A 72,089-nucleotide genomic window follows, 5' to 3' on the forward strand; every position below is an offset into this window, starting at 1 on the left:
TTTGTACCAACATTCATTAAAATCCCCAAAGGGTTTAGGAGGAGTTGCGTAGACAAAGTATTTTGAATAGAAAAATAAATAAATCTAAGGGCCACAACTTCTTTTACAAACATTGGACAGCATTCCCCTTGCAATGTGCACAGCTCCACTTTGTGATCTTTCTTTGTGCCAAGTTTCATCAAAATCCCCCAAAGGGTTTAGGCGGAGTTGCGAAGACAAAGTTAAAGGATTGAGATTTTTATTATCTTAAGATTAACACTACACTGAATTTCTAGAGATGGAGAATTTTATTATCTTAAGATTAACTCCACATTGAATTTCTACAGATAAAGAATTTTATTGTTTAAAGATGAACACAACATTAAATTTCTAGAGATCGCTGATTTCATTATATGAACGTAAACAAGAGCGTAATGAACAAAGAATCTTTTCTCTTATATTCTTTTGATATTGGCATTGCTTTCATTATAGACATGGAATACATATTTGTTGCAAACTAGTTTGATCCGGGTTTTTTCCACTGTCCTCGTAATCATTACATGTACCAAACATGGAGCGTCGTCAAAGTGAAGGGTTGCATTAGTTGTTCCGGTAAAAGTAATGAATGGGTCATGGGTATGATATTTCAATAATTAAATCTAGTTTATAATTTTATACAAATGCATAAAAATATAAATATGAACAATTAAATTTCTTTCTTTGTTGTTTTATCAGTCGATGAAGGTAGCTACATGTAGCATTGCAGAAAAAAATTTCATAACCCGCGAGTTGTGAATTTTTCCTGCTTTTTTTTTCAAGGTTCTCTCATCACCCGATAAAACAATAAAGAACGCATTTTATTGTTAAAGTAACATAAATTGAATTTCTAGAGATCGGGAATTTCATTATCTGTAGAAGAGTGCAATGAACAGAGATCTGGGATTTCAGAGTGCAATTAACATAACACTGAATTTCTAGAGATCGCGGATTGTGTTATTGACGTATATTGCATAACATCTTTGAGCGCTTCCACGATATTGCCTGTTTTCATAACTCTACGTTCGTGTGTTAGGGTTCAACGTATTTGGGTCTTCATTGCAGCTCCGCATTGAACACCAGAAGACAATTAATCGGGTAAACAAAGCGTGCCATCTTATGATTCCAGGAGAAGTTTTTGCACGGCATTGTTATAATCGTGAAAACAGCTGATATCCTCCCATTTCATCAAGTTTAAAGAAAAAATGCAGATGCCTTCACTAATGATGACTGCATTTAGAAACCTTTCGATTGGTACTCGAGTGTTTCTTTAAATATATTTTTTCTTGACCTAGTAGATTCTATTGCTTACCTATTAATAAAGAGAAAATGCTTTCATATTATTAAACAAGAGGCCCATGGGCCACATCGCTCACCTGAGTCATCTTGGCCCATATTTAAAGATTTTCCGTATATATATATAAATCTTTAGTCCAATGTAAATCTATGTATTCCTATATATCAGCATATAACACTTTTATCCCTATAGTGGCCCCAACCTACCCAAGGGGGGGGGTCGTGATTTTTACAAACTTGGCTCAGCACTATGTCAGGAAGCTTTCATGTAAATATAAACTTTTCTGGCCCAGCGGTTCTTAAGAAAAATATTCTTAAAGATTTTCCCTACCTATTCGCATGTAAAACTTTGATCCCCTATTGTGGCTCCAACCTACCCCAGGGGGCCATGATTTTAAAATACTTGAATCTTCGCTACATCAGTAACCTCTCATGTAAATTTCAACTCTTCTAGCCCAGTGGTTCTTGAGAAGATTTTTAAATGACCCCACCCTACTTTTGTGATTATCTCCCCTTTGAAGGGTGTATGACCCTTAATTTGAACAAACGTGAAAGCCCTTCACCCAAGGATGCTTTTTGTCAAATTTGGTTGAATTGGCTTAGTGGTTCTAGAGAAGTCGAAAATGTGAAAAGTTTACCGACAGACGGACGGCGGACAACGGGTGATCAGAAAGCTCGCGTGATCTTTCAGCTCAGATGAGCTAAAAAGAACCACGGCTTGTGTATTATTGAAAAATAGCACTCGTGGTCCATCTTCCCCTAACTCATTCACTCTGCCCGTTCTGATGAACTAAGTTCCATTGATTACTTTTTGTCTCATCTTAAAACAGAATCACCCTTGGGGAGTTGGGAAAGCGTTTTAAAAGGTTTTAGCCTACCATTTCTCTTTGTGTTGATGAGACACTGTGTCATCAGGCCATTCAGTTAATCTTCAAGTAATGGAATGGAGTATCATATAACACAAAGAAATATTGGAGTTGCATATTTCATGAGAGTGATGTCGGCCAATGGAACACGATGTTCTTCAACTGCATGTTTTGGGATGTAAATATATATGTAGATTAGTAATGATGACGTTCAACACTTAACCGAGCGATCATTTCTACATGTGCATTGTCCGTTAACTAGAATCACCTCCGTCTAAATCGTTGTTAAGAGTCATCAATCATGAATATCATCGGATAAATTCAGGGCCGTAAGTAGGGTTCTAAATCAGGGGAGGCAGGGGATTGGGGGCCGCCGATTGACTTTACGACTGAAAATGACACTTTTTAAATCCCAATTTATCATGTTTGTGTTTCATTTGTACTATGTAAAGAATCGTAATATGGTGTCAAAGACAAAGGTGCTTGTCTTCATTTTAAACATATATCCTATAATATAACATTTATATAATTTTATTTTCTTTTTTGCCAAAAAATCAGACGAGGCAGTTGCCTCGTCTGCCTCATCGGCAGTTACGGCCCTGAAATTGTCATCTACGCAGATCTTTTACTTTATGAGAGATAACATGCCATCAATGAAAATGTTCGGATAGATAATGACACTTCCGATAGAATTTATGCAGGAATAAGGGGACCATAATAATTAAACAGATATCTGCTGAAGTTTATGAATAGGTTATATCGAAGGAGCCCGGCGTTTCTTTATCGGCAAATTCATGACTCTTTCCGATATATATATCCATATGTAGTTTTTGTTATTATTCTCTGTTAATATTGGCCACATTATGTTATTCTTTACGTTTGTCCGGAAGAAGGGACAGGTCGTCCCGAAAATTTGACAATATGGTTGTTCGTGTCGTTGGTCATTTTAGTGCTTTGTATAATTTTTTGTATTGGACCTTGTATCGATCCGACACTTTTAGGTATCGGGTGTTGTTGGAACTTAGTGCTTTTATATATATCTCTATCTATCTATCTATCTATCTATCTATCTATATATATATATATATATATATATAGAGAGAGAGAGAGAGAGAGAGAGAGTCGCAATTCCATGTATCTGTGTCATTTTATGCTACTTGCCAATAAATATTCTATTATCAATCCCATGTGCTTTATATTTCTACATATATTTGTATATTTACAGACATGTTATCTGAAGAATATTGGTATGTTTGCCAATCGGATTATACAACGTTAACTTATTTTTTAATCCCGCTCACGGAGGACCAGACTGGTAGCTAGAGAAGGACATATTTTACTTCAATGTCTCGTTTTTTGTGTGCAAGGTTTAGTATGTGACACCGATAGAGTTGTAGCTGTGTCATAGACTTTTTAATTTACTGGGGGTGGGGGGGGGGGGGATGGGGATCAATACAAGAATCACAGTATCTGTTTGTACTGTCTGTATATCAGTCACTCGCTGGAAGAGGACGACATGTGTAAAATCTTTATTCATTCTGATACAATAATATTTACAAATGTAGGGAGACATTAGGAATGGTATACAATGTATGTGTTTTATACACAAACAAATAAACAATGTTAACTTCTTCTCAGAATCAGCTGACAAACATATGATAGATGAACATATGTACAATACAAAGAAAAAAGTATATGACATATTTTTAATGAAAATATGAACGTCATAATAATTTTTGTGTTATATATAAAAAGTGATAATTTCAAATGGCTGCTGTACATGTATATAATATTCATAACTATTGTGAATGATAAAATATATTTGTATCTATTATTTTTATAACATCACAATTTGCGATATAATTATCTTGATGATAAAATCTCTCTCTCTCTCTCTCTCCCCAAAGACTTTTTTTCATACTTTCAAACTGTATTCCTTTATCATCTAGTACTTTTGCTCCAAGAAACTTTGTATCGTCCAACAATAGTTTTCAACAGATATTCGCACTTTGAAATAAATTAACGCTGATGTTCAACGCAAACAATTACCCTATAGCACTATTTATTAATGAGGACAAAGCCGTAGTTACGACAACTTGAACACAAGTGACGTTTAACCTCGGATTGGGACTATTAAAGTAATAATTATGTATAAACTGTTCTTTGAAATCATGATGAGAACAAACTTGCGTTGAATATGAAAATGATGATGTATATCTTCAAACTTCCACATCAAAGAGATGATTTCTGATGGCTGATCACTTTCACCTGTTAATAGTTATGAAACATCTATTATGGAAACTTTATTTCTTTCATTGTACGTGCAACTGCTTACATAAGATGTCTTATTGATATTCAATTGTAACTCACATTTATCATTTCATATGTCATCAAGTTCTCTCTCTCTCTCTCTCTCTCTCTCTCTCTCTCTCTGCAAGATATCTTTGCTAGTAATCAAATGTTCTGAGATTTTAGTGAATCGGGTTTACTTACGATGTGAAAGTGGTCATTCGTGACGATGGGGGGTATCTCATTAATTAACAAGATTCCGCAGAGCCTAAGCGAGATAAGTAACCCCATGGCAAACAATCAAAGAGAGTCCAGAGTTAATAGATCGCAAATTGTCATTCCGACCCACTGTCTTTACTACTGGGTTTTATTGGCGTGTATTTCGGAATTCGATCCATGTTGTGTCTGTTGTAGATCGAGTCATTTCCTATTCGGTATCCACGTTTCATGGTGCTCTGTTGCCTCATAATAAAACTGTCTTTCGTACGCGACTGGGAACTTGTAGTTCTGGGTAACATTTTTCGCAAACAGCTGCAACAGGGGAACCACAAATAAAACAGCAGGGCCAGGTCCTTCTATTTATAGAAAACAAAAAGAATTTATCTTATCAAGGACATTTTAACAACAATAAAAAGGCAGAAAATGACGATAACATTTTTAAAGAAGCTACTTCAATCACCGAGTGGGATTTTCAATGACACAATTAAAACAAATCCAATCAACTTGATGAGAGAGTGATTTCTAAAACATAGAACATTTAGTACATGATAGGCAATTTTGGGAGGAGGAGGAGGATGAAACTTTTATACAAACGAGTAAATATTTATACAAGTTATTTCTGCATCACTGGAATAGCGTTGTCATTTTCAGTGCGACAGTCTCAACCACTTCTAAAACACCTTAACACTATCTGATATCAGTTTTAGTGCATTTGGCCAATTACTGTTCAAGGATGTTTGTCATCCCATACATATTTAAGTGTATTTTCCAACTTAGATGCTTTAACTACCACGTAGTGGGACTAAACGTGCCACTCGTAAATGTGAAATGGGCATTTGATCTTGTTTAGAGTAGCGCTGGTCTATCCAGAAAGCGAGAATCGGGAGGCATCGGGGGAGAGATACCACTTATGCGTTGCAGATTTATGCATGAACAATGGATATTCAGGAATCAATAGTCTGCTGTAAAGAAGAAACTTGTCTTCGCATATTTTAATTTTCTAAATACCTTTACGAAAAAAATTTCAATTTTGAAAATACATGAGGGTATGAACTGCAACGCTTCACGCCGGCTTATTTCACGAAGCGCGTACATAAAATATATGAACTGCGATGCATGCTTCATGAAGCGCGTTAAAGCCGTAAACTTTGTAGTGGATACCACTGTCTGTCTAGAGTTTTTGTCAACTCATTTATGAGGAGGAAGTTTCACAACACTTTCTTCTGTATTCCCTGCAGGCTGACAAACAAAGCGGTGTCGAAATGAAATTCATTGAGGGATTTTCTCTCCCTTCGTGACGAATAGTCTTGAAGGAACACTATCTTAACCCGGTCCATTCATTCTAAAAATGTTAATGAATATTCAGCTATACAACACGGAGTTTGTCCTGAAGATATGGAGAATCAGAAACCATTGAATTGACTGTGTCGAATTCCCATTGAGGGCACTTGCATCAACAAAGACAGTATTAATTCTTTCTCAGACTTTCTTTTCTCTTTCTTTACTAAACTTAATTGGTTTCCTTTACGAATACATGCCGTATTGTGTGATATCTTTACTGTTGATTTCATTTTTGGTGTTCAACGTCATAAGATTTGTAATAAAATGGGAAGAATCACGTGTAAAACATGATTATCGGATCACGTGCTCGTCCTTTTCCGTAACCGGTTACGGAAATAGCTGAGTAGTTGCGATTGATACATGTGTGCATGAATAGATCCAGTATGAATAGATTACCTACCCTGAAATTATCATTCGTGAAGCCGTATATGATTGGATTTGCAAAGCTGTTGGACATAGCCAGCCAGTGGACGCAGAGAAACATGATGAGCACCACCATATGCTCATGTTCACTCTCAAACCGTAGAAAGTCTTCGTAAAAGTCCACCAGCAGTGCGAACACGTGGAGAGGAAGCCAGCAGACCCCGAATACTGCCACCACTATCACCAGCATCTTAACAATCTGAAAATAAAACCATCGTTGTCATCATCTTTTTATTTACAAGTTACGTAAATCTACCTCAAATAATTCCAAAATCACCCCCACCCCCCGAAAGAAATCCAAATCTTATCGATGGATGTGGTTGTCGTGTTTGATGTACATAGAGATGTCATATACAAATGTTTTTTTAATTCATCATTTTCTTTAAAGTTACCATATTTATATTCCTGTTTTGTACGGTATACGTTCACATTCAGGCAACTCGAAAAGAAATGGAGACGGAAGCCAAGTGAAATGCATTCACTACAGACTGCAGACACATTCTACTATCTCATTTGACAGATCACGAAATCAACTTATTGGGGAAAATGTTGTGTCAAGACTGGATAAACGACAAATATGAAATTATATTCTTTGTTCTCACTGTCTCTTGATCAATTTCTATTCGATATGGGTTAATTAACAAACGATAAATCTAATCAACTTGGAATAAAATACACTTTATTACTGATCCATGGCCAACTTTGCAACACTCCAAGGCAAAGAGGAAAAGAACCCCTACGATAATTAAATAAAGGGGTGTTTCGCAAAGACGTAAAGAGGATAAGAGTACAATTTCTTTTCCAGCTCGGAGTCTTTCAAGTCAACCTAGTGATTATTGGTGCTTCATGGGTTATGCAACCGAGATGCTGTTAGAAATTGCAGAAAAGCAGACTGCAAAGTAATGTCACTGGCATGTAGGGCTGACATAGAAGTCGTTAATTAGGTTTTTGGAATGAAAAATCGAATGAGATAGATTTCTACTAGAACACAGGCTACGTCACCTGACCGTGTTCGAGATTTTCTCTCATTTGATAATAAATTACTTCTCTCGAGAAAACAGTTACGGAAGCACAAAATTTGCAAATAACGCAGAATGTGTGAAATATTTTTCCTCGGGCTCCTTTGAAAATAAATTAGATAATTAACTCCGTATTCCACGCGTCTTTACTGATCAGTTTCGACATCAATTGCATATGTGAAATCGACAGCACTTACTGTAGAAACTTCAATATTCGATGAATAAACATAATCATATATTATATTCAATGTACAGAAATATGCGTGTAATATTAATAGCAATCACGCAAATAAATCTAGTCAAAGATGACATTTTTATGGCGAAAATAGTGGATGCAATATTTTCATCCCTATTGCTCGTTACATTTGCATGTTTCCCTCTCTATTGCATAATATCACTTGTCGTGAGGTGCTCTCTGCTAATCATCAGCGATGTTTGTATACTGCATTCCTAAGTTAAAGGCTTCGGAATCACAACACTATCACCAGAACGGCTTCAGCACGTGCTCTCATGCTGCGTTACTCGATATATAGCTGAAGTGCTCACCTCTCTTCTGATCATCCTGGGGCATGCTGAAGTGTGGGAGGTTGGGTAATTATGCCTATATCGTTTTTGCGCCTTTACAATTCTTATTATTTGCTGCTAATCATGATCCATCGGAAACGATTTGCAATGAATTCTCTGTAATTCATCATCGACATTTTTTTCTAACACAGCTATGGATGACAGAAAGCGTTACGAATTCATAATGTTCATCAAATTCGACTGAAAGAAAAGGGGCTAATATATATAATATCCCTACGAAGCTGGGATGAGGCATTTTATCACTTATCAAATAAAGAGTAATGATCGTATGATCAACGTTCAGCATTGATTTCGTGACTGGTCATTCCGATTCCAACTTGATACCTGCTTTTGAGTGTTACTTCACAAAATGTGTTGAAGTTTGGTTCTATTTACATACACATGTACCAACATAGACATTGTTTTCACGCGGGGTTAGGAACTATATGTACCAACATAGACATTGTTTTCACCGTGCGGGGTTAGGAACTATGTACCAACATAGACATTGTTTTCTATGTACCAACATAGACATTGTTTTCACGCGGGTTTAGGAACTATATGTACCAACACAGACATTGTTTTCACGCGGGGTTAGGAACTATGTACCAACATAGACATTGTTTTCACGCGGGGTTAGGAACTATATGTACCAACATAGACATTGTTTTCTATGTACCAACATAGACATTGTTTTCACGCGGGGTTAGGAACTATATGTACCAACATAGACATTGTTTTCACGCGGGGTTAGGAACTATATGTACCAACATAGACATTGTTTTCACGCGGGGTTAGGAACTATATGTACCAACATAGACATTGTTTTCACGCGGGGTTAGGAACTATATGTACCAACATAGACATTGTTTTCACGCGGGGTTAGGAACTATATGTACCAACATAGACATTGTTTTCACGCGGGGTTAGGAACTATATGTACCAACATAGACATTGTTTTCACGCGGGGTTAGGAACTATATGTACCAACATAGACATTGTTTTCACGCGGGGTTAGGAACTATATGTACCAACATAGACATTGTTTTCACGCAGGGTTAGGAACTATATGTACCAACATAGACATTGTTTTCACGCGGGGTTAGGAACTATGTACAAACATAGACATTGTTTTCACGCAGGGTTAGGAACTATGTACCAACATAGACATTGTTTTCACGCAGGGTTAGGAACTATATGTACCAACATAGACATTGTTTTCACGCGGGGTTAGGAACTATATGTACCAACATAGACATTGTTTTCACGCGGGGTTAGGAACTATATGTACCAACATAGACATTGTTTTCACGCAGGGTTAGGAACTATATGTACCAACATAGACATTGTTTTCACGCAGGGTTAGGAACTATATGTACCAACATAGACATTGTTTTCACGCAGGGTTAGGAACTATATGTACCAACATAGACATTGTTTTCACGCAGGGTTAGGAACTATATGTACCAACATAGACATTGTTTTCACGCGGGGTTAGGAACTATGTACCAACATAGACATTGTTTTCACGATGGGTTAGGAACTATATGTACCAACATAGACATTGTTTTCACGCGGGGTTAGGAACTATGTACCAACATAGACATTGTTTTCACGCGGGGTTAGGAACTATGTACCAACATAGACATTGTTTTCACGCGGGGTTAGGAACTATATGTACCAACATAGACATTGTTTTCACGCGGGGTTAGGAACTATGTACCAACATAGACATTGTTTTCACGCGGGGTTAGGAACTATGTACCAACATAGACATTGTTTTCACGCGGGGTTAGGAACTATATGTACCAACATAGACATTGTTTTCACGCGGGGTTAGGAACTATGTACCAACATAGACATTGTTTTCACGCGGGGTTAGGAACTATATGTACCAACACAGACATTGTTTTCACGCGGGGTTAGGAACTATGTACCAACATAGACATTGTTTTCACGCGGGGTTAGGAACTATATGTACCAACATAGACATTGTTTTCTATGTACCAACATAGACATTGTTTTCACGCGGGGTTAGGAACTATATGTACCAACATAGACATTGTTTTCACGCGGGGTTAGGAACTATATGTACCAACATAGACATTGTTTTCACGCGGGGTTAGGAACTATATGTACCAACATAGACATTGTTTTCACGCGGGGTTAGGAACTATATGTACCAACATAGACATTGTTTTCACGCGGGGTTAGGAACTATATGTACCAACATAGACATTGTTTTCACGCAGGGTTAGGAACTATATGTACCAACATAGACATTGTTTTCACGCAGGGTTAGGAACTATATGTACCAACATAGACATTGTTTTCACGCAGGGTTAGGAACTATATGTACCAACATAGACATTGTTTTCACGCAGGGTTAGGAACTATATGTACCAACATAGACATTGTTTTCACGCGGGGTTAGGAACTATGTACCAACATAGACATTGTTTTCACGATGGGTTAGGAACTATATGTACCAACATAGACATTGTTTTCACGCGGGGTTAGGAACTATGTACCAACATAGACATTGTTTTCACGCGGGGTTAGGAACTATGTACCAACATAGACATTGTTTTCACGCGGGGTTAGGAACTATGTACCAACATAGACATTGTTTTCACGCGGGGTTAGGAACTATGTACCAACATAGACATTGTTTTCACGCGGGGTTAGGAACTATATGTACCAACATAGACATTGTTTTCACGCGGGGTTAGGAACTATGTACCAACATAGACATTGTTTTCACGCGGGGTTAGGAACTATGTACCAACATAGACATTGTTTTCACGCGGGGTTAGGAACTATATGTACCAACATAGACATTGTTTTCACGCGGGGTTAGGAACTATGTACCAACATAGACATTGTTTTCACGCGGGGTTAGGAACTATATGTACCAACATAGACATTGTTTTCACGCGGGGTTAGGAACTATGTACCAACATAGACATTGTTTTCACGCGGGGTTAGGAACTATATGTACCAACATAGACATTGTTTTCACGCGGGGTTAGGAACTATGTACCAACATAGACATTGTTTTCACGCGGGGTTAGGAACTATATGTACCAACATAGACATTGTTTTCACGCGGGGTTAGGAACTATGTACCAACATAGACATTGTTTTCACGCGGGGTTAGGAACTATATGTACCAACATAGACATTGTTTTCACGCGGGGTTAGGAACTTGATAAGGATGTAGAACACAACTCCAACGATTACAATGCATCCACATGAATGTAATATTTGCTAACGTAACCGTGTTAATTACCGGTATGTACATTAATTAATGCACACATGAAATTAACTTTAATTGTGCATTTTATTAAATATACTTAAAGATGAAAAAGGAATAGCTTACAAATATATAATTTACAAAGCCCTCAGTTTCACATAAACGTACTTATTGTCTATTCTATAGACCCCTTCGTCAAAGTCATGGTGGGGTCGTTTGCTCCTAGCGCCATGTCCCGGTCCCATGGGGCAATAGAGTGGGGCCAGAAGATTTTTTATGAGTTAAAGGGTCCGGTCTAGCCCCAAAAACTAAGGCTCAGTGAGAAATCTTAGAAAACAATCCTTCAATGGGATCGCCCTGGACCCCTATGAGGCCAACTTGCCCCCTTGGAGCAGGGACCCTACGGGTTGCCACTCTTGTTTGGAAGACCTGGTCGATGGGGCTAGAGGGTCTGATTTGTTGGAGGGACCTCTAAACCGAAATTACCTAGGAACCCCATCTTTTCATCATTTACGCCCCTGGGGTCCTTCTTAACACTTTCTAAAGGGCAGGTTCCAACAAGGGGCAAGAATTGATTAGTGACACCTACTTAAATCGTCAAAGTCATGGTAGGGTCGTCTGCCCCAGCGCCAAACGGGCTTGGTGCTCTGGGATCGATGGGGCTAGAGGGCCCAGATTTGTTGGAGGTGTCCTGCACCTAATTTCTTATGAGTACTTGTGACTCATTGCATGTTACTAAGTGACAGGGGTCCAAACGATATTGATCTTGGCTTGTGGATAAAGAGTTGACAAATTGCTCCATTCAAGATCACGTTTTGATCTTGTTTATCACCTACAAAATACTACAAATGTAAGATATCATATTGAGCCGAAAATATGGCAGGATTAGAGATGCATAATCCAATTATATTCTGATAATTAGGGCTAATTAGTTCATTATGAAGCACTTTTGTCGATCTTACAACTGTTCACCCTTGTCGTACGTACGGAATACGCAAAACTCTTGGTCCTGTAATTAACATGATTAAATCAAGGCATGCTGGGCATACAGCGATCGAAATCTTAAAGAACATAAAATACCTCTGTTATACTGATGACTAAGATTTACAGGCTCTGTTTCTCACAAGAGAAAACTATGTAATGCTACAGAATTTAAAGGATGCAAATAACATTTTTAAAAGGCAAAGAAGGGTTTTTTATTGCATACAGCAAAGCCCATAATTTGACATAGTCGTTTTTTCTTCAGTTTTTGTAAAAATTATTGAAAATGGTTTTGATATCAACGTAAACCATTTAATTTGTGACTGGATTCGAGGTTGTAAGTGTGTGTGTCCAGCCTGACGCCCAAAGCTGATGTACTGGGGCCAGAGTTAAGGTGGAACCTTATCGAACAAATCGATCCGATAATCGGAGTATAATAAATCAATTATTGACTTTTTGAGTTTATGTAATGTACTGATTGGGAAAATATGGTTCCAAGACAATTGAAGTATTTTACCGTTTCTGTTACAGTACCATTATAAACAGAGACATATACATCTATGATGTCTCTGTTATAAGTAAAACAGATTTTGATGCCTACCTTTTAATGAAAGGTGAAGAAAATGAACAGCGATCAATCTCACAACTCCCACAAAGAATATGAAATAAACAGTTGGGCAAACACGGACCCCAGAACATACCAGAGGTGGGATCAGGTGCTTCGGAGGAGTAAGCATCCCCTGTCGACCGGACTCACCCACTGTGAGTCCTATGTCTTGATCAGGCAAACGGAGTAATCCGTAGTCAAATCAGTGTACCAAGAACGGCCTTACAATCGGTATGAAACACGCCAGACAGCATTAGACCCAGTGATAGATTGTATTGGCAAACTAGATCATTATAACGACCATAGAATTTGCAAAATGCTGACTTTAAACGAGGCTGTTGAAACCCTTGTATTAACATCAACTTTGTTTGTCAATAGCCTGTCTCGATTTAAAAACTGATCATACGCAGAACAAGCTAATGCGAATCGAATCAATACAATCAATTAATACAATTACTACATTTGTTGAATTTTTTCACTAACATTAAAATTCTGGATATCTTTTGCATACGCAAAAGCAGAGCTAATGTAAATGTACAGTGTTTGTAGATTTTGTGCTAATATTCAATCCAAAGCTTGTATAATCTGTTTTACATTTTAGATAGACCTTTTGAATACTATTTGATTGTTAACAATCTACAACAAATCCATGTCATCATAACCAGTTCATCAGTAGCTGTAATAAAAGATAATCACATTCATTGATGATTTCAACCCGGAAGAAAATTGTTTGTAACAAAAGAAACTCATCATCATCAAGATTTTCGGTCTTGGCTAGCATTGTCGTGTGTAGGTTGTAATTGAAGCTGAAATGAATGACCATTTACAACTGTTACAAAAAACCTTGCATTTGTTGTCCATCCTTTTGATAACGTCTGAATGCAATGCATTTCATATCATGGCTCTATTGCCCTCCTGAGATGCTGTCAGACAAGGAATTATGTAAGTCCTACATTGTCCATAGATCACCTATTAAATTCACTGACACACTGATGCAAAACTCGTGGTATTTAGCGTGCTTGCACAAAATTTACTCCAAAACATTTCACAAAAATGGTTTGATAAGAAGGTAGTTTGAGTAGACTTATTTTGCATCCATGTCTAAATCTAGTGCAGATTGATATATTAACTTCAAAGACAAATTGTAGAATATGGAATAAATTGTGTTCGTTTTAAAATAAACTTAATTATTATACAACCTAGTTAGATTATGACAAAAAATAATGAGTCTCATGCAAGTTAATTCTCTTCATCAGTGATTTATATTCGCACACACTGCAATAAAATGGGTTATCGCAGTTCCGTTGGTCATGAAAAGATCTCTGCTTGCGTCAGAACTTAACAGACGATGGTATCAATGTCGCGAGCGGTAATTACAAGTAATTAGCATGTTACCCAGAAAAAATAAACCCTCTGCAACTTACACGAGAGCGAAAAGTGTTGCATGTTGACTAAACACGTAATATGTCATCTTTGAGTACAGATTCATAAGGTGAATAGAACTTTACTGGACATTAAGATAATTCATATCAGCACGATCTTTTTGATATCGGTTTCATAAAAATACGTGGTGCATTTTGGGTCTTGGGAAAAGGCCATGGAAATGAGGACCTAACACGAGGATTCTACCGAATGGTTAATTTCCGTTTCTTTCCCCACTCAGTGTCTCTCTATCTATCGCAAAATTTGATTAAGTTGTAAAATTTGATATTTAATGCACAAGAAAGTATTCCACACAGAGAATGCGTCGAAGAAAGGGTTAAGGATCGGAAATTATTGCATCGCACGAGCCAACAAATCTTGGAACAGATTGACTTTTCTTAGTTTATGATATTCTCATCTTTACCCATTGAAATAATTTGACAGAAATAGATAAAAAAAATATATATACATTTCCCACAGTTTGGTTAACAGAATCATGAGAGTATTATGTATTTATCGTATTGTAATTTTTGAGTGTAAATACAAAAAAATTCAATATGATATATTACTCGATGATACATCGCGTTTGGAAAAATATATTGCTAGAGAAGAAAATACATTTAATTCCTACTTTGGGTAGCTTCATTGTCAAATTGCGCCTCTTTGATAGACAGATAAATCACAGATAAAATATTACACATATAAACTGCTGTTCCTTAACGTGATTACTAAATAGGTTCTTGTACATGATGTAGCTGTGTATCTTTGAAATAAAACAAAAGATACTTCATCTTAGATGTTCATAAGAAAATTTCATGTAGCTGTGTATCTTTGAAATAAAACAAAAGATACTTCATCTTAGATGTTCATAAGAAAATTTCATGTAGCTGTGTATCTATGAAATGAAACAAAAGATACTTCATCTTAGATGTTCATAAGAAAATTTCATGTAGCTGTGTATCTATGAAATAAAACAAAAGATACTTCATCTTAGATGTTCATAAGAAAATTTCAGTCAAGGGTTGTATCTGGAATTATAATTTGTAGACATTTAGCAGCGCGCTTCATGAATATTTTCCTGACGTGGAGCGTTGCTGTTCATGCCCTCATGTAATTTACTTCTTATATTCACATTTTATTTTCGATTCTTTCGGAATATCCCCAACTGTTAAAATAGTCTTACTATATTAATCAAGATTCATACGCACATCGTTCACATTCACGAGGAATGACCGTCATTGCAGTTGGTAAAATGTCGAAGGTAAAAACATTAGAAATGTAAATATATACCCGTGTCTTTCCTGACTCCACATGCTAGTTCCAGCTACATGTGGTAAATGCGTGCACCATACATAAATGATGAATCGTTCTAATATAGAAAACAGAAACATCTTTCTCTCATACGAAACACTGTATGATTTACGGGTTATTTGGATTTATTATTCCAATTCATGCAATATTAGATCACATCTTAAAATATTTATTAATATTTACATAGATAGAAACAAACATAGCTTTCTCCCGCTTCCTATCTGTATACATACTCAGGAACACGCGCCAAGAAACTCAAATATTCATGAATCAAATGAAGGATGTCCAGGACTGTATAGATTTCCTCAAGAAATCGAAATCAATCCCTGATCTTTAACTCCTTTTCAAATGTGTTGAGAGTCAGCTGTATAAAGCTTTTCATACCCTTCATTAATCGTTTAAAAGATAATTGGATGAATGAACAAGTTAAAAGAAAACGTTTTCCAAATTGCTCAGAGATACATAGCACTACTGTGCCAGGATCCTTACTATCTTCTTAGATGCCATCTTCATTAAGCAAGAGTTCTGATGCGCTATTCTCACGGGAAAACGTATTTATCCTTCATCTAGTTCATTTTTTCTCATTAAAAACAATAGGCTTCTAATGGAATCTACTGAAGAATAAATGTATATTCCATTAACTCTTTCTCTTCCATTTTATGCAAACCATTTACAATTCATTACATTGTACATATTTATATGAAATTGATGTTTTAAATTACACGCGTAATGCAAATATGTGAAACGTCTTGTTTTTAACAATGCATATATATATATATATATATATATATATATATATATATATATAAAATGCCATTTGATCCTGGTACAAGTCTTTGAAACTACATGTATGTTTGTTTTTAGCTAAAAACCAAAGGGCGTGGAGAAACCTGGATGCTAAGAGACATTAAGCCGACACTTTCCCGACCTGTTTGCCATTCTATATCCTGCACACCACGGTCAACATAACAGAAAACAGTAGGTAGCGCATATATTTTAATTTTGAATTCAGTTAATATTATGTTATATCATAAAGATACATTAAACCAGAACCTTTAATGCCACATCAAACGCGAATAATCTTCATAGATTTCCCGAAAACTCTTAATTGCATTCCATGAGAGTTAAGAACATAATTATAAATATATTTCAAACACAATAAAAAGCATAACTTTCCTGTTCGATTAATTTAGTGGTAAACAGCAAGCAAATCAGTACTAGAAATAGGTACATGAAATTTCGGAAAATAACATTAGAGTGTAGTGTTTGGTAAGTGATGAATTAATCGATCTGACTTATTTTCTTTACATTTAGGTATTCTGGTTGAAAGTGCATGTATGATGCTTTAGTTTACAAGAAAAGATATATCGTATATTTTGTATTTCGCAAATACGATTGAGGAAACGTGAGTAAAAAGTTCATAGGACGTGAGTACTGTTTGAAGTACATAGTTGCACTTTACTAATTGATTTTCCATCTGCGCATGACCACACCTGCAATAACAATGGGATGTATAATTAAATATTTTTTGCAGATTTTGACGCACATCTTCTTGGTTTTAGCACTATAGGAGCAATATGAATCGGCCTCCCGGAAATGTTTGTCTCTTGTTTTGAGTTTCGCTCCGACGGTGACGGAATCGAATTTCAACCATTCATTTTTAGGGTTGACGAGCATCCAAGTATCCCCATACAAAAGAGGAGAGAGAGAGAGAGAAAGAGAGAGAGAGAGAAAGAGAGAGATAAGAGAGAGAGAGAAGAGAGAGAGAGAGAGAGAGAGAGAGAGAGAGAGAGAGAGAGAGAGGAAAAGACAGTATTCATTTCCCGAGAAAAGAACGGAACTTTAAGAGCTCTATTTCAGGTCAACGTTATTGATTGTGTTTTGTGTTTAATACAAAAGCATTAATAATTTACTATGAATGCATAAGATAAATACTTTGTATCATTGTGCAAAAAGCATCCTGATTTTTAATCAGGCATAAACCATTAGCTTTTTAGTAACTGTTTGACACTTGAGCTACTCACTAATAGAATCGCATTGTACATACAACTCTGATCAAGTTTGTAAAATAAATTAGTAATCGACCAGCAACTGATTAATTTTCTCCTTTCCTTTTCTATAGTTTTAAAAATTTTATACAAGTATTTGTCAAAACGGATATGCATTAAGCGTTTTAATATCTGCTGGAATTATATAATTATTCTTAGTACATGACAAACACTCAGAAAAAAGAATTTAGCAATTTAGATTTTAAACCCTGTGCTAAAACTCTTAACAAACAAGAAATTCGCGAAGGTCTGAACAATGTATGTGTATAAAACATTTTAAACTATATCCTTACATGGGTGTGACCGGTCGACAGGGGATATCCTGTACAAATGGTGTTCAGATGCTGAAAACATTTTTCTTAACACAAAAATAAAACACATGCTTTCTTCTTCTTGACACCTGACCTCTGTTATATCCAGTGGTCCGTGTTTGCCCAGCTCTGTATCTTATATTGCTTATAGGAGTTATGAGATTGATCACTGTTCGTTATCTTCACCTTTCATAGTGTATGTTGTAACTCCAAGAAACAATACAAACTATCTGAAAAGTACAATTCGTATGAAAACACCCTTATCAGCTGAAATTTAATTTTTGTAAGAATACATGTAGGCCAATACAAATTTTGGGGTACAAATTACTAGATAAAACGTCTTCACAAGATATTTCATTCTATTAGCTAACAATTCCACGGCGCAAACAAAGAGGTACATTGTTGAATATCAACTAACTTTTCGTTATTTCACCTTTCATAACGTTAGCATGATATCACAGTAGAGAAATATTCAAACTGACATCGCAACGCTAATCTAAACAATGAATGGTTGACGTCATAACGCTGATTTATCTACGTTTAGGAAAGTAGTCATGGATGTTGCATGTACATCCTTCAATTCTAGAATTAAGAACTTACACAGATGCCGTCAACACGTGTAAATATGATGTAAACACACGCGTAAGTGTTAACTGTTTGATGTTTGACATGTTGCTGATCTGCAGATTAGAAGATACGTCTTTAACACACATTATTCAACGCTTTCTTCAGTTAGTACAACGGGGGGAATATTAACAAGAAATATTTGTAAAATATATATGCCCCCTTGGTGAAAAATCGAAAAGGGTGATACACATGCATCAATTAATTGATAGCAGTGCCAAAACAATTCAATATATTGGGCAGACAGTATCTTCTTATATCCAGAGTGAATTGACCATGTGACCTCAAAATCAATAAGGGTCATCTTCTTCTAAAGATATACCAGTGTACCAAGTTTGATGTCTGTCAAGCAAAGGGTTCTCTAGACATTGAGTGGTCAGTATATTCCTATGTCCAGTTTGACCCTTGACCATGTGACCTCAAAATCAATAGGGGTAATCTACTCCTTAGGATATACCAGTGTAATAAGTTTGATGTCTGTCAAGCAAAGAGTTCTCAAGATATTGAGCAGAGAGTATATTCCTATGTCCAGAGTAGATTGACCCTTGATCTTTGACCTTTTAACCTGAAAAACAATAGGGGTCGTCTTCTACTCATAACCAACATACATATGAAATATCATTACGATGAAGTGAATGGTTCTCAAGATATTGAGCGGACAACATATGGTCTACCGACCGACCGACAGGTGCAAAACAATATGTCCCTCTTCTTTGAAGGGGGAGGGGGCATAAATATAGGAAACAATATATTACTAATCACCAGTTTGACCCTTGGCCATAATATGGACCCAAATTTTATAGGGGTCATCTACCCCTTATGATGTACCAGCGTACCAAGTATGATGGCGGTCATGCGAAGGATTCTCAAGACATAGAATGGACAGTATATTCCTATGTCCAGTATGACCCTTGACCTTTGCCCATGTGACCTCCAAATCAATAGGGGTCATCTACTCCTTAAGGTGTGGTAAGCTTGATGTCTGTCAATTAAAGGGTTCTATAGATATTGAGCGGACAGTGCCATGTATCCTCCTATGTCCAGTTGGTTTCAAGATACTATTTTATGTCGCAAGAGGATTGCTAAAGGTGGTAATAACTTCTCTTAAGCTTTCTTATATCGTTTTCAAATACATACTAGGTCTCTGATACATCTCCAGAGATATTTTAAAGTAAGGAAATATTTTACTAAGATATATTCTAACCTCTGCATGCGATGTCTCGTTTTAGGAATGTTTATTTCAAGGAGATAAATCAAGCTTTAAACATATACAGTATCTTATGATTTCTTATACACATATATGTATATACAAATGTACATGTATCCTGAGTATTCTTGTAAAATGTCTTTAAGTGTTTTTTTTCTCTCTCTCTTTCTTTCTCATTCTCTCTCTAACTTGCCATTCTTAATATTTCCTGTCCATGTAAATTGATCTTGTTTTGCAACATGAAACATTGTTTTTATCATATAAAAAAGGTATATTTCATCATAAATGTTGTGTAATTAGCTAATAATACTTTAACGACGTATAGCTGATTAATAATGTGAAATATATTTCGCAACGGGTCCCACAAAATATAAAGTCTGGAACATTTCAATTGGTCGATTAATGCTCTACTGAGATATGATTGAAATATCTATTGAAAAATACCTGACACCGTCCTACCTGGACAATTTACGTTACAGTCTATAGACTCATACATTCTATCAATTTCTGGTGCACGTTCTTTGTACAAAAAAAAAAAAAGAAAAGAAAAGAAATAAAACCTATCAAATTTGTGCGAAAGGAATTATGCTTGACGTTCTTTAGTTAATTAGCATAATATTTGTTGCATCACAGTATTGATTGATTATATTGTTTAACGTCCCTCTCGAGAATTTATCATTTATGTGGAGACGTCACCACCGCCGGTGAAGGGCTGTAAAATTTAGGCTTATACGCGGCGCTTACGGCCTCTTTTTACCGTGCCACATCTACTGTGACACGGGGCCTCAGGTTTTGCGGTCTCATCCGAAGGTCCGCCCCATTTTTTCGCATCATACAAAAAGTAAGGGGGTACTGCGGACCTTTTCTAACCCGGATCATCTGGGGACACATCAGAGTAAAATCTGTCCACAATAAAATGTAATTAGTGGAAAATGCCAACACAGTTTATGTCCAAGTAACTGCCGTGTTTGAAAAGATCGTGTTTTAATAGTAAATTCAAGGGGTTTCTCTAGAAGTTCAGCCAGGAATCTCAAAACTCCACTAATTACTCCCTGACGATTCATAAATGAAACCACACAAAGCCCAGATTTATAAATCATTGCTTTCAAAAAGAAGTATTCTTTGTTTCGTCTAAAAATTTCCAAGATCGAATTGGCGAAAAAAGTTGATCAGCAACTTGCAGTTAACTTCAAGAGATTAACCCATGCAATTATTGTCTACGAATTGATGGATGATCTTTCAAATATTGGTTGAAACGCGAGGAGTTTAATTTGAATTATGTTATAGAATCTTTATTGAAGCGAACTATATGTATTATTTTAAACAAAAGTCTACAAAACAACATGCAGTGATTCACCAATCTTTAAAAATTGGGTATTTTCGTTTGTAAAAACCATCCATTACCAATCAAACAGTGTACAGATATTGCATGCTAATGCGGAATATTTCTAGCCATTCTGTTTGTCTCTCAGAGACCAAGACAATAGATTAGTCGTACATGCTTTAATAGAAGTCCCGAGGAAAACAAGTTCTTCTCACGTCAAGAATTTCAGGTTGCTTAGAAAGTTCATTATCAGACACTGTTCAACTTGTCCTGTTGTTAACCCCTCCATGGAATTGTCGTCAAACTCTTTGATGGGATTATATCTGACGCTGTACGCAAGCTTGTCCCCAAATCACAGTCGTCTTTAAAATATAATGTAAGACGAGGAGTTTATTTTTCCGGCATTGTTAATCAACCACATCGAAGCTTATGTGGGGCTGAGTTACAGTGAAACCCCATTATTCTGTAAATTAAACTTCGCAACAGGAATGATGACAATTTAGGTCTGACATATTGAAAGGTCCATATAATTGTGTAAATCAATTTTAGACTGATCGATTAACATCTAATAAAGAGTAGATCGACAGTATTCACTTGAATTTGATCAACGATTTCTATGGGGACTGTCTCTATGATATCTACACCATGGCTATTTTTCAGAAAATATAAGTAGGCCAGATATGCTGTTATGGATTAGGTAAGTGATATATGTACGCAACTCGCAATATATATTTTGTTGGGATAGTTTGAGGGTTGATTGTACCTTGGACATGAGAGTCGACTTTTTTCGTACGAAAAGCAAAACTATCCTTTAACACGATACAAGGTGACTTTCAAACTTCTCAAAATTCTACCACTCTTATTGTGAAGATAATTTCGCTATTTATTACAAACTTCTTAACGGTTTACTGAAAATTAAATGCTATAATTTGACTCAATATTGTCTGTAAACAGTAAAACACAGTTACAGCGAACATGATTACGGTGAATTCACGCTTACAGTGAAGTGATTTGTTTATTCCCTGTATTTGTAAAATATGTTATGAATTCATTGGATATAACAAATTATGTGTACAATGAATCAAACTTTTTCGTCCACGACACTTCGTTATAAGCGTGCTTTACTGTATACGTTTAATGGATATGCAAGTCCGTGTTTAGGCGAATTAAGTCCTTTCAGATGGGAACAATGCTAGATGTATCACCTTGGTCGTGTAATTACTGTTTTAACTATCACTGTAACTACCTCCATTTCAACTTCGCGTAGTTGATTTATATTTTCAAAAATAAAATTCTCGAATGTTTCGAGGTACCAAGATTATGAAAAAGTGAAAATAACGATCAGTGTTCAATCTCATATTTCCTAAATAATACAAAATTAAGAGCAGGGCAAACACGGACCCTGGACACACCAGAGGTGAGATCAAGTGTCTAAGGGGAGTATGCATCCCCTGCCGACCGGTCACACCCGCCGTGAGCCATATATCTCGATCAGGTAAACGGAGTTATCCGTAGTCAAAATCAATGTGCCACGAACGGTCTCACAATTGGTATAAAATACGTCAGACAGCATTTGACCCAATGATTGGTTGTATTGGCAAACTAGATCGTTATAACGACCACAGAATTTGCGAAATGCTGACTTTAAACGAGACTGTTGAAACCCCATTACGATCAACTTGTTTGTCAGTAGCCTGCCTCGATTTAAAAACTGACCATACGCAGAACAAGCTCTTGCGTATCTAACCAGTAGAGAGATATAAACCAAATGCAGGTGATAATGGAATATTGCTACATAAATATGGGAAGTTGACGATGGAGAAGCTGAAATCATCCCGTTTGTCATACAGTTGAGTTGTCAGTTTGTCGTTAATATCTACTCTCGATACAATATCTAAGTATGAACAGAAGTGAACGACTCTGCGGTGTCTTTTATTTCGATCTCGCAGGGATATATCGAATCGACATATGATAAAGAACAATATCGCACCTGACGATTATGTGTAGATAAATTAAATTATAATGGATATGTCTGGGAGGAGATGATGACAATGTACTGGTTGGTTGTATATTGTTTAACGTCTTGCTCGAGAATCTTTCTTTCCTATGGGGACCTCACCATCGCCAGTGAAGGCCTATGTTCGGCGCTTATGGCCTTCGAGCATGAGGGGTCTTTATTGTGCCACACCTGCGGTGACACGGGGTCTCGGTTTTTGCGATCTCATCCGAAGGACCGCCCCATTTAGTTGCCTCTTACGACAAGCAAGGGGTACTGAGGACCTATTCTAACCAGGGTCTTCACGGGATAACTATGTACTGTACGCGAAAAGTGTTATAATTTTCATTTAAGAAATAAGATATCATTTTTGAATGTTGTTGGGATATGACCTGAAGTTGGTCACGTGATCAAATCCTATAACGCCCGAAGGGCGTTATAATAGATTTGATCACGTTCCAACTTCATGTCATATCCCAATAACATTCAAAAACGATATTTTGTTTCTTATATTTTCTATTTTGATTTGTGTTCTTACCGAGCTTCCATGATTATGTAGCAGATGACCAAAATAACGATCGTAGAACACAAAATATAGTTCGTAAGAGTTTTCACGAATAAAAAATTAGGAACAATATCAAAGAGAATGTAAGATATAGATATTTAATTGAAAATGTTTTAAAAAAGACGAAACATGTGTAAAAATAAAGGTAATTTAGAGCGTAAAGTTAACTGAAATGACAAGAAGAGCGGAGTAAACTACATCCGTGGTGTGATTTGGTCGCGATCAGCGATGGGGAAACTGGCGTCGGTCTAGCTTACTAAGTTGAAAACGCAATTGTTGATCACAGATTTCGACAGAAATTCAAAGGATCTGAGAGAATTGATGGTGGATATGATGGGTCAAGTTAACGTTAAGCTCTTAGTCAGGTTTTTTTTGAAAGAAACAACAGTATGTTCATCGTTAGGACTCGCGGTTGTAGCCATGCCGGGGACGATTCGAGACAGTAGGACATATTTAGACCAAGTGCAGGTAGGTTGCGTCTTTTACTTACCTTCAGTGTGTGTAAAATAAACTAAAAACGAACTGACGGAGTTTTTGTTCACTTGAGAGATTTCTGTTGTAGGATTTTAATGAAGACTCGCACCGGTTACCTGACATGAACATGTAAATTTTTCGAGCCTCGAAACCAGCCTCGCTTATAATCATGCCGAGTCATAATCGTGATGGAAGTTGCCAGGAAACAACAGGTTAACTTATCATCATGAAGTAAATACATGTAGGCTTATAACTCTGCCTACATGTTTTCGCTTCCAATATCATAGAACTTTATTTTATAAATTCGCCATGCAGAAGTTGGAGACGGTATTTAAAACTGTATAAAATGAAACAACAGAACGATATATGTTTAATGTTTCTCTTTTATAAATTGATGAAATTCTTGTTTGCTTACAAAATAAACTGTATGAATATCCTGCTGCGTTTATTTCTGTTATGGTGTCATTGCAGTGGCGGATCCAGGGTTTACCTAAGGGTGTGTGTGAAAGTCAAGTATTAGCCAAAATGCTTAGCCATTTTGGGTGCCAATCTGGAATTTTACTCACAATATTTCTATTATTTAAATTTGTGGCGAGAGGGGGGGGGGGGGTCTAAATCCCCCACTGCATTGCATAAGCAAGAAGCCAGGTGAAAATACAGGAACTAACTTTTGAAGCGGTGATTGTATTCATACGCAAGAACAAACTGATCACATGACCAAATTCATGTCACACGAAATTAATTGAACATCAATTTCATTAGTACTGTCATACAAGGAAGTGCATTGGCAAATGTAAATATTTACGCATATCATATCAGACTAAGGATTCAGCATCATATAACATTCATTGTCCCATTCTAAAGCTTGATTTGACTTTAGAATACCGCGTTCGTTTAATTTATATTCATAGATAATATCTGTCAAACATATAATCATATAAAGTCAGATTCAATGTTTAAAATATCATTTCTTGTAAAGTAGTCTAGAATGAGAGCTGAATGGCAAGAAAATGTCTCTCATCCAAATCAGACGGGTCAATCTTACCTCAAAACGACCATTACAGAGGTCAATTATTACCTCAAACTGACCATTAGAGAAGTGGTCAATTGATACTATTAGGGTTTGGCGACCATAATGATTTTATATGGTTTCCGGTGTGTATCAAATGTTAAAGATCGATTAAATTATCCCGACAATATTCTCTCGCTGACTCAAGGGAAACACTTATGACCATTTATACATGCATAAGTATTCAGTTAAATACACCCTTACATGTAATGCGTTTTGTCTGTTTGCGCATATAATGTCACAATGGATATTTTACGCTGTAACATTCTGTTTAACTTCTAGAGAATTAACTACATGTACAGTGTAGATGACAGAGAATTAACTACATGTACAGTGTAGATGACAGAGAATTGACTACATGTACAGTATAGATGACAGAGACTTGACTACATGTGCAGTGTAGATGACAGAGACTTTACTACATATACAGTGTAGATGACAGAGACTTGACTACATGTACAATGTAGATGACAGAGAATTGACTACATGTACAGTATAGATGACAGAGAATTAACTACATGTACAGTATAGATGTGACAGAGAATTAACTACATGTACAGTATAGATGACAGAGAATTGACTACATGTACAGTGTAGATGACAGAGATTTGACTACATGTACAGTGTAGATGACAGAGAATTGACTACATGTACAGTGTAGATGACAGATAATTAACTACATGTACAGTATAGATGACAGATAATTGACTACATGTACAATGTAGATGACAGAGAATTGAATACATGTACAGTATAGATGACAGAGAATTAACTACATGTACAGTGTATATGACAGAGAATTAACTACATGTACAGTATAGATGACAGAGAATTAACTACATGTACAGTATAGATGACAGAGAATTGACTACATGTACAGTATAGATGACAGAGAATTAACTACATGTACAGTATAGATGACAGAGAATTAACTACATGTACAGTATAGATGACAGAGAATTAACTACATGTACAATGTAGATGACAGAGAATTAACTACATGTACAGTATAGATGACAGAGAATTGACTACATGTACAGTATAGATGACAGAGAATTAACTACATGTACAGTGTAGATGACAGAGAATTGACTACATGTACAGTGTAGATGACAGAGACTTGACTACATGTACAGTATAGATGACAGAGAATTAACTACATGTACAGTATAGATGACAGAGAATTGACTACATGTACAGTATAGATGACAGATAATTGACTACATGTACAGTGTAGATGACAGATAATTGACTACATGTACAGTGTAGATGACAGAGATTTGACTACATGTACAGTGTAGATGACAGAGAATTGACTACATGTACAGTGTAGATGACAGATAATTAACTACATGTACAGTATAGATGACAGATAATTGACTACATGTACAATGTAGATGACAGAGAATTGAATACATGTACAGTATATATGACAGAGAATTAACTACATGTACAGTGTATATGACAGAGAATTAACTACATGTACAGTATAGATGACAGAGAATTAACTACATGTACAGTATAGATGACAGAGAATTGACTACATGTACAGTATAGATGACAGAGAATTAACTACATGTACAGTATAGATGACAGAGAATTAACTACATGTACAGTATAGATGACAGAGAATTAACTACATGTACAATGTAGATGACAGAGAATTAACTACATGTACAGTATAGATGACAGAGAATTGACTACATGTACAGTATAGATGACAGAGAATTAACTACATGTACAGTGTAGATGACAGAGAATTGACTACATGTACAGTGTAGATGACAGAGACTTGACTACATGTACAGTATAGATGACAGAGAATTAACTACATGTACAGTATAGATGACAGAGAATTGACTACATGTACAGTATAGATGACAGATAATTGACTACATGTACAGTGTAGATGACAGATAATTGACTACATGTACAGTGTAGATGACAGATAATTAACTACATGTACAGTGTAGATGACAGAGAATTAACTACATGTACAGTATAGATGACAGAGAATTAACTACATGTACAGTGTAGATGACAGAGAATTAACTACATGTACAGTGTAGATGACAGAGAATTAACTACATGTACAGTATAGATGACAGAGACTTTATATCTGGGTGATACAGTAATTAGACAACTATGTAGTGACCTCTAATAATTTTCTACAAAAGACAAATCGTGACCTGATGTGATCAAATGTGAGAGAAAAGAGGCAAAGCATGTCATTAAATAAAATCTTAAAACATGACCATTGATAAAGGCATTTGAAAGACAAATTGTGAATGTTGGTAAAGTACTATGAGAGGCAAATCTTAACCTTTGATATGGTCATATGAGAGACACGGTGTGACCTTTGATAAAGTCATAAAAGGGACAAATCTTGACCTTTGAAATGGTCGTCCGCAATACAGATTCGGAACTTTGATCTAGTCTTTAAAACGAGTAACTTCGTCATGATTCGCAAGGGTTACCTATGGCTGGATTATATATTGCTACCCCATACAAATTTCAAAACAATTGGAATCAATATTTTCAAAACAGCACGTTGTAGCAAAATCAGGGGACAATAAATTCAAAAGAGTTTTCCCTTGGCATCCTGGGATACGACAACATTAACGCAAAACTAAGGAATGAATGGAACGACGTCTATTTTTCATCAAGTTAGACAAAGTAGTAATCAGCCAACAATTAATTAATTTTGTATTCAGATTTCTACACTTTTTAAAAAGACTTTTGATAGCAACAAAGACAAGCAAGTCAATATAGATATAATCATGAAATGGGTTATCAATTGGCTTATAGGATACATGTATAGTACTAAAATGTAAGGTATATCAGAAGGTGGGAGATACAGTACAGCATGGTCCCTCCCCCTGAACCCCACCCCAGCAGTGTGCCACGTGGAACGTTCATCTTTTAAATAATGTTTTAGACTTCATTGCAAGTGGACCGGTCGTAGTAGCTCAGTGATAGAGAGTTCGTTTCGTAACCGGGATATCGCGAGTGTGCAATGGCCATAGCGGTTTTTTCCGCGGGTTGGAAATTTGCTGACTCAAAGGTATGCTAATAATTTTAGCGGAATAAATTTTGGCGGACAAGGAAGATTCATCTCTCTTGCAAATACTGAAGTCGCAATTGGTTGCATATTTGGAGAGTGAAATTTTGGCGGAAAGTTCTCTAACCTCTAAAAGAAGCCAAATTCATCACTCCGCAGAAGAAAACACCCCGCTATCCGGTATATTAAAAACGAAGGTCCCGTGTCGCGGCAGGCGTTGGTACATTAAAGAACCCTCAATGCGAAGAAATCAAATGCTTATATTCATGTTGTGTGCTTTTTGAAAAATAAGTATATTAGGCTTTTACATACAGTGTATTTGAGTTGCAATGCCATACATAAACATGTATGTTCGCCACAGTGCTTTTATTCAATGAAAAAGGTAATCACTTTCATAACGTTCGTCATACCGTATCATTTTTCAATACTCGGTCTCGTACGGGTATTCAACAATTTTGTCATTTCTTGAGCTTAAATTCGGCGTGTACTAATTATTAATGGTGTTTCGCAATGAAATATCTGCTTTTATCAATCAACGAAGAAATTATTCAAGAAAAGTATAACTATTTACTGATACCCTGTTGACCTATCACCAATCAGCAGGGTACCAGTGTAAGTAAAACTAGTACTAAGATCCTTGATAGCCTTGTTTTTATTCATTACAGAGCGTGGTCTATTCTGATAAGAGTTTTCAAACTGTGCATGCGTTTCTGCGGAACCAATGGTTTCGTTTCTGCGGGATTGAAGATAATGTATTCTTTACAATATTTCCAACATTAATGCAATACGCACTTGATTGGGGATTGAAATATATCTATTTATTCATTCATGAAATGAAAGGAGACGATAACGAACAGTGATCAATCTCATAACTCCTACAAACAATACAAAATAGAGAGTTGGGCAAACACGGACCCCTGGACACACCAGAGGTGGGATCAGGCGCCTAGCAGGAGTAAGCATCCCCTGCCGACCGGCCACATCCTCCTTGAGCCCTATATCTTGATCAGGCAAACGGAGCTATCCGTAGTCAAAATCAGTGTGCCAAGAACGGTCTAACAATCAATCTGAAACACTTCAGACAGCATTTGACCCAATGATAGGTTGTAATGGCGAACTAGATTGTTATAACGACCATCAATACAAAAAGGGTGTGCAGTGTTTTGAGGATTCAAGACTATTTCTGCGGGTTCACACATCTAGTTAGATATTCCACTGGTCTTGGGGTGATAAGAGGAGTCGAGTCCAGAAAAGTGAAAACTCCAAACAATTGTAAATGAATATATACCTTTTAAATCGTTATCCCTCCACGTAAAATTATTTCTACTAACTAATTTTGCTTTCTATAGCACTTAGGATCATATCATATTAAAATATGACTTCACAATCAACTCTTCGTCCTGAAGGGGTGTACAAATGTACAAAACGCGTATCGTCAGTGTGGTCCGATACATATAATAAAAAGATTTTAAAAAAAGAACGTGATTTCTTTCATCTTCTGCGGCCTGATATCTCTGACGCTTGCGGCAAGTTAATTTCTTCATTTTAATTGCTACGATATTTATAGTATTATTTGTTTCTGGATTTTCAAATAAGCTGAACCAAGTGAACTCCCTACTCCGTCATATAAAACTTTTATTACCAACTGTTTAATGGACATGAAATGATTGTAAAATACAAAATAAAAGTTATAATAAATCAAATGGAACAACATATTGCTATAGTCTTAATAAAAATAAACCCATCACTTCACGCTTTATAACGATTCACGTAATACCTTGATTTATTTTATCAGACCTGCGATACATTGTAAATTGTGTACCTGATAGAACGAAACAATATTATGGCGGTATGTGCCCAATAAAATTCACAATCAATGCTGTTAAGTAACTCATTTTTGGAAAGATGAATATGATATCAAACATTTACTTTATCATCAAGTTCATATGGAATCTATCACGTTATGCTAAAAGGATAATGTTTTATTCGTCCCTTGGGCAGAACCCTCTCGTTCATTGCACTAAACCGTGCCCTTAGTCTTAGGAACATAAAGTCAAATACTCTCACGTGCGAGTTATCCAATAAGGATCCGAGATTAGGTTAAGTATCTTCAAGGATATTGTATCATTGCACTTACATATGTATTATCATATAAATTATTAGAAACATGTGTTCCTTTGTTATGATAAGTCTGGTTAGTATGACATTGTGATAGTTCTACAATTAGGACTCTTTCTGCGAGATTCTAATGAATGATCGTTCATTTTATTGACGTTGTATGTCCTTTCGAGGATATTTCACTCACACTAAGACGTCATTCGCTTTACGTGAAATGCCACTAAAAAGACGGACTGGCGCTCGAGGAGCGAGATATTTAATTAATATAAAGCGGGGTATTTAATTAATATAGAACGAGGTATTTAATTAATATAGAACGAGGTATTTCATTAATATAGAACGAGGTATTTAATTAATATAGAGCGAGGTATTTAATTAATATAGAACGAGGTATTTAATTTATATAGAGCGGGGTTTTTAATTATCATAGACTTTAGTGAAAGTTTTCTCACTGTTTGCACACTCTCTGGCAAGTAAAACATACAAGTCTTTATAATCTTGGCCGGTATATCAATTAAATATAAACACTAGCAAGTATGCCCTATCTTATTTTAAAATTTGAAACATTTTCAGACACCTGAACTGCAGATGTAGGATTTGATTATCCACGTATGTTCATATCGTAAACAGTTATATCAATTAATTTATAGTCATTTTAATGCATTAGTGAAAACTATGTTCAAATTACATGTATAGTCGTCATTATGAATTTTTTTAAAACCCAAATTGGCTAAGTTCGGCAATAGTCATTTCCGGTCCTGAAACTTATACACTATGATTTCTCATAAATCCAGTGAATTGGTCAGGTATAGAAATAAAAATTACATTTTCCAAAATTTAATTTCGTTTATAAAATATCAATTTACAAAGTTGTGTTTTTTGTATTTTCTTTGAAAATTTTAAATTTCGTTAAAAAAAAATTCAATATTTCCTGCATCTGATCGAATAGAAATCAGAGGCCACATGCGTTGATCGAAACTGGCTTCATGTGTTAGCGAATTATGATATAAAGATTGACGTGTGCCAATCTTATCGGGATCGATGCATGTGGCTCATCCATAGTAATTTTCATTTTTTATGAGTTTAAAAAAATCCGGAAATGTCATGCGCTTGTGACGTTATATAATATATTATATTATATTATCTGCTAAAATTATCGGCTTTAACGTTTTCATTTTTACATTTAAGCAGTTTTGAATTAGTCAAAATTTGAATCAAAGTTAGACTATTCGTGAACCTTTTAGTTTCATAAAGATCTTAGGTTATTATCAAATGTCAAGGTCACTAAAAGGAAAACTGAAAGATTTTGAAAGAACATTTTCATCTAAATTTCTCTGACTAGCAGAAATGACATTTTTTAAGCCCTTGGTTTCCTATTGTTTATCAAGGTTATATTTTAATAAAAGTCACTCAAAAGCGAATTTAAATTTGAACTTTTGTTGAATAAGATTTAAGATACATTTCCCATTCAATTTTTAATCAAATTTTCGGGAGTTTAACATGCATAAAGAAATTGGAGAATGAACATAAGCCAGGAAGATAATTACTGAAAGGATGGTTTTCCTGTTAATTAGAATTTGTTCTGTTACGCTGCATTGTGTATATACTAAAGAACTGGTTACTTTGGGATTTTTATTTTACAATATATGCAACAAAACCACGACATTCTCATATGGTGTGACATCATTTGTTTGATTTGAAGCGTGCATTGGTGTAACATTGTTGTCTACTCACTCTCCATAATGTCATGTTTCTTTGAATATATATTGAGAATTGTATTTATGTATATCCAATGAGCTTGTGGTTCATTGAAATAAAGAATCTGAAAATATCTTATCATATATGCACTTGAATGAATGTAATCTTACGCCTACTGGTTTTCAAGTTTGAATATGAAAGATCAATGTGACTGGGATAGTACTTCTAAAATTCCCTGAGATTCTGATTGTAATAAAATCGTAGGAATACTATTCTACCACACGCACGTTGTGAGGGGGATGTCCCGCTATGCAGTGCTTTTGTTTGAGTTATGTTTAGTTTGCTCGAGTCGATCATAAAGAGGCAACACGATAGAAAGGTGAGGAGTATGTAGAATTTTGACGTACGTATTCCCAGTCGCAGCGTGAATTAAGTTTTCATTTACCAAATGTTAGGCCATTCTTTCAGGGTATGCTTACTCCTCCTACGCACTGATCCCATCTCTGATGTGTCCAAGGGTCCTCGTTTGGCCAACTCTTAATTTTGTATTCTTTATAGGAATAATGAGATTGATTACTGTTCGTTATCTTTACTTTTTCATGTAATACACTTAAGGATATTGTTTTGAATCAGCCAGTATTGCAAATATACTTGGTTTTAAATGCAAAGCAACTCGAGGGAAAGTACAAATGTTATGCAACGTTCTCTAAATTTCCATCACTGGGACAAAACAATTCATAAACCAATAGCCAGCCCCAGTGACTGATAGTACTAGAAAAAGTGCGATTCTGTAGAGATATCCTACGCAAAACACGCAATTGCATTGGAATTTAATGGACAATTCTTTTATTCATACTAGAAGTTTTCGACAGTTTTTCTTCGTGTCCTGATTTTATGTGTCTATATACCTCCCTAGATACCTATTTCAGCTGAGAAACGACATAACAGAAAATGATTTCATATTGCCAACATTACCAAAACAATCACGATTCATTCACCGCTGCTCTGCGTTTGTTGTGAAATTTCGACAAAGAATGGTCGGAAATGAACTCTGGGAATACGAAGGGGACAATTTAATACCACATAGGTGGTAAAGTTTAGAAAATTGTGGGATGTTTTAACTTAATTGTTAGCTCACAATGAAGAAAAGCACAGATATTATGAGAAAGGAGAAAGAAACAAAATACTTTGTAGAATGATAAAACTGTGTCAACGTTTTGTCGTTTATTAAAATTATGAGAATCGAGTAGCGCTAGAGATGTGACCCGCTGAATATCTGGCTGTGTATGGATCCACGCTCTGTGCCTGGTCATTCGATGGTACACTGATTAGCTTTGTTTGAGATAAATCATACAGACACATACTTAGTTCATGTAGTACCCATTAGTTTGAAAACGATGGTATCATTTTTTTCATTGAAGAAATTTTCGACTTGTTTGTTATTTTACGTCCCTTTTGAGAGCTGAGACGTCACCGGTTGCAGGATTAAGTGCCACAAATTTTCATCCCAGCATTGCACTCAAAGCCTAGTAGTGAAGGTTCTTTAATGTGCCAACGCCTACCAATACACCCGACCTCCGTTTTTTAAAGTTATATCCAAAAGACACGTGACTTTTCCTTTTAATGCCGGGCGAATAGATAAGGAATAGCCACTATCTATGTTAAAGTTAGACGTGGCGCCGGAAGGAATAGCCACTATATATGTTAAAGTTAGACGTGGCGCCGGAAGGAATAGCCACTATCTATGTTAAAGTTTGACGTGGCGTCGGAAGGAATAGCCACTATCTATGTTAAAGTTTGACGAGTCGCCGGAAGGAATAGCCACTATCTATGTTAAAGTTAGACGTGGCGCCTGGAGAAAGAATAGCCACTATATATGTTAAAGTTTGACGTGGCGCCGGAAGGAATAGCCACTATCTATGTTAAAGTTTGACGTGGCGCCGGAAGGAATAGCCACTATATATGTTAAAGTTTGACGTGGCGTCGGAAGGAATAGCCACTATCTATGTTAAAGTTTGACGTGGCGCCTGGAGAAAGAATAGCCACTATATATGTTAAAGTTTGACGTGGCGCCTGGAGAAAGAATAGCCACTATATATGTTAAAGTTTGACGTGGCGCCTGGAGAAAGAATAGCCACTATATATGTTAAAGTTTGACGTGGCGCCTGGAGAAAGAATAGCCACTGTATATGTTAAAGTTTGACGTGGCGCCTGGAGAAAGAATAGCCACTATCTATGTTAAAGTTTGACGTGGCGCCGGAAGGAATAGCCACTATCTATGTTAAAGTTTGACGTGGCGCCTGGAGAAAGAATAGCCACTATCTATGCTAAAGTTTGACGTGGCGCCGGAAGGAGTAGCCACTATTTACACTAAAGTTTGACGAGGCGCCGGAAAGAATAGCCACAATCTATGCTAAAGTTTGACGAGGTGCCGGGAGGAATAGCCATTATCTATGCTAAAGTTTGACGAGGCGCAGGAAAGAATAGCCACAATCTATGCTAAAGTTTGAAGAGGCGCCGGAAAGATTAGCCATTATCTATGCTAAAGTTTGACGTGGCGCCGGGATCGAGATTTGAACTGGGGATTCTCCGGTTACGAAGCGAGCGCCTAAATCAGTAGGCTACCGCGAGACATCGGTAAATAAACACGCTCTATCTCTTTCATTCTCATAAAAGGCCCTGTCCTTCGAGATCCTTAAATTAGCTAGTATTGGTTGAATTGATAACGGTAACACGTACTTCGTACCAGACGAACGTTGTAGGTACATGTAGACCACCACACACATGTACACATTTTCTCTCCCCTATTATAACTAATCTACATCCACCGATTTCTTTCTCCTTTTATTTGGTTTGGTCTCCCACATTTCCTTCTGCCCTCTGGAACCCATGCCAATCCTCATTTTCAGTACATCATGATGTCTTACATGTATGTGGGCTTGCCATTTTATTTTAAGTCTGATCCACGTGCAGTTAGTTTGGCTTGAGGTCTGTTTTTGTTATATTTCAGTTCATGAGTTCAATTTTCACAAGGTGTTTCTCTATAGTCTTAATTTCGCATTACGGTCAATGCTAGTTTTTGCCTGATTAAAGCATTTCTCGCTTTTGACAGGTTGTTGTTCCTATCAGTATTCAACATCTTCCACAGCGTTGCCATTCATCGCGATGTTTTCGTTGCATTTTTACATTCATCCTTAATACTTTACATTTGTTGATATTTATACATTTGTTGATATTTACTTTCAGTACTGTGAAGAATATTTGTTTTCAGTTTATGTTGTATATATAATTGCCGTCTCATGGTGAAGTCCGTCTAACTTTCACCTGATTCTTTTTCCGCGGCCGTTCTGTACTTTCACTCATCCAATTCATGATGATTAAGAACAGTATTCCAGTCAAATTATAACCCCCGGTATTCATATTAAATCAATCAGTTGTTTCCCCTTTACTTAGTACTGTAATCAGTTGTTCCCCTTTACTTAGTACTGTAATCAGTTGTTCCCCGTTTACTTAGGACTGTAATCAGTTGTTCCCCCTTTACTTAGGACTGTAATCAGTTGTTCCCCCTTTACTTAGGACTGTAATCAGTTGTTCCCCCTTTACTTAGGACTGTAATCAGTTGTTCCCCCTTTACTTAGTACTGTAATCAGTTGTTCCCCCTTTACTTAGTACTGTAATCAGTTGTACCCCCTGTACTTAGGACTGTACATTCTAGATTTCTTATTATGCTATTTTGCTATGTTGATTGTCTTGAGACAAATGACTTTGATTTCATAGATGACTATAGAGTGTTTCTATTTACTGAATCGAACGATTTCTTAGCATTAGTTACGTTCATACAGTAATGAATGCTAATCATGTGACTATTCAATGGCGTTTCCTGTGTTCGTGTTTCTCATCCTGTTCCATAGAGCTCATTCTATTGTCAGCTTGTTCTTTCTACAGTCTGTAATCTTCAGGGGTTTTTAATCTAAGCTTGTTCGTTCTACAGTCTGTAATCTTTAGCTTTTTATTCTAAACTTGTTCTTTCTACAGTCTGTAATCTTCAGGGTTTTTTTTTTTTAATTCTAAGCTTGTTCTTTCTACAGTGTGTAATCTTTAGGGTTTCTTTTATTCTAAACTTGTTCTTTCTACAGTCTGTAATCTTTAGCTTTTTATTCTAAGCTTGTTCTTTCTACAGTCTGTAATCTTTAGCCTTTTATTCTAAGCTTGTTCTTTCTACAGTCTGTAATCTTTAGCTTTTTTATTCTAAGCTTGTTCTTTCTACAGTCTGTAATCTTTAGGGTTTTTTATTCTAAGCTTGTTCTTTCTATAGTCTGTAATCTTCAGGGGTTTTATTCTAAGCTTGTTCTTTCTATAGTCTGTAATCTTTAGCTTTTTTATTCTAAGCTTGTTCTTTCTACAGTCTGTAATCTTCAGGGTGTTTTTTATTCTAAGCTTGTTCTTTCTATAGTCTGTAATCTTCAGAGGTTTTAATCTAAGCTTGTTCGTTCTACAGTCTGTAATCTTTAGCTTTTTATTCTAAGCTTGTTCTTTCTACAGTCTGTAATCTTCAGGATTTTTTATTCTAAGCTTGTTCTTTCTATAGTCTGTAATCTTCAGGGGCTTTATTCTAAGCTTGTTCTTTCTACAGTCTGTAATCTTCAGGGGTTTTATTCTAAGCTTGTTCTTTCTATAATATGTAATCTTCAAGGGTTTTATTCTAAGCTTGTTCTTTCTACAGTCTGTAATATTTAGCTGTTTTATTATAAGGTTGTTCTTTGTACAGTGTGTAATCTTTAGCTTTTTTTTCTAAACTTGTTCTTTCTACAGTGTGTAATCTTTAGCTTTTTTATTCTAAGCTTGTTCTTTCTACAGTGTGTAATCTTTAGCTTTTTTATTCTAAGCTTGTTCTTTCTACAGTGTGTAATCTTTAGCTTTTTTATTCTAAGCTTGTTCTTTCTACAGTCTGTAATCTTCAGGGATTTTTTATTCTAAGCTTGTTCTTTCTACAGTCTGTAATCTTCAGGGATTTTTTATTCTAAGCTTGTTCTTTCTACAGTCTGTAATCTTCAGGGATTTTTTATTCTAAGCTTGTTCTTTCTACAGTCTGTAATCTTCAGGGATTTTTTATTCTAAGCTTGTTCTTTCTACAGTGTGTTATCAACAGCTCTTTTAATTCGAAGTTTGCTCTTTCCACAATCTGCAGTACACGGATCAGATGGATGGATATATAGATATATTAGATAGAGAGATCGATAAATAGATAAAGATACATCTGTAGATATATAGATAGATAAATAGATGATTGATATATAGATATGAAAACGGTATTGGGAAATTACGTACACTGTAAGCCCTAGTAACACATTTCATTTGATTAATCGGAGATCAGCGAAATAGATAGTGAATGAATAATTCGGATTCACAAAATACTTTTACAACCAATCGCATCAGAATAATAACAAATCCTCGTTTAAAGACATGATGGCATTGGTAAGTGAATAATGAGCACCTGTTTTAAGATTTTAGACTTTTAATGAAGACCTATTTTAACGGTAACACCATTGGGAAGCCCGTAAAACGGATGTGAGTGACCATTTAGTGGACATCTGACTATTGATTCTCATGCACCTATTGATATTTTGCTCTTTTGTATTTCATACACAAATAATGTTTGGCTAACGATAGCGAGCTTACTATATCAAAATGTGACGTATTCTAAAATTTAAATCTTTGTTGTAATTTGCGGTATAAATCCAGAACGTTTAATGGTTGGTACTTTTTGCCAGGAAGTAGTTCTGGAGATGACAGGTTTGCAGGATGATGTAATTTTGGTGAATAGATCATTCTTTATGTTGAAAAAAAGAAGTGTTACCAGAAAGTATTTTTGTGAACTCTGAAAAACCATTAAGTTCACATTCTTTTAAATAATTAAGCACGTAATGTGAGAAAGTAGAACCCAGCAGGAAAAGCGTTTAACTGTTCTAGCACCACGAGGTGAGAGACAATCCCGATGTAAATCACAAACCGTTACCTTAAATTAGTATAAAGCACTTGTTCTTATAAATTAAATTCCGTCTAAAATATATGGCGACCTTAAAATGCCTACATATTGTATTCTTAATTCAAATAAACGGTCTTTGCAAGATCATTGACTATGTATCTTTAGATTTGTCAGTGACCTAGAGGGCATAAACGCAATTGAAATATCATAAAAGGGTTCAGACCTTTTGATTGGTTTTATACATGAAATAAATGAGACGGGGGGAATAACGACCGGGAGTGATGTTTATATGTACATATTGTACAAACATGTAGCGATCGACACCTGCGGTTGCATGCTGGGTGTGAAAACCCATACGGTACAAACTCGGACTAATTATTGGAGATCAGCGTCACGTGGGTGACCATTTGCTAGGGATTGCGAATTTTCAAAGGGAGTTAATCGTGTATCTGGAAGACAATTCCTGATTCAATCAACAACAACACGGTTCCCATCTTCAATTTGAAGAATCAGCTGTTTATCTTTGTTAGTTATAATATATCCATGACAAATTGTAAATATCGAACAGTGATCAATCTCATGAATCCTATAAATACAAATTTAAGAGAACGGCAAACACAGAACTCTGGGCGCAATCAGGTGCCTAGGAGGAGTAAACATCCCCTGTTAACCGGTCACACCCGCATTAATCACTATATCTTGATCAGGTAAACGGAACAATCCGTAGTTAAAATTAGAAAGTAAAGAATGGCCTAATGATTGGTTTGAAACATGTCAGACAGCACTGGACCTTATGACAGGTTGTATTTGTAAATTAGATCGTTAAAACAACCATAGAATTTGCAAAATGCTGACTTTAAACGAGACTGATAAAACCCCATAAACATAAATTTGTCAGTAGCCTACCTCGCTTTATAAAACTAAACATATGCAGAACATATAGAAATTATGTTTAAATCATATTTTGTTTTGTTAACAATGCCTTCCGGGGACCTTGATTGGTCAATAAAATATCTTGTATCTTATACATACATGTAATTAACCCGATGTGATTCAGTGGTAGATCGATCGCTTCGTGACCGGGCAGTGGTAGGTTCGAACCCTGCTCGTGCTTTGTAATACAGGTAAAGTAGGCAGTGACTGTTCAGGATTTCGCCAAACGCTTAGCACTTAGAAGAGAGAGACGCGGGACCTTCGGGTGGGGCCTTATGAATTAAGGTGCGTTGTGGACATATAGAATCCGCATTGTTACAACCATGAGAGCCATACATAGGTTTAAATTTGTGGCACTTCATCCACAGATGGGGGACCTCTCAATATGGGTGAAATGTTCTCGAAGCGATGTAAAACAAATACATAAACCAAATAAAACCCCATCGGTTTATTACATCTATTCAATGTCAGGTACTAGTAATTTATTTCATAGAAAAATACAGTAGAATTTATACAAAATGAAAACAGAATGAATTATTTGATATTGCAATGTAATATAAATGTGAAAATTAAACAGTCTGCGTGGGAAAGATGAATAAAAATATAAATCCCCAATACTTATACCATTATTTTTACCAACAGTTACTGTCAGAAGAATATATTGAACATTCTTCCAAACCTTTTGATGTTGATGTGCTTATCCAAAACATTTTAAATTCGCTGGATTATTGCCATAGCCAGTATTAAATACATTAATAGTTAATAACTGTGATCTACAGGGAAATAAACAAAATTGAAGATGAAACCTTTGTGTAGGTGTGAGTATTAAGTTTCGAAACTATGATTTTTTTTCTCTCAAAACGATTAGGCAAATTATTAATCACCGAGATTTTTTAAAGAAAGACAAGAGAAGTTTTGAACTGAATTTTGTTCTCATAAATTTTCTTTCAGAGAGATATTTGTATTATGAAGAGCTATTATGGTTACGACCGAATCTTGTTACTAAAACACCGTTTCTTTTATGTGAATACGATGCAATGACTTGCTAAAAAATGTACCTTGCCAAAAATAGACTGTGATCATTCAGGTAACTATAAAGGTAATCATTAACACCTGAGCAGGCAGTTTGTGGCAGCAGTCGTATCGTATGAATGTGTACGAATTGTAGGCGGGGAATTGCGTTTTACAGCAAAATCATAGCATTATAATACTGTGGAAGGTTCCGATTATTCAAACATAAAACGTGACTAAACGCACGACTGACGTAAAAATACTGGTATAACAAATGCATGATAAATACCTTGATTTTCGATCTCAGTCTATGTAAATCTCGTGTCTGGTCCTTATTTCCTGGAGCTGTCCTTTTCCAAAGAAGAATCCCTACTATCGAATACGTTATGGAAAGAATTAATAATGGAATTATGTATGTACACAAAAACAGACACACAGTATAAATCTTCCGAGATTCCTGAGATGGCCAAACTTCTTCACATTTGTAAATGTCCCCGTATTGTTGTGCCCTGCCGACAAAAAACTGCACGGATGCTAATGATAGAGCACAGAACCATATCACAGCTATAACGTATTTTGATCGTGAATAAGTTACCCGGGATCTTAAAGGGAATATTACGGCTAGGAAACGGTCTATTCCAATGGCCATATTTGTCAAGACACTGGCCGCAACAGCGAAGAGTTGAACAAAAAGCACTAGAGTACAGAGTGGCTTGTAGAAAACCCAGTGCCCTAAAATAGTGTCTGCAAAAGTAAAGGGCATGCAGAAAAACGCCATCACCAAGTCTGCAACTGCCAAGTTGATCAAAAATGGGCGAAGGTCGGTCCTAGAATGTCGTCCTTTAACAAATACTAAAACCACAAAAATATTCCCAGTTATAGACAGTAGAGTTGTTAGGCTGTACAGAACCATCAGCCCCGTTAGGGATTCGTCAGATAACAACTGACTCCCACTTTTACTCAAATGAGAGTCATTTGTTGCTGAGGATACATTCAGCGTCGTGAGGTTATTGATGTGTCTGAGAGAATTCACAGTAGACGTCTCACTAAAATTGCTGGACATATCCGTCTGAACAGTGTCAATAGATATAAAAATTTCATTCATACTGTGCTGTGATTTTCGCTGTTCTACTCTTCAATGTAATGTTATATGAATTCTACGTTATAAGTTCCAACAGTTCTCTCTGTCTGTCAGCACTTCGAATGGGCGGAGACTACCACCACGTGCAATTAGAAAACACATCCCGGATCGATCGTATAATTCCGAAACAAGTGAAATACTTACACCTTTGTGGGATTAAAACGTCCGTTTGAATTGACTTAAGGCACGCACTTCTAGGGAAAGCCTTCGTGTGATCAAATTATTGTCCGTACTGTTATAGTAAGAATATGTCATTAATTCGGCTCCGTGTTGTTGCGCTTGCGATTCTTACCGACATCTGCTAAGAATAATTCGGAAGATTTGTTGAATGAATGTGATAGAGATAGGCTGGTTGTAGAGTTATCAATTCCACTTAATGAAGACTTTACGCCAGTCGTAGATGATCACTGGTCAGATAGCTTAATATCATGCATTAATAACTTTATCAGATCCCAACATAAACAAGCAATTACAATAGGTTCATAAAAATCGTTCTCGTTAAATCTAACAGTTGTTTGATAAATGTTCATAAAGAACGGATAAGACCTGAAATAAGAGGTGGCTTTTTTAAGTTCCATTTGTGTGTGATGATTACGTCACCAATGGACAGGTTTATTGGTCTATTTCGAAAGATTTAGTATTTCGAAAACTACGATAAAATAAACAAATGGATTTATTACGAAGCAGGTACCATTCATATCACTTCAGTTCTGCCGAGATATACACTTTGTTATACATATATGTGATTGGCATTCCAGGAAGACTTTAACCTGGGTAGATATCACCTGTAGAGAGATATGTAATCTTATCTCCAGTCTAAAGCCGTCTAACGGAGAAATCTAAACACCCGTATACTGTATAATCGCTAAACTTTTGTATGGAAAATAGGGAAAATTTAGAATATCTAGAGTAGGTCTTATTGACAAAACCTTGTACATAGTAAGTAATTCATTTAAGGAAACAGTACGTCAATGATAATGAACTTAGATTGCGTTCCGAAAATCCCCTAGAAAGTTCTTCCTTGTTTCCTGTGTAAAAATTATTATATTGGTTTTTCGCCATTCTCGAGTGCACAGTAACTTAGTCACTGTTTTGAATTATTTTCATATATAGATACTTATATAAATACTGTGCAAATCATGCAGTCTGTGATTTTGTTCATTTATTTGTTATTATTGTTAGAATCTGTAGGACACCAGAAATAGTCCTTTTTACCACCCCCGCCCCAAGATGTGTTTGATTACCACACGTTCCATAGGAGTGGTCATTGGGATAATAAACTGTCTAGGTGACATTGAAAGGCATCTAGTACACAAATAATTAATTTATTTTTTTTATAAATACCGATGCAATGTTAATGCCGATGATTTAAAGTGAAGCGTTTGATGAAAGAAAATTTTCAAATTCTCTTACATTCCTATCATTTGCTAAACATTAATTCTCTAACTTCTGTGGTTTACAGTTTATTAGGAAGTTTTGGACAGAATGAGAGGATTGTTTATTTTACGTCCCGTCGAGAATTTTTCACTCATATTGAGAAGAAAAAAATCATACAGAAATGAATGACCAACGACACGAACAACCAGATTGTCAAATTTTCGGAACGACCTAGATACGTTTGTAGATTAGTGTAGTTGTAGTGTTAGGTGTATTTATGTGTAGTTTTTGTTATTATTCCCTGTTACTATTGGCCACATTATGTAATTCTATCCGTTTGTCCTGAAGAAGGGACAGGTCGTCCCGAAAATTTGACAATCTGGTTGTTCGTGTCGTTGGTCATTTTGTTCGTGTCGTTGGTCATTTTAGTGCTTTGTATACATACAAATATATAAAAATTGTATACATACAATATATATATATATATATATATATATATATATATATATATATATTTCAAGTGTAATCCCGTGGGGATCCGGGTTAGAATAGCTTCTCGTTACCCTTTGTCATAAAAGGCGACTAAATGGGGTGGTCCTTCGGATGAGACCGCAAAAACCGAGGCCCCGTGTCACAGCAGGTGTGGCACGATAAAAATCCATACCTGCTCAAAGACTGTAAGTGCCGAGTTTACGCCTAAATTTTGCAGCCCTTCACCGGCCCAATGGTGACGTCTCCATATGAGTGAACAATTCCCAAATGGGACGTTAAACAATATACAACCAACCAATCATTTTTTTACAAATCTTTCATGCCGGCGAGTTAATATCTCTCTCTCTCTCTCTCTTCTGCGTGTTTGATTGAAAACTTTGCCAGAGTCTCGGTTTGATACACATCAAACTGCAAAGCTTCTTGACAACATGGTGACCTTTTTAATCAATTTCACTAAACCCGAAAATGAGCTTTAACAACAACAAAAAATAAGCAGCTGCTTTTTCGCCATTCCTCCAGAAAAATTCTTGCATGAAGATCCAATATATTATAGTATGATTTACTGTAAAAGACGAGAGGAGCCGAATTGTTGGAAATCAAAATGTCTGCATGTGATTGATCACTGAAACACGAAGACAATGTTGATTCAAGCGAACGGAACTTGCATTTCAAGCAAAAGAACTAAATATATATCCGGAGTATTGACACCACTATATTTTTCAATAAATATCGGCCCTAAACGCAAGATCTAATGGCTCTAAATATGACTCGCAAAAACATTGCTTTACATAATTGTAAAAGGTATTATGTACATGTAAAGGGTGTCTCCATAGTTCAAACGGAAATAAACAGTTCGGACAGAACTGTTGATTGTTTAGAAAATGTTGAAATGAAGAGGAACTATTTCTAATTGTGAAGTATTTTAACGACTTATATCTGCCCTGATTTCGCGCCAATCTGTCAGTATATCCTTTACTCGATACATCTTAGAATTGTCAATGCAAATTATTTAACATCTTCTCCAAAATCTTGTTTACTGTCATCGGAGTCAAAACAATTGAAATTTTGATTATAAAGGTGTTTCTTAATGTACTATCTCCCTTACTATATTGAATATAAATACATAAAGTATCATAAAAGGGCACGTAGCTGTTCTTCATGAGCGGGAGTACATAAGATGATTCATTGGATTATAACAAAATCACAAATCCTGGAGTAAGAACTTGCGTTCAATCTATACATGTACAGCTGTACCAGGCAAAATCAAACCAAGTTACATATAGCACATGTAAATATGAAATTAAAGTCCACCGCATTCGGTGTGCATTATCATAGTGTAAATGGCTTTTGAGTTTTAATTCAAAAATTTATTTTTGTTGATAAAGTTACCGAAATAAATATTTTAGAAAATATATTACTGAAGATTAATTAAACTAATTTGATGACGGTATTGATATCTTGATTACAAAATCCGCTACAATCAATTTAAAAGAACGGTTTTGGAACCCTGGTGGCGATAATGGCACAGATCGCACTTTGCTTTTCCTAATATAGCAGCTGCTTTGTTTGCGCACAATATTAATCCGGCTGTTTTTGTAAACCAGGAAGTGAGTATTCCTCTGTTGTTTTAATCAAAACTGAATGAAATGAATGTGTTAACTCAGTTTCAGTTCAATATCAAATATGCATATGACGTGTTACAATGATTTGAATTTTTCAAATTATATTTTGCTCTTTGTAGCATTTTATAATGTAATGAACACGCCATTATAGTATTTCGTCTTTAATCAAATGCACAATTAAGAAATAAATTTCAGGTTTGAAAATACACGAGGTCATGAACTACGACGTTCCATGAAGCGTGTTAAAATTATTTCTTATACAGTGCATTTACATTCTAGATCTACTTTCATTTTTGTCGAAATCTCCAGCTGTTAAAATAGACACATACTAGATGTATCAAGATTTATACGGGCGCTGTTTGCAATTATAACGCTGTCATGAGAAAATGGTTGTCATTACAATTTGCAGAGATACATGTATCAAAGGCACAAACACAGGGAATGTAAATAGTCCACTTTGTTCACATCACGACTCCTGGACCAAGAGAGGGACCACGTAGATAATGTGTATATGAAAGGTGACGATAACGAACAGTGATCAATCTATATCTCCTATAAGAAATACAAAATAGATAGTTGGGTAAACACGGACCTCTCAGTATGGACACACCAGAGGTGGGATCAGGTGCCTATAAAAGTCTTCAAATATCTTCGTCTCAAGAACAACAATATTGCTTTAAAAATGTAACCTCTGAAAAGAAATGATCGATAATTATTTATTTCTCGTTGTTGCATATTTGTAAATGTGTTTTATTTCTGCGTTCCAGTATGACAGACCTTATCACCTTATTTTATTGCCAGCATAAATTCGACCTTATTCACTCCATGACTTCTGGGTACACGAGGAGACCTATGAACCTCTCTCTTGTTGAATATATTATATTACTTAATATATTAACATTAATTACACATGATACAAACAAAAAACGGCTGCATGGTTTGATATACATAGTTTGGTTGTAATACATGTACACGGAAATACGTATATAAAAAATGGTTTTTAAAATGATGCCCAAAAGTTGAAATATATTATCTCTCTATCTAAATTGTCCTCACTCTTTGGAAAAACCATGGGCATAAATTACATAATTTACGGTAAATTGAATTCAATTTACTTACAGTTTTAGTTTTCATTATTTTTTGGGGGAAAAAAATTGTGTGTAGCAAGTATAGTTAATTCTACTCTCCAAATCTTTTTGTCAATCTAAACAATGCTAAGACATACATGTAGGATATTTAATGTCTATTGGCAAACATCGTGCCTTCTACTGGCGCGGAACGTCTCTAAATCTGCTTTTATAGCGTCTCAAAGGGAATCAGACTGTAGCGATTTTCATTGATTTCTTTTTGCCAAGTACATGTACACGGAAATACGTATATAAAAAATGGTTTTTAAAATGATGCCCAAAAGTTGAAATATATTATCTCTCTATCTAAATTGTCCTCACTCTTTGGAAAAACCATGGGCATAAATTACATAATTTACGGTAAATTGAATTCAATTTACTTACAGTTTTAGTTTTCATTATTTTTTGGGGGGAAAAAATTGTGTGTAGCAAGTATAGTTAATTCTACTCTCCAAATCTTTTTGTCAATCTAAACAATGCTAAGACATACATGTAGGATATTTAATGTCTATTGGCAAACATCGTGCCTTCTACTGGAGCGGAACGTCTCTAAATCTGCTTTTATAGTGTCTCAAAGGGAATCAGACTGTAGCGATTTTCATTGATTTCTTTTTGCCAAGTACTTAATTAGTATCCCCTCGCATCAAAGCTATAGGAAAAAAAAATATAATGAGTGCCCGTTCGTGCGTAAATCCGTCCAGAGCTGTGTTACGGATGCCACAAATGCTTTGGTACCGAGAGGTTGAATCCTGGGTCAAAGACCGTCAAAATGATGTCATGTTCCGAGGACGCGCTTCGCTTTGTAATGACTTTATTATTTATTAATTTCGAAGACACAGATGTAAGTATTGATTCCAACCAATCGATCTTAAAAGTTTACATACAGTTATTATACGTGGATAGGTTCTGATAGTTTGACACTGGAAATCAAATACATGCACACAGAATAACATGTTGACACCATTCATTGCAACGGATATATGCAGAAAAAATTCATATGCTTTATCTTTAAAATTATAAGTTGTATTTTAAAGAAATCAATTCGAGGAAGCATTTGTAATGTTTGAAATATCATGTTATAATGATAATAATTTGCTTTATTTACACAGGATATACTTACGGTCTGAAGTGCATACATTTGTGGCATTTCATCTAAAGTTGGTGACTTATCTACGAGAGTGAAAAAGTCTGGAATATGACATGAATAAACAAAACCACAGAAAGATTTAATATAATCCTCTTTTAAATGCATACTGACGGAAGTACAAAAGAGAGAAGAACAGTGAAAAGTGAAGATAACAAACAATCAATCTCATAATTCCCATAAAAATATATAATTAAGAGTTTGGCAAACACAGACCCCTGGACACACCAGAGGTAGGATCAGGTGCTAAGGAGGAGTAATCACCCCCTATTGACCCGTCGCACCTGCCGTGAGCCCTATATCTTCATCAGGTAAACAGAGTAATCCGTGGCCAAATTAGTATGTAAAGGATGGTCTAATAATTGGTAGAAAACACATCAGACAGCATTCGACCTAACGACAAGTTGTATTTGCAAATAAGATTATAACGACTAAGAATTTCCGAAATGTTGACAGGCAGATTATGGCATCACCTTACAAAGCATGACCCTGATGGTGGTTTCTTACCTGTAATCAACGACTTTGAATGTTTAGGAAATTTACAGGACCAAATACATATAAAATAATCGTGGTCCTACCTCTTTCATTATTCAACGTTTGTAGATTACAGTCTTAGCTGCATGTCTTTTTAATGCACTTTTTATGAGTATTGTTATGGAAATCCAATGTGCTTTTCTTCTGCAAGTGATCGCAACTATGACGAAAGTCGGCAATATATCAATAAAAACTAGACCAATGGTTTTCAACGGTAAAATGAAAAAAAGTAAAGCATTTTGATGGTACAGCGACAGGGTTTCTGATCGGAGGGATTCCAACTGAAGAAGGCTTATAACTCCTATTGCCTTGACTGGTCAAAAATAGTAGGTCACCTTTTGTCAACATTTCATCATCCTTAAACTGTTGTAAAAGGCGATTTGTTGTTCAGTGAGGGCATTCTAATGAGTTCATGTTTTCCCTTCGCTGAACCTCAGGATCAGACATATGGATTGCACAGGTTGATATGCACAACATGTATAGAATCCAAAAGGTCAATCACATAAAGCAGAAAAATAATCGAGAAAATAAAGGAATGGAGAAGACGTGTCCAGTTTGTTAATTGCAATAATCTCACCTATAAAAACAATCTAGGAGGAATAATACACCAGAGAAAACCCATTTTTTGAAATCTTTTTGTAATTGACAAAATTATCCTCAAGGGACACAACATGCCCCCGTTACGTTAATTCCGACATGAGTGTCTCAGTGGTATCTTTACTCAGAAACCCAAAGTGCTTCTAAGCTATTAAACGAAACTGAATTCCTGTATGAATCTTTTGACACTTTTTCAGTCATAACTCATTTCATTTTCAATTTACTGCTCCATGAAACTATTCTGAATAAAATAAAACTATTTTCAGTGGTTTTAGTCGGAAGTGTGAGACATTCTAAAATAAAAATGAAATGGATATCCTGCGTACTGATGTTTAGTAAGGAGCCCTAAAAGATACTCATGAATGATTCACTAGAAAATGTAATTATACAACGATATTTGATCTATCCAAGCATTCAATATCAGAAATATAGCTTCAAATTGCATTTTCTGTAGAACTATATTTATTAAATTATTCACAATCAAACTCCTTTTCAGACAGCATGTTTTTAACATGTTTATTTTTATTCATTTTGTATTTATTTAGTTACATTTCAAAATAACAATAGTCAGTGTCAATTTGTAAAAGTCCTGTGATGATCCGAATTAAAATAGGTCCTCAGTACTACTTGCTGTTTGTATGAGGGGACGGTCTTTCGGATGAGACCGCAAAAACTGAGGCCAGTGGCGTAGCTACATGTACATTGTAGCACTGTAAGCACGTGCTTACAAATATTTTCGTTAAATTTTTATTACATATTACGAAAAATGTTCTCAGTTTCTGGGGGCTCCTACCTCCCAGACCCCCTGCTTACAAATATTCCAAACCTAGCTACGCCACTGGAGGCCCCGTGTCACAGCAGGTGTGGCACGATAAAGATCCCTCCCTGCTAAAAGGCGGTAAGCACAGAGCACAGGGGAACAAGGGATGACACGAAAATAGGATACCGGTTGTAAACAAAGCTCAAAATCACCTTAGTTCCAAGAAACAGATCGAATGTTCTTATACAAAGGGTGTTAAACATCTCGTAATACAAGTCCAACGTAGTCCGATCCTTTCATATCTAATTTAATGAGTTTTAGAAACGAAAATAATTCAAGCTGTCTGCGTTGTCATCGATCACGCACAGGAAAAGATAATTCCTGCAATGAAAGTAACGTAGTCCAATCCTTTTATGTTGGATTTAACGAGTTTTATAGACTGGAGTGTTGTGCACCGCATTTAAAATCAGGCTAAAATAAAATATTACTTTACAAAGAAAAAGAAATCCCGTTTTAAATACCGTTATTTGCGTTAAAAAAATTCTAAGTTTTTCGTCTAAATATAAACACTCCCGAGAGTTTCCGAAAGCTGGAAGTTAGTTTCATTGCAGGAGTTATCTTTTCCTGTGCGTGATCGACGACAATGCAGACAGCTTGAATTATTTTTGTTTATAAAACTCATTAAATTAAATAATGAATGGATTGGACTACGTTGGACTTGTATTACGAGATGTTTAACACCCTTTGTATAAGAACATTCGATCTGTTTCTTGGAACTAAGGTGATTTTGAGCTTTGTTTACAACCGGTATCCTATTTTCGTGTCATCCCTTGTTAGATGTTTATATATAGATTGAGAACAAAATGGATAAGAAGCCCCTGTGCACAGAGCATAGGCCTAAAGGATGAAGTGAAAGAACTATATGCTAACGCCCCCAATATATTTATAAAAATAAAGTTATTTGTTTCATGAGAAAATTTACATGATTCAAGTCATTTGTCCCCCATAACGCGGAAGGGGACCTACAAATAAGAAATACCAGTGTCCGTCCGTCCGTCCCATTTCACTTTGTGGACACAACTCCTCAGAAACCGCTCAACGGATTTTGTTCAAATCTTGTAGGATTGTTAGTCACCATGTGTAGTTGATTATATTTCGTTGCCATTTTGATTCGACAATTTTTACAGGAGTTATGGGACTTTGTAGAAGTTGTACGTGCTGCACTATAGGAACACTTTGTGGACGGAACTCCTCAGAAACCGCTCAACGGATTTTGTTCATAATTTGTAGGATTGTTAGTCACCATGTGTAGTTGATCATATTATGCCGCCATTTTGATTCAACAATTTTTACAGGAGTTATGCGACTTTGTTGAATTTGTACATGCTACACTATGGAATCGTCCCGTGAGGATCCGGGTTAAAGTAGATCCTCAGTATGGGGCGGTTCTTCGGATGAGACCGCAAAAACCGAGGTTCCGTGTCACAGCAGGTGTGGCACGATAAAGACCCCTCCCTGCTCAATGACCGTAAGCGCCGAGCATAGGCCTAAATTTGAAACCCTTCACCGGTCTTGCAAATTGGTGACGTCTCCATATGAGTGAAAAATTCTCGAGTGAGACGTTAAGCAAGATACAATCAACCAATCACTATAAAATCACTTTGTGGACGCAACTCCTCCGAAACCGCTCAACGGATTTTGTTCAAATTTTGCAGGATTGTTAGCCACCATATGTAGTTGATCATATTGCCCCATCATTTTCATTTGACAAATTTGACAGGAGTTGTGGGACTTTTGTGCTTCAACCTTTTTGCGGCGGTGGGTGACATGGCTACGTGTAGCAATCTTGTTATTACATTATTTTTAACTTTTATGGCTTACTTGTTAAACGGCGCATAAATTCGCCACAAACGGTATATAACTCTTTAGGTTTAGTTTAGGTTTGGATGGGGTTCCTCATTTGCTGAAATTTCCATGGCCATTTGGCTTTTACAGATGGGCGATAGTAGACACAGATCATTTTCGTATGGGTAAGTGTACGTCATATTGACGATATTTAGTAAATACACTAAGTTTACTCTGATAAATATTGTATGTAGTTAGTTATATACACGCTTTGTTATCATTGTCAGAAATAAGTTGACATTTCTGAATTTAATTTTTAAAAATAAATAAATAGTTCCGTTGGTTTACATTATATGCAAAGTGGAATGCACTAGTATGGGTTTACTTTCTTTATTAAACGTTTACACATTATATGTAGAGTTTTTGTAATATAATTAACCAAAAAGACTTGCGTGTATACTGTTCGTGTATTTTCACAGCATCACTTGTGCTTTTTAAAAATGAAAATAAATATGAAAATAATTACACAAGCCCAGATATTTATAATATATTGCATCAAGGCAAATTCGATCAAGATATAAAGAACTTAAACCTGCCCGATAATTCAGTCCCAAGTCCGAAAAAGGTGAGGGGATTTCTTTATTTTTGGGAGCACTTGTGACATATAGTTAGTACGTCATAATATATTAGCGTTTAAACTAAATGCATGTTGACGATTAACAGTTCTACATGTATTTCCGTATGTAGTGGAAAATAACTATTTGAACAAGATTGCTACACTTAGCCATGTCCCCCACCGCCGTAAAAAAAAAAGTTGAAACACAAAAGTCCCATAACTCCTCTAAAATCTGTCGAATCAAAATGACGGCGCAATATGATCAACTACATACGGTGACTAACAATCCTACAAAATTTGAACAAAATCCGTTGAGCGGTTTTGGAGGAGTTGTGTTCACAAAGTGTTTCTATAGTGTAGCATGTAAAACTTATACGGTGCAAATTCAACAAAGTTCCATAACTCCTGTGAAATTTGTCGAATCAAAATGTTGGCGGAATATGATCAACTACATATGGTGACTAAAAATCCTACAAAATTTGAATGAAATCCGAACTCTAGTGGTATAACATGTAAAAATATTTCTCCCTTACCTTAAAAGCTTTAAGATGATAGTTTCGGATGGTTTTATTAAAACCCTCTTTTCTCTTAATCATTTATGAATTATTATTTCTAATTTCCTATGTGATGGGTTAACCGGACCTGTCATCCTCTTGTATAACATCAGTTTGAAATTGGACTAAACTTTACTAAGTTGTTATCATTGTAGTTGTTTGTCCTGAAATTGATTTATTCCTTTATCATTTCTAAGGTTTAGGTTTTCTATTCAATTGACTTTTCTATTAATCAAGAGCTACTAAGACGAAATTGATTTCTGTCCGTGTTTTGACAGTTTCTATTTTAATGATATATGTTGAATTAATACCTATGTGGATGAATAGTGTGTGCAATGAATACAGTGTGTACACTTTTTTTTGGAAAATACATTTCAGCTGACTTTTTAGCACTCACAGCCGAAAATGTAAATAGTACCTAAAGCACAGTGCATTGTGACGTAAAAACAACTTGGCAGCGATTCAAATCGCAATCTAGTCAGATTTGTGACGTCATTTTTACAATTTTACAGCGATTTAGTTACCATCTTGCGACTGTTGATAATAGTTTCTATTAGTTTTGATACAATATAACACCCCTTGTTAGTAAAACTTAATAAGATGAGATAAAATTGATTTGAATACAAAATAATGATTGCATTTATGCATGTAAATATAAATCATATGGAAAAGCAATCTTTAATTTTATACGTATTTGTTAAATCTTATTAAGAAAGTATCAATTTTATTAGGCCTATGTAGAATATTAGTAGCATACATGTATGCTATATTACAATTTTGAATATTTTAAGATGTCTATAAGTATGAAAGATAGGGATTGTTTTTCTTGATTTTATTCAGTACAGTACAATATTTGTATGCCTTTTCCCAGTACATATCCCCTTCCGTAACGTAAAGGCCACATGTAAACGTTGACGTGGAGCATGTAAACATTAATATGGGAATACACCAAAACAATGCTGTTCATATTAATTTATCAAACTTAATTTTAAGATTATCTATTGAAATATGATCAATTTCTATTGGTTCCAATTCAGTCCTTTTAGACCTTTACCCGGTTCATCCCAGCCTGTCCAGGACCGCAATCGATTGAACTGCGATTCCATACACTGTATATGTCATTAAGACTGTTCACCCACTTAGTTACTTATCTAGAAGACCTTTTACGTGCTATTGATATAAATATAAATTTTGTTGGTCGAGAATTATTATCCTTGTCGTATTACAACCAATTTCAAACGAGTGTAGTTCATGTAACAAGCGATAATATTACAGTCGACTATATCATTATCGTTTTAGATAAAAACACCGAATGAAATTGAAAATCCGAATTACTTGTATAATTATCACATAAATTAATAGAAATGTTATTACATTTCTTTATATCATATCTGTACTACACAAAAAGGTAACACACGCCTTAATTTATGATTTGTCGCGCATATATGTACATGTAACCTTAGTATCAAATGTGTGTGATGCGTAATTTTTTCCGGAAATGTCAGATTTTATAATTTCACCATGAGCACAGGGAAGGCGATTGATGAAAGACCCTTTTTATTATTAATCGAAGTAGTTCGTTTATCACACGCAAATATCATCCATCGCCTTGAATGTGCTCATATCATAATATTGACAAATGTAAGTAAAATTTTGAAGTTTTGGCTAAGAAATAGCCATCCATGTAAATTTGGGAGCGTACTATTCTACTCTGTGACGATTTGGCGCCATTTCGTTTGTATATTTGAACAGAGGGTGTTGCCCCCAAATGACTCCGATAGGTAAAAGTATGTCATCTTCTACTTTATTTTTCTTGATTTTACTAGGCCAAATTCATATGCAAAGCGTACCTTCTCCGATGAGCGGTTTCGGAGGAGTTGCATCCACAGCGTGTTCCTATACTGTACTATGTACAAATTCAACAGTCCCATAACTCATGTAAAATTTGTAGAATCAATATGGTGGCACAATATGATCAACCACACACGGTGACTAACAATCCCACAAAATATGAACAGAATTCATCGAGCGGTTTCTGAGGAGTTGCGTCCACAAAGTGTTCCTAGAGTGTAGTACGTTCAAATTCAACCAAGTCCCATAACTCCTGTAAAAATTGTCGAATCAAAATATCAACTAGACATGGTGACTAACAATCTATGACCGATAATTTAAAGTTTTGTAAGTGTTTAATTATTAGCAATAGCGTGACCCCGACGAATAAATAGATAACATGCATTTAAAGGTCATAGGAGACGGTTTTTGACAATACCTTTTCTCTTCATTATTATCAACTTTGTTTCATAGACTTCTCATAAAAATTCTCATTAAAGATTAATAACAATATTAACTCGAAGAAATGGAAGTGCAGAGGTACTTGGAATAGAAAATCGTTACTCGATTATCGTTCCTGATTTCGTGACTTTGTGACGTCATAAGAAACCATGATCAGATTTGCAAATCAAAACAAAAGCAAACACATAGACGATTTATTCGCGACTGGAGGAGTTTTTGAATGAAAAACCATAGTTTGTTATACAAGGATATCACTTTGAACTCATATTAATGCAAATGCCAGCTACATCGACGATTTTTCATCGAAGGACGAAGAAGATCGATCAAGGTCCTATTTATTCCGAATGGGTTGAAATAATACTGACTGGTTAATGATTAATGTATGATAATTTCAGAGTACATTCTCTGATGACAATAAGAAAAATATAGATAGTTATTACCTGCAATATATCTAACCCCATGCAGACAAGCAGCACCCCCCCCCCCCCCCAAGAAAGGGAGGGGGTCAGGTTGAAGGTCTACTGACAAAAAAGGTGGGCACCCCCTCACTACCCTTTGGTTCCCACCCTGACTTGGATATAATTTATAGCCAGATCAAAATTTTCTTTCCACACATCGTGAGCTCCGTATTTTGAATTTACTTTCATAAGATTTTTACATGTATCGTGTGCAGAGGTCTATTTTAGTTTAACAGCTGAATATAATAATAAATATAAATGGCTTCTTAACATTCTCTAACTTTTCCCCCCTTAAATTTTGACCTCAATAAGGAAACAAAAGTAGATTTGACGTGCTTTGTGCTTCATTTGAAAAACATCCTCCAACTCATGTTTCTGCAGCCTATCACCGGCAAAGGTGACGTCCCCAAAATAAAAGATGGAGTATGCATGCAGAGTTCTCAGAATTAAACTTATTGATACAGGTTAATTGGTTAAGAAGACGTCACCATTGTCGGTGAAGGGCTACAAAACTTTTAGGCCTATGCTCGACACTTAGGCCTTTGAGCAAGGTGGGCCCTTTATCGTGCCACACCTGCTGTGATACGGGCCTCGGGTTTTGCAGTCTCATTCGAAGGACCGTATTTAGTCACCTCCTAGGACAAGCAAGGAGTACCGAGGACCTTTTCTAATCCGGATCCCTACGGGGTATTGATACAGAACCTGAAAGCTAAGATATATTACATTAATGACTACACGTTAGGTGCATTGTATCAAAATCACCACTAAAGTCCAGATTAATATCTATTTATATAATATTTAATTTTGAAATAAAGTACATAATTAGAGACGATTGCAAACACATATTACACTGTATATGGAAGTACCTAATTATTGCAGAGAAATTCTACAGGTCGTGGGTTTTTTGTTTACTCCGAAATTCATTGTCCCTCGTTTTTAAGCGCTGAACATATTTACAATAAGTTATCTACATCAGTCCATGTTCACGGGTGCATGAGGTCCAACGCCAACTGGTGCTGAGTGCGTTACTGATTAGTAAATCGTTCTCAGAAAAATCTTCGCCTTTATTAGTAGTAACAAATTTTCGCAGTATATAATAACATTCATGGTTGTCTTGTATGATTGATTGATTTCTTTACGACTCGTCGAGCATTGCTCACTGATATTGAGACGTCACAAACTGTAAGTGAACTACCACAAATTTAGGCCTTTGCTTAGCGCTCAGTGCCGCAGCAGTGAGAAATCTTTAATGTACCAATGCCTGTCCCGCCAAAGGTATCTCCGTTTTAAAGGTCAAATCCGTAAGACCCGTGATTCTTACTTCTATATGTCGAGCGTTTGGTGAAAGAGCAATTTCTAATCACTACTTTTGTTTAAGTTATAGGATTGACGCGGCGCCGCCATGACACAAATGAGGCTCGAATTCACGACCTCCAGGTTACGAAGCGAACGCTCAACCACTGAGCAATCGCGACCGGTCTTATAGCAACACCTACTTTCTTATAGCAACACCTACTTTCTTATAGCAACACCTACTACACCTACTTATAGCAACACCTACTTTCTTAGGTGTCAGATCTAAAACGACACAAGGCCAGGAAAACAAATTTTCATCCTGACCCGATCATGGTGCATGTACCAACTCTCTACACCATCGTCTGTAGGCACGCTGACAACGAAACCATTTCTCTCATTCACTACATTAGAGTATCAGTCTTGTTAACAATGCAGATTATTAATATTTGTCGTGGTGTGTGATATTTATTCATGTAATATACATGTATGTCTCTTCATAAAGACGCGGGTTGCGTCGACTTGAAGGTTTGATAAAATAAATTTTGAGTCAGATAAATCTTAATCTGAAAACATTATGCGAGTATCATCCCAAAGCGAGTGTTATTCTATGACTGTACATACATCTAATGCTGTTAACATGAGATGGATTCCGATCACGTCTATAGCATTTAAAATGATCATGAGAATTATCTGAGGGAATTCATGTTCAGATCGATAAAAATATTAATGAAAATATCATAGTACAGGGTGCAGACATAAGCACGCGTCTAGCCGCTAAGCAAATCTGCTAAACCCACCCATCTTTGAAATTCACCAGTGGATTTCCTAAATCAAACAGCTACAAAAACAAAAATGTTTTGTAGTTCAAAGTATTTTTTTCAATACACTTTTGATGACGTAATTTCTTTATATCAATATCAATGGAGACTAAGGCACACAAAGTTCAGGGTGCTGATCTAATCTTGCGCATCGCAAGGCAGACAGTCACTGTTTGGTGAACCAGCGACCCCCTTTTTTAACGCGTGAATTTACTAACTTAACTAATATTACATGTTTAAAGCTTGGCATGTTTTCTTAACTGGTATGCAGATCTAAACTCAGGGCCTTCCAATCAAACATGAATGCTGAGCGCACTTACTCCACGGAGCCGTGTTTTTTTAAATTGAAAAATTAACAAGAATTTGTCATAAAAGTTTTTATTCTCATATTCCCCAAAGCCTTCAGCGTTGCTCCTGTTTACGAACCAAATCCACCACTGTATTTTGTGAAATTCGAAGTACATTCACTCATACTTGACTTCTATATACTTTTTGATATTTTTTTCACCTAGGATGTAATATAATTTGGCTGTTTCATCCATTTTAAGTTCCATGCCTGTGCGTAGCATCACTTGGCTGTCTGGGCATCGGAGTAAATAGTCGAAGCGAAAACTTAAGGTGAAAAGAAAATGAAACTTGGTAAAAACGAAAGATTAAATAAAACATATAGACTAACTAGTGGTTTACTTACTGTTGTAGACTGATATTGTTATTTCACTCATTAAAAAAACAATTTACGATGTGTTTCATTTTCTGGTAGCTTTTTACTATATACACATATGGTTTACCAAAGGCGAGACAACAGAATGTATCGCTTTAATTCTTTTTAATACACTGTTTATCATGTACTGCTTAATCTATTTGCAACTTGCAGAACATAATTATATTTTTGCGAATCTTAAATTAACTTTTTATGGAGTTGTTTTATGGTTTGACTTTCCATGATACTAACAGCCATTATGCTATTTTCAGAAAGTTCAATTTGTGTTGTTGTTTTTAAAAATGTACGTCAGAAATTTTATAGAAATCATGTTTCATGAATGTAAAGCTGTGTTTTTCCCGGATACTCTATAAATTTCAATTACCAAAATATTGTAACGGATTTAAATGATGGCTTTCGAAGAGGTGTGGCAAAACGTACAAGCTTTTGGAATCTGTATGAATGTAAAACTTATACGGTACCAATTTTGATGCACCAGATGCGCATTTCGACAAATAATGTCTCTTTAGTGATGCTCAACCGAAATGTTTGAAATCCGAAATAACTATGAAGTTTTAGAGCTAAATATAGCCAAAAACAGCGTGCCAAAAAGTGGAGCCAAATTCGTCCAAGGATAAGAGCTATGCATGAGGGAGATAATCCATAATTTTGAAATGAATTTCTAAATTTTATAACAGCAATTAAATATACATCCATATTTTCAAGCTAGTAACGAAGTACTTAGCTACTCTTTTCCAGCGGTTCACAAGCTCTGTCAATGATTATTAAAGGTACATAATGACTAATAATTATATTATATATATTTTCAGACATGAGAAATACTTCGTAATTGATAACAAAAAACTTATGTAAATGCTGGGTTAATAATCATTAAGTATCACAACCACTAACTAGGAAGAATTGTTTTAGGACACTAAAACTGATGTCTCCCCTTCCATTTCACAGTTTTTTAAAACATTTCAGGGATCATCTTTAAAATGGAAATTTAAGAGTTATGGTACATAACAGTCACCTATATGTATTTCAACCAATATATGTGGTTCAACCAAGGAACAGTGTTGTGAACATTGTAGTGGAATCGAATATGTAGGGGCACGAATTAACCAGATGCCTCTTCAGTGTTGATCCCGCCTCGTTTCAGAGAACATCGTGTACTGGACCCCAGACCGAATTCCTACAGTCCGAGGTAATTGACCAGCACAACATTAGTGTCAGAAGTGAAATACTCATCTAAACAGCTTGGATATTCAGTAACTCTGCCATAATTATAGTTTCTAGCACTTTTCCGCGGATAAACGGTAGGAGTGCCGGGGAAATTCGAGCTGGAAATTGTGTGCATGTTTTTCCCCCCAAGTTCTTGAGTCATTGGTATTTTCATTGAAAAAATCATTGAAAATCAACAATAACCGTTTTTTCTAAAATCTTTAAGTCACAGATTTGAATTTTCGGCAATAGTTTAATCGTTTTGAGGTTTGTCATTTTGGAGCGTTCTCGTTTGTTGGTACGGAACGCACCCGCCATATTGAAAAAATTGAAGTGCTAAATTCTGCATTCAGAGAAATTCTTAGTGAAAGAACTCTACCATTCATATGTGACCTTAAACGCCATCGCAAGGATACAAACAAAAAGAAAGGTGGTCCCTCTCGAGTGCGTGTATTTTATAAATTTGCTGCATCCTATGATGGTATACATGCAGACACAGATTTAGGACTTATTTGGACAAAAAAGATTAACAGACAATATTAACTGTAATTGTTTTAAAACGTCGAAGGACGACATCTTGGAAATTCACGTATCAGAAGAAAAGTTAAACTCGCTCTAGGTTGCCAACATATTTTCAAATATGACAAACCTTAATACGGCATCCATGGACGACCTCTTGACCCTTGAGGGAATTGGCGCACAACGAGCGGCCGCCATTTTTAAACTTAGGGACAAAAAGGGTTATATCACCTTCCAAGATGTGGAGGAAAACCTACAAAACACTGCTGCAACTCTACAAAAATTGCTAACAGAAGAAATGATTTCCTTCGAAATTCCGGCTACACTGATTGACTCAATAAAAGAGATAAAAGATGAGGAACAAAGAATAGCATTGGACAATGTGTCAAAAGAATTTACAATCAAGATAAAAGAAATCCATGAACACTACTAAACAATGCAAAGAAATTATGATGAGGAAAGGAAGAGGATGGCTTACATGATGGAAAAAATGGAAAGAAAGCTGTGGGAGAGCAAATCAGAAAGAAAGTTGTCGGAGAGCAAATCGGACTTATTTGTAAAAGGGGATTTTGTTGATAAACTAGCACCACAAGGCATTTCTGGAAGAGACAGTTCATCCAATGTAGACATTCAAAGAAATTTGAAGTAAGAAACTAGTAAATCGGAACTGGAAGCCAGTGCAGAACTGACTAGTAGTGTTTCTGCTAACAGTGGCTTGACTAAGTCTGGCCCGACAAGCAGTGTAACACATACTTCAACTGGAAAATTCAACTCGAAAAGTGGAACCAATAGTGGCTGGAAACATTCTGGCCCAATTGGCTCCCACAATGATGGACCACCCCCTCCTAAGATGGCTACATTTGACGGACGCACTGAGTGGGGCCCATTCAAAATCCAGTTCGACAGGATTGCAGACCGATATAAATGGAGTGATGACCAGCGCCTTGAAAGACTGATTGAATCCTTGCGAGACAAAGCACTAAAATTCTATTGCACATGTGCTAAACCTGTCCAAAATAACTACAGGGACCTATGCAAGAAATTCAAGTCAAGATTTGGGCAAAATGATTTACCCCTTACTGTTCGAAGAAAGCTTCAAGATATTAAGCAGGAGAACAAGTCGGTTGAGGAGTTTGCCGAACTTGTACAAGAAATGGTGACAGAAGGATATCCTGACGCTCCTGAAAGTGTCATAGATACAATTGCCACAGATACTTTTCTAAAGGGCATTGAGAACTAACGGGAAGCATTAACAGCCATGGACAAAGATCCAACAACCTTAGAAAGTGCCCTACAGCATGTTAAGGCAGCTATTAACAACCAAAGACTTATATTAAGAGCCCGTAAGCCTGAAGTCAGGAAAGTTCGGTTCAATGATACTTACAGTGACGAAGAATCAGAATTTAGTTCTCGCACAATCCACCCTCAGACTCGAGTGGATAAGCTTACAGCAGATGTTGACTCCTTAAAGTTGGGTTTGGAAACAGTAAATTCCAAGATTGATAAGCTTATAAACTCACTCTCAAGTCGACAAAGATTCCCTCAGAGGACCATAGGTCAACCAAGATCACCCTCCTCAGCCAGAGGAAGTTCCTGCTATAATTGTGGGGAAATGGGCCACTTTGCAATCGACTGTAAAAAACAGAAAAAAGTCAAGATCACCGTCACCTCAAGTTAATCATAGACCAACATTTGATATGAGACTCTATAAATGCAAAGTTAGACCACAAAACTTGCTGATCGATATTAAAATAAATGGCACACCTGTTAAAGCCATTGTCGACACAGCAGCACCGATTTCGGTCATAAATAAGAGGCTAGCCAATTCGCTGACACCACCATTAAATATTGGCAGAGAGGTGACCCTATAGGGTATTGGTGAGAACAGTTTGATAAAAGCTCATTATTCCCATGATGCAGTTCTTGAAATTGAGGGAGTTCAGTTCGAATGGCCTGTTATAGTAGCAGAAATCACTTGATCAAGTCATAATTGGCCTTGATTTCCTTTCTACTAATAAGACACTTATTGACCTCGCTGATCAAAGCATCAACATTCAAGGAATAAGGATTAAAGCAGGGGTACTCAAAGCTGACAAAAATGCTATCAGTGTGGCTAGAGTCTTGCTACAGAAAAAACTGATAATTCCACCCCATACTGCAGTACGCGTAGTTGGCAAATTAGATGCTATCATGGAAGGAGAAGTTATGGTACAGCCTTCGCAGAGTATAAAGGGTTTACTTTCCCCTTACTCCATCACGAAACAAGAGTTTGAGGATGTGCCTATCTTGTTGCAAAATGTGTCGACACACCGAGTGGTCCTACCAAAACACCATGTTCTGGGAACTGTGACACCAATTGACGAAGTAATCGAAGACCATCTGGAGATTCAAAATTATATTCAGAGTAGTAAAACACTTACAGAACAACCTGATTATTTGTTTGACTTGGAAAGGAGATCTGTGGAAAACCTACCAAAGAGCCAAGCGGACAAAGTTCGAGAATTGCTCATCGAGTTTCAGGAAGTTTTCGCGCGAGATGACATGGACATAGGCCTTTTCAAGGGAATGAGTCACAAGGTGAATACTGGGGATGCTCAGCCAGTCCGTGTTAAGCTAAGACGAACTCCATTAGGTTTCGAAAAGGAAGAAGAAGCACATTTGAAAAACTTGTTAGATAATGGAGTTATAGTGCCATCAAAATCTGAATAGGCATCTGTCCCAGTACTTGTCCGCAAAAAGGATGGGTCTGTGCGCTATTGTGTTGACTTCAGAAAAGTGAATAGTTTGACAAAGAAAGATGCCTTTCCACTACCGAATATTGAAGAGTGCAGGGATGCCCTTAGTGGAAATGTTTATCTCAGCACATTAGACATGGCACAGGGCTATTATCAAATAGAAGTGGATCCCCTCGACCGCCCTAAATTAGCTTTCATAACTAAATATGGATTGTTCGAGTTTGTAAGGATGCCCTTTGGCACTTGTAATAGTCCCGCTACATTCCAACGAATGATCCATCTTGTCTTACAGGGATTGAATTGGAAAGAATGTTTGGCATACCTGGATGATGTAATTGTACTTGAAAACTCTTTCGATGATCACCTTTCCAATCTCCGAACAGTTCTTACCAGATTTAAAGTTAAAACCAAGGAAATGCACGATGTTCAGAAAAGAGATGCAGTTCCTTGGCAGAGTGGTCAGCGAAAAAGGTGTAGCAGTTACTCCAGGTAGCATACAATGTGTGGTCCAATGGCCTGTACCCAAAAATCGTAAAGAAGTGGATACTTTTCTGGGCTATATGAACTATCACAGGGAACACATTAAGGATTTTGCCATCTCAGCGACTCCATTGTATGATCTCACAAAACCAAAAAGTACATTTGTGTGGGGTGAAGTACAAGACAATGCGTTCAAGTCCCTTCGACACGTAATGTCCCAGCCAGCAATATTAGCATTCCCCAATTCAAAAGACCTAGTCATACTTGATACAGACGCATCAGATTATGCAGTAGGTGCTGAACTGTCGCAAATACAGAATAACAAAGAAGTGCTTATAAGTTATGCAAGCAAAACTCTATCATCAGCCCAAAGACAAGGAAATAACTCCTGGCTATTGTCGCTTTCACCAGACAATTAAGATTTTATCTCCTTGGAAAGCCATTTATTATACGAACGGACCACCATAGTCTAGTATGGCTTATGGGATTTAAAAATATAGAAGGCCAGCTCGCGAGATGGCTGGAGGAATTGTCCCAGTACAATATGACAATACAACACAGAAGTGGTAAAACACACAGCAATGCTGATGGAATTTCAAGAATACCACCCACAGAATCCCGATGTGATTGCTATGATGCAGGTAAATATTTAAGGGAATTGCCATGTGGGGGATGCAAGTACTGCGAGAGAGTTCAAAGCCAGTGGAGTAGGTTTGGGGAAGATGTTGATGATGTTGTCCCACTAGCCGTTCGTATGACACATACTAAACTTCTTCCAGATGAATCCAAATCTGATCAGCCTAATGAAGCATGTAATTGGTCCGAAACATTTAGCCACAAAGAGTTGAAGGAAGCTCAAGAAAATGATCAGGAACTGAAACAACTTCTTTGGTGGAAAACAGGAAGTGGCCCGAGTAAAATTGAGCTTTCCCTATCCAGTTCAGCAGTAAAACATTGGTGGAGCTGCCAGGACCTACTCCGAGTTATTAAAGGTGTTCTCTATTACACTTGGGTAGAAGGCGATACATCAGAAACAACATTGTTGCTTGTTCTAAAAACACTTAGAGGAACAGTGTTGTCAGGTTGCCATGACTAAAAATGCGCAAGCCACCATGAAGAGCAGAAAACATTGCAGAGGGTACGATCAAAATATATTTGGTATGGTGTGACCCAAGACTGTAAAACGTATGTCAAAACTTGCAAGGAGTGCAATACCAGCAAAAAGCCTCACATTCAGCCAAAAGCCCCACTTGGCCAGTTCCATGCCGGTATTCCCATGAAGAGAATACATATAGATATTCTAGGACCATTCATAGAATCTAACAGAGGTAATCGCTACATTGTCATGATGATTGATCAATTTACCAAATGGTTGGAATGCTATGCACTCCCTAACCAAGGAGCGGAACAATTAGCAATGTCACTGGTTGAATGATTTATTGCACGGATGGGATGCCCCCTTCTAATCCATTCAGATCAGGGCAAGAACTTCATGAGTGACTTATTCCGAAAACGTTGTAAACTGTTGGAGATCTCAAAGACACGCACGATTCCATACAGACCATGCGCAAATGGACAAATAGAACGATACAATAGAACCATCTTGCAGTCAATCCGTTGCTATTTGAAAAATGTGTGTTTGCAGCGACAATGGGATCGACACCTACAGCTCATTGATGATGCCATTAGGGCTACCGTGAACAGACAGACAGGATTTACAGCTAACAAAATGATGCTAGGACGAGAAATTCTGCAACCAGTGGATATCATGATGGGTGTAGGTGAAAAACAGGAGACCAAAGTCCCGGCTGACTATGTAGAGGAATTGGAAGAAGTTTTGTCACAAGTCCTCACTATTGCTCGGGAAAATCTTCAAAGTGCACGGGAAAATCTTCAAAGTGCACAGATAAGACAAACACGTACGTACGACATGCGTCTCCATAACCACGCATACAATGTTGGTGATCTTGTCTACATGATAGACTCGTCCACTAAGATTGGCCAGTTAAAGAAACTGCGGAAGCCATGGATTGGGCCATACGTTGTAGAAGACAAATTGTCATCTGTTTTACATCGGATCAGAGATAGAAAGAAAAGCAAAGTGGTGCACCATGACCGACTAAATTATGTTCTGATAGAGAAATCCCTCCATGGTTAAGTCGGTTGAGACACAACATTTCCACACAATTCCCTCCACCAGAGACATCACCACCGTGGTCGGAAACAACACCAGAATATACTGATGAAGACTGTGGAGGATCCCTTCGAGTCTCCGAATGACAAGAGAAAACTGGAAGTGTCAAATGAAGAAACATCTGTGTGCCTAAGACGTAAGCCCGCAAAGGAAGCTATTAAAAGACCACAGCGGAGTGTTAAGCTTTTGACCTTAGTGGTTAAAATCACCATCCCTGTTGTATATATAATTGTATATAAGTTTTCGTTTTGTTTTTTCTCTTCTTTTTTTTTTACTTAATTATTACATCGCTGGAACCATGTCCAAAAAATACCATGGGGAGGAGTGTAGTGGAATCGAATATGTAGGGGCACGAATTAACCAGATGCCTCTTCAGTGTTGATCCCGCTTCGCTTCAGAGAACATCGTGTACTGGACCCCAGACCGAATTCCTGCAGTCCGAGGTAATTGACCAGCACAACAACATATGATAGTAAATTAAACACATACTTTAACTGTTTCAGAGGCCTTACCTTCACATTAGCCTCAGTTGATTGATAGTTAACTCTAAACAACAGTGACCCACTGGGGGAGGGGTGCGAAATTCCTATCCAAGATTTGTCAAATATTAGTAGTGCATGTATAGTTCATTTAACCTAATCAGGGGTAATGGATACGGACAACACATGGACACTGAAGTGTACGTCAGTATCAAGATTGTTAGGTTGGATGTGAAATAAATGATATAGAACACCATAAAGAAGGCTATACATATATGCTTATTTCATTTTACATGTACTGTCAGGGGACCCGGGTTAGAATAGGTCCTCAGTACCCCTTACTTGTCGTAAGAGGCGACTAAATGGGGCGGACCTTCAGATGAGACCGCAAAAACCGAGGTCCCGTGTCACAGCAGGTGTGACACGATAAAGATCCCTCCCTGCTAAATGACCATAAGCGCCGAACATAGGTTTAAATTTTGCAGCCCTTCACTGGCAGTGATGACGTCTCCATATGAGCGAAATATTATCGAGAGGGACGTTAAACAATATTCTATCAATCAATCAAGGACAAATGTCATAAAAATGACACGCGACACACTATCTTATCATGGTATACCAACATACCAAATGCCTATGTCAAAAACGTTATGTTCCGGACAAAATAATGCCCCAATGATTATACTATTTGGCCTTTACATAAAAGGTCAAGGTCATCGCAAATGGTAGGTGACGAACTGTCTTAGTCTGTTATACCCACATACCAAATGCTTACTCCTTGAAGACACCTGATCCCACCTCTGGTATATCCAGAGGTCCGTGTTTGCCCAACTCTCTATTTTGTATTCCTTATAAGAGTTATGAGATTAATCACTGTTTGTTTATCTTTATATTTCATCCAGTGATTAGTCATCCATAATAAATACTTTGTTAAACACCACTCTCATTCCACACACAACTAATCTGAACTTGAAATTAAAAATATGCCGGAGTTTCTCATTGACAATATCTTCATAGTCGTTGGTGATCAGGTCATCTATTAGTCTGTTGGAATTGCAATGGTCACGAATTGTGCTACTTTGTTACATGTAACTGTCTGTATACTCATTCTTTTGAAGCATAATTTATTAAAAAGCTTCTACATGAGAAGAAACAAATCTCTTGTTTTGGCCTTCAACTCGAATTTAGATATATCGACGACGTTTAATCTTTTAACAATCATTTTTATTAATGAAAGGTGAAGATAACGAACAGTGATGAATCTCATAGGTCCCATAAGCAATACAAAATAGAGAGTTGGGCAAACACGGACCCCTGGATATTCCAGAGGTGGGATCAGGTGCTCATATGTCGATTCGATATACATGTACTAATATCCCAGTGAACTCTAAATAAAAGGCTCCACAGAGTCATCCACATCAGCTTCCTACTTAGATATTTTATTGAAATAGGTATTAACGGCAAATTAACAACTCCATTTTATGACAAAACTGGGTGATGTCAGCTTCTCCATCGTTCACTTCCCATATTTATGTAGCAATGTCATATCGCTCAACTGATTCGATACACAAGAGCTTGTTCTTCATACGATTAGTTTTTTAAATCAAGGCAGGCTACTGACAAACAAGTTGATGGTGCAGGGGTTTCAACAGTCTCGTTTAAAGTCATCATTTCGCAAATTCTATAGATGTGGACGACTCTGTGGTCTCTTTTATTTCGACTTCAGAGGGATATTAAGAGATAAAACGTCGTCTATATATCTAAATGTCGCATTTAAGCCAACAGCAAGATATATATTTTTCTTCTCACGTAGAAGTTTTTGAATAAATTATGCTTCATAAGAATATAAAAACAGGTCAGCTAACAAAGGAGGACAATGCGTGCCTATGGGAATCCCAGTACACTGTTGGAAGACCTGATCACCAAAGACCACGAAGATTTTGTCAATGAGGAACCCCAGCATATTTTTGATTTTCAAAGTTGTGTTTAACAAAGTAAGTTCTTGGATAACAGATCACTAGATAACTTTTGTTGACGAAGCAACTGTCTATGATGTCAAATAGTCTAGTCTTTAATTTTATCGTGGGGAATGGTCGTGTAAAGTGTTGAAATATCGGACATTTTGATATTGTTGATTTGAGAAATGTTTTGCGATTTCGAATTTACTAAATGTTCTTTAGAATGTTTTAGAATCCACATTTGATTTACACCACTTCTGGCATATGCAGTGGCACAGTACGTTTGAAGTTTCACCTTCACAACTGTTAATATTTACGTGAGGAGCAAAGATAGGGGCTTGGTAGAACATTTACTGGATCCAGCAATGAATCTTTGTGAAGTTCAGGAATCCAGTAAAAGTACGAATATGATGTAATTGCCTGTTGAAGTGAATCAAGTGTGGCATCGTGTATATTTGGTAATTTATATGAAGGATGTCCAAAGGAGAAGGATTTGGGAAAAAAATCCCATCATATTCGCGTTATTTCTTAGTGAAGGAGTAAGGTTTCCTACATTGTATTCGTTGTCGTTGCACCCATATGGAAATAGTGTCCAGAGTCTTGATCAAATGATCTCGTTGTCTACAAAAAGGGAGTGCTTAATGTTGGTTTAATTGTGTGATGGTAATTTTTCTAGATGGACAAGATGGAATGATCTGGGGAATACACAAGTTCCGGGATATCAGCTCTTCTGTGACGGAGGTACGTTCAGTATTCTGTTGAACGTTTGGGTGGGTACAAGCTGTATCCGTTTATTATAGATTAGTTATGTAAATAACATTGATAGTTCTGTTTTGTTTATATCAGCCGTTGATATAGATTAAACTGATCATATGAAGAATGATCTTTTTTTTAATTAGGTCATCAAATTAGATATTATTTTATTTTTTATTTCTTCTTCTGCACGAGTGATACTTTAATCAAAGAAACATGGTGATTATCGATTTTTTGTTTGAGCTATTTTAATATCAAGTAACCATAAACTTACTAATATTGTGTGCCCCACCAGTTTGGGTGGTTGCATGATGTCTAATAATCATCCTTTAGGCAATATGTTAAGGCAGCGATAAGCATGTGTACCCACCGCGTGTGGACGAAAGTATGTTTTGCGTCCCACTGTACGTATGAGTTCTACAAAGGGAAAGAACTATTGGGCAACTCGGAAAGTGCGTATTGAAATGTTTGTAAAGATTTGAAACCCGTATTCCACTATTGTTTTTTATTTTGTGACACTTTAATTTCCCCGACATGTATCAATCCACAAAGGTTACACTCAATTGCAAAGTCGACGTTAGAAGATTTACAAGTTCAAAGTTTTTGTACAGAAACTCTTTACAAATTTCATAGATATATTTGGGTGTAAAACTTATACGGTACCAATTTTGATGCACCAGATGCGCATTTCGACTAATAATGTCTATTCAGTGATGCTCAAGCCGAAATTTCGGAAATTCGAAATAACAATAAACTTCTAAGAGCTAAAACGAAAACTAGAGTGCAAAAAACTGGGGCCAAATTCGTCCAAGGATCAGAGCTATGCATGAGGGAGATATCCTTAATTTTGAAATGATTTTAAATTTTATCCCAGCAATTAAATATACATCCGTATTTTCAAGCTAGTAACAAAGTACTTAGTTACTGGGCTGTAGAGACCATCGGGGACTAACAGTCCACTAGCAGAGTATAAACTAAAGTACATGTATTTGGCAACATCAGAAAATCGCACGTTGTCGTTGAACAGTATGATAAAGATACATAAAAACTGGAAAATATAACAAAATCCTAAGAATAGAAAAGTCTATTTATAGAATATCAATCAATTAATTGTGGGTTTCAATTTACAGTATTAAATTGTTTATCAGATTGCTTTTATTGTACCCAATGAAAGGTGAAGATAATGAACAGTGATCAATCACATAACTCCTACAAAATAGAGAGCAATGCATAAGATTCCTTCTTTATTTCTATCACAAAGTTTAACTAATCAAAGGGTGGAGTTACTTTAGATACATTTGATGAATTATCAAATTGAATATTATTGTTTTTTAATGGAAGACACAGCTTTATTGTCTAAACTGTTACCAATATCCTTAATCCGCCAGACTGAAACATAGTGAGGGACTGATTGCAGGGAAAAAATTTAGATGTGAAAAAATGAAGGTTGCTTTTCATAATAGTTATTACATTTAATGGAAACCTCTAATGTCCAGATATAGTGCTGATGGTTACCAAGAAGTTGTGGTCCACTTTGACACTTGCGTCAATAAGGTTTCCAGTAGTAGTATATGCTGCCCCCCCCCCCCCCCCGCCCCCCAATCCAAACCGGTTTTAGGACATATGCTTAAAATGGCAGTGATCCTTTTAAATGTGCATTATTCGTTAATATTATTGTAAAATTTTATGCGTTCACCATTGAAATCCATACAATATCTAAATTGATAATTTTCATGCTGACAATACGGAACTTCCGGGATGTGCCGGAACGACCGATTAGACTTGAAGTTTATACACAGCGGTCACGTGATAGTAAGCAATTGTAGGGCAAAGTTGACATCGATACAACTGGGGTTTCGCTACAAGACGGTCTGGAAAGTGTTATGCGCAGCCCCACGATGACGATCCAAGTCACTGTTGGTGCTTAGTACCTAGGTATAAATCGGATGGAAGGAAAAGGGCGCATTAAGACGCGTATCCTTGGATGGAAGGCGTGAAGTTTTACCAATATCTTTAAGATATCCTCTAGATTTATTTCCCTCGCCAACTCACATAATTTAATCAAATGCATTTTGCTATAAATGGTTGTAGTGATTCCTTTCTTTGAAAAATAGCATTTTGATACAGTAATGTGATAGCAATTGAAGTATTCCATGATTGTTTACTTAGTTGTTATTGTAATCCGGAAGTGACATGCCCTACAAAATACGTTCAACACGCGATAAAAGTCAGAGTGGATCCGTATCTCGAAAGTCCCGTATTGAAACATAGACACCAGAGCTGTACCAGGGAAGATTCGGCATATTTTGGCGCGAGCGGTACAGGTGTATATGGGTCTAGATCGAAAAGGGAGGGTCAACATATACTTCCTCACAAAATAGTATTTGTTGTATGTGTGAAGACGTCCCTTACAATGCAATATTATTTGGTCGACATTCAAAGTCATCGTTTTATTTTTGATTACACGTAACATATTTCTTGTTTTACTTGTCACGTCTTCGGTGTACTTTAGATAGACATATTAACAGTTAATGTAGGGGGTTCTCCCTAGAACGCCAAATTTCGGAGAAAACTTAATTTTCGGTCTGCATCAATTTGATTTCAGTAATGGTGTCGCTCCGAAACGCAACAATCCACGCAATTGTATGAACTTTACTGGTAATTCCAGCAGTAAACCCTGGTAGAGTAAAGTACTAAGATGGAGAAAAAAGGAAATTAAATCAATTGAAAATGAGATCTGTCGCTAAAACTAATAAACTCATTCTGGTACATTGTAGATAAACTACAGTTCCCACGATTTGGCGAATCTAATCGTCCTACGTGTAATGTCTATTGTGTAGGGGTAGGGGATTGTTTTGTCTTCGTATAAACCTTTGTAGGTTAGTTGTGTTATCTTAATAATTAATTTAGTTTGGTTTTCTCAACGTAGCGTACTTTGCTTCGTTTTCGGGAAAAAAATGACTGTCCATTTTAAAGAATATTAATTCAAATTTGAATCAATTTTATTCTTGAAATATACTGATGAAGAAAAAACCAAAACCCGCATAATAGCATCTTCACAAGTCACGTGTATTGATTCGTTACTTCGCACTAACGAGGTAACGAATCAAGAACCCTTGACTTGTGAAGATGGCATAATAGTACTTTTTCGCATGGGTCTATTCTATAATGAATCGCCTGATTACTCCTTATTACATTTAACACGATTGCTTACTGTATAGCTATTCTATAGACTTTAAAGACTCTAAAAGTGTGTTAAAAATCCTAAAATCTACCTTTGTAACTGGAGATTGTTGTACGTTTTTGATATAGTGATTCAGTAGTCTATGAAATATACGGGTTCTTCATTGTTTGCTTTAAATGTAACCGTTTTTTGAGAAATACTGCGTCTGGATGATGCTCAACGCAATTGGACAACTGATAGCAGGTGTGTCACAATTAGGAGTTGATAGAGATTTTGATGGTGCACAAAGCACCATATCTCACTATTGGAGCAGTACAACAGCACGGTTTAACAAATGATCGTCATAGCACAGGTAGACCATGCGTGACGTCAGCAGCACATGGTCACTCCATCCGATTGTGTCATCCTCGTCAACAATTCACAACAGCGCCATCTACAGCGTGTGTCGTTACTGGGATTCAAAGAATATCAGTTCAGACTGTTTGCAATATACTACGGGATGCTGGGATTAGAGCGCACAGACCTGTTCGTAGTATTGTTCTGACTCCACAACGTCACCGGAACCTACTTAATTAGTCTCACTGACAGACCGATAAAGTATGCCGGCGGCAACGCTGGTGGACAGTTTGCTTCAGCGATGAATCTCGATTTCTATTGTAAAGGCCTGAAGGAAGACTCGGGATGTATAGGCGCCAAAAGGAAAGTTTTGAGCAAATTTTCATCCAGAAAGCTGACCGGTTTGGAGGGGTAGTGTTATGATGTGGGCAGCAATATGCTATACAAGCAGGACAGCATTGGTTCACATTCCGGATACTTTGACGGCTCGGTGGTATCTTACAGTCACACGTGGTTCCAATATTAAAACATACCGTAGCAGTATTCCAACGAGACAACACCAGAACATACTGCTTGTTTAACACGTGATGTGCTGTAAAGATACAATATCCAGGTTTTTCCTTGGTCATCCAAATCTCTAGATTTGAACCCTATCAAACATGCATAGCGCCAACTTGATAGACGCATCCGCCAAAGACAACCGCAGCCTCAGATTCTGAAACAACTGGTCCAAGCTCTACAGTTAGAGTGGAACAATATCCCTAGATAGTTTTTAGAGATTTAATTGCGTCCTTGGAAAGGCGTTGTCAGGAGGTTATTG

General features: G+C 36.4%; 2 protein-coding genes and 2 long non-coding RNA genes across 6 annotated transcripts; 3 read left to right on the forward strand and 1 right to left on the reverse strand.

Moving 5' to 3' along the window:
* Positions 1–3,682: 3,682 nt before the first annotated feature.
* LOC125672431 (prolactin-releasing peptide receptor-like) lies at positions 3,683–41,415 on the reverse strand. 2 transcript variants are annotated; one of them, XR_007368990.2, is made up of 4 exons: positions 40,324–41,415; positions 6,427–6,648; positions 4,671–5,041; positions 3,683–4,445 (listed from the first exon to the last, which is right to left on the reverse strand). XR_007368990.2 is itself a non-coding variant. In XM_048908683.2 (3 exons), the coding sequence occupies exons 1-3, from the start codon at positions 41,137–41,139 to the stop codon at positions 4,802–4,804; spliced, it is 1,278 nt and encodes a 425-aa protein (XP_048764640.2). In that variant the 5' UTR covers positions 41,140–41,415; the 3' UTR covers positions 3,683–4,801. The 2 variants fall into 2 exon arrangements, 1 of the variants encoding a protein (XP_048764640.2); XM_048908683.2 differs by having other exon boundaries at positions 3,683–5,041.
* Positions 8,023–17,334, forward strand: LOC125672449 (uncharacterized). Of its 2 annotated transcripts, none has more exons than XR_007368998.2 (4): positions 8,023–8,059; positions 16,474–16,587; positions 16,924–17,014; positions 17,144–17,334. It is a non-coding gene; the product is annotated as an uncharacterized LOC125672449 (long non-coding RNA). The 2 variants fall into 2 exon arrangements; XR_007368997.2 differs by lacking the exon at positions 8,023–8,059 and adding an exon at positions 13,377–13,818.
* LOC130053758 (uncharacterized) lies at positions 19,964–24,587 on the forward strand. Its single transcript, XR_008802116.1, has 2 exons — positions 19,964–24,152; positions 24,247–24,587. It is a non-coding gene; the product is annotated as an uncharacterized LOC130053758 (long non-coding RNA).
* Positions 41,416–63,812: 22,397 nt separating the features above from the next.
* Positions 63,813–64,523, forward strand: LOC130053777 (uncharacterized). Its single transcript, XM_056161342.1, has one exon. It carries the CDS (start codon positions 63,813–63,815, stop codon positions 64,521–64,523), a length of 711 nt encoding a protein of 236 aa, XP_056017317.1.
* Positions 64,524–72,089: the final 7,566 nt, after the last annotated feature.

This window comes from Ostrea edulis, chromosome 4 (genome assembly GCF_947568905.1).
Source record: "Ostrea edulis chromosome 4, xbOstEdul1.1, whole genome shotgun sequence".
NCBI lineage: Eukaryota > Metazoa > Mollusca > Bivalvia > Ostreida > Ostreidae > Ostrea > Ostrea edulis.

Coding starts and splice junctions, on each gene's coding strand:
- LOC125672431 (XM_048908683.2), bottom strand. CDS start 41,139: ATGAATGAAATTTTTATATCTATTGACACTGTTCAGACGGATATGTCC. Junction 6,649..40,323: donor GACTGAGATCGAAAATCAAG/GTATTTATCATG, acceptor TTTTATTTTCAG/ATTGTTAAGATGCTGGTGAT. Junction 5,042..6,426: donor TCACGAATGATAATTTCAGG/GTAGGTAATCTA, acceptor TTCTATAAATAG/AAGGACCTGGCCCTGCTGTT.
- LOC130053777 (XM_056161342.1), top strand. CDS start 63,813: ATGGGATGCCCCCTTCTAATCCATTCAGATCAGGGCAAGAACTTCATG.